The sequence below is a fragment of the Hetaerina americana genome, unplaced genomic scaffold, assembly GCF_022747635.1.
Source record: "Hetaerina americana unplaced genomic scaffold, ioHetAmer1.1.p SCAF_1, whole genome shotgun sequence".
Taxonomy (NCBI): domain Eukaryota; kingdom Metazoa; phylum Arthropoda; class Insecta; order Odonata; family Calopterygidae; genus Hetaerina; species Hetaerina americana.
Window position 1 is genome coordinate 70,585,266 of NW_027286069.1, and position 72,089 is coordinate 70,657,354.

A 72,089-nucleotide genomic window follows, 5' to 3' on the forward strand; every position below is an offset into this window, starting at 1 on the left:
ATTTATTATTTAACTCTTTGTACTTCCTTCTGCATAACAATGTGTTTACATTCTTCCATTTTCTTCTCTAATCTATCTTTCTAATCATCTCATCCGTGATCCATGGTTTCCTTGTCCTTTTCCCATTAACGGTTCCTATAATTTCATTTGCGGCTTTCGATATCCCTTTCTTGATACAATCCCATTTTTCTTCGATAGTACTTAGCTCTTTACCATCCTCCATGATTTCCTCTATCGCCTGTTTGTATTCCTTCCTTTTCAAACCATTTAATGCTTCTACATTCCATTTTCTGACTCGCCGCCCCTGCCTTATCTTTTTGAAACGGACGCTACATTTCATAACCACTAAACTGTGGTCAGAGTGCGCATCCGCTCCCGGGAAGCTGTGCGAATTTATCACACTATTCCTAAACCTGTGTCTAACCAGGATATAATCTAGCTGATACCTTTCTGAGTCACCTGGTATTTTCCATGTATACCTGCGTCTTTTGTGGTGTCTAAGCCAAGTGTTGGTGATGACCAACAATGTCTCCTGCAAAACTCAATGCTTTCTCCCCTTGGTCATTCCTCGTACCTAAACCGTAGTCCCCCACCTCGACACCATCTCTTCCTTCGCCTACCGTCGCATTCCAATCCCCCATCACTATCAAATGTTTCCCTGCAGGAACACACGCGACTATGTCCTCTAACTGATCGTATATCCTGTCGACTTTTTCCTCCATATAATTGATCGGCGGCATGTATACCTGAACAATGACCAAGTTCGTCGGCTCTGCTTTTATCTCTATTAGTGATGTTCTATTTGTTGCTTGTTCTGTTTTCTACGCTTCTTCCTATATCTTTATTCTATATTATGGCAACCCCTCGTTGGCTCTCGTCCCCACTGCTGTATACTATTCTACAACTAGCTTACCTAAATATATAATCAATAACCTTTCTTGGAAATTTAGCACGCATAAAATCTTTTCATCTACTAGACAGTCATTTTACAAAGATCTGAAAAATCTATCTCCCGTTCAATAATATCACCGTTTACATTCATTATAAGTTTGCACTTCCAATTCTCTTTGTGAAACAAAACCTCTACAGGCACATGCAATAACAGACTTCAAATAGATTAAATACTATATGACGACACAAAGAGTTTAGCCGAAAAAAGAATGCAGTAGAGAGCTGGCTTCAATCATTCTTAGGACTGATAGCCTATTACAGTGATTTACTTCACGCCTTATTTCAAACCAGTCACATAATATCACATTCAATTTCAATAAGCTTTATCTTTTCATGCTTAGCTTTCATATATGGGTGAATAAGAATAGTGAGTGCTCATTATTCTGAAAACCTTATATCAATCCCCTTTATGTTTACTCATGTGCATGCCTCCTTATTTTCAAATTGAGAGATTACTCTCTTTCCCAAAAATGTATGAAGTACTGACTAGTGCATCCTGACTGATCTAAATAGACTTTCAAAAATGGAAAACAGATTTTCCCGGTATTTCCATTGTCTCTTTTAATCAACATTTACCTTACTTTCTTTCACAATAAGTTTTTTAATATTTCTTTCTCGCTCTCCACATTTTATATTCTGCCCTTCGCTCTTCCTCAGTTTATGTCGCTGCATTAATTCACTAGTGAGGGAGTGATAGTAATAGAATACTTTTAGAGAAGGATGGTGCAGTAAATATGTGGTTTTAGTATTACGTAAGGAAATCAAATTGAGGAAAAGGGCTCTAAATGCAGAAAAAAGACATTATTTTTTGGGGGGATGAGAATATTGTTTTTTAATGTTACAGAGAATTAAGGTCAATTCGATCTTATGTACAATGTCCCGATAAAGTGTTATTGATTTTACTCTAAAAGGGGGTGTTTATGGCGTCAGCGGTGTAAAAGAGTGCGGGCCCAGTGAGAAAACGATAAAATACAGAAATAATAGGGAATAAATTCCAATGACGTCTACTTCAATCACTAGAACAAGATACGCATGGAAAGATGAATAATTTGGGTGATTTGGAGTGATAATTCATATAAAATTATATGCATATTGATATAAACAGATAAGAGATATTTAACTTCAGTCATTTACAGAGGTCTGGAAGTTATTACTGTAGATGTGATATGCACATATAGATACCATCATCCTAATGCACATAGGCATCATCCTAATGGCCTACGTAGGCACCAATATATTTCTCTTTCCCTGCATAACCTCCTGAAGGAGAAATGGAGAAACTAAAGAATTTATCATAGAAGAATTTTTCATTCGTGGAAGGTAGTGTATTAAGTAAGAACGTATAGAAGCATCTTTTTTAATACTTCAAGGCAAGATTGAGATGTCGGGTACGATTTCCTAGTTAAATAGTTCTATATACGATAACATCTTATATATAATATTTATTTAAAAAAAATAAACTAAATATATTCCCAAATCCGTGTTCAGAAAAATGTCAAATAATTTCTTGTGGTCTATGCTAGTTTAAAATATATCTAAAACAACGTATTCTTAAATCTCAACTATCGAGTCGTTTCTCAACACTACGAGTGAATTTACAAGAGCACTAAACTAGGACTAAATATAATCATTCTGAATCGCGTTTCATGAAGTAAAGACCAAACACTACCGTTTTGACACATTAACTGGGATTAAAACTTACCGGATGAACAAACTGTAAGGACTTGTATTTGATCTTCAACGGTTTTGGGATTCATATGAATATCGTTTGTAGGAGAGATAGTATTCGCGCGGTGATCACAGCGCTCTACTGCGGCCGTAATTTGAGACCAACTTCCCGAAAATTTCTTCAACGCACGGTGGACAGGAACTTTTGCGCATGTTGCGTTGCTTTATAACAGAATATCTCTGTTCACCTGTCTCCCACGTTTACCTTTAGTTTGTATGGTTGTATAGAAATGGCGAATTATCCTCGAATAGATGAATTAGTTCAATCTGTAACTTATCACAATGTCAAACCAGTATTTCTTCGTGGATATATATTGCCATTTTTTTATTTATATGGCTTATGGTTTTATCTGTGGTATTTATATGGAATAAATGGATACTTCGAAGCCGGCCTTATAGGCTTGGCTGCTATAGCTTTGCTTCAAATACTAAGTCTACTATTTTGTCAATGGTCAGTTCATGTCCGTTGCTTTCTCTCCTGCCGGTCGGTAAGTTGAGCAAAATTGTTTGACTAAGTGAGACATCGCGATAGGTCTAATGCATTTTTTTTCGTGACACCTGTCAACCATTTGTAGCATTACACTTCTATATTTTAAGGAAAAGGATGCCTTGAAAGCACAAGTAGCAAAAGTTGTACCGACACCGAATAATGGATCTTCAGAGTTAGTGAAAATTCATCGAGAATGGGTCTGTTTTGATTGTTTACTAATCCCTATATTGTATGAATTACTATGAGTTAAGTGAAAATTACATTGGCATCTTTATTTTTAGGAGGTGGGAAGTGATAAGGTAATTGGAGCGTGGTTTATGTTTCAAAAAACGAAATATGTGTGGGATGAAAACAAAAAATCTTTCAAAGGTTTGGAATTTCCTACAAATCTTACCTTTGGAGAGTATATGGAATGGAAAGGTTTTCAAGACGATACTGATGTTCAGGTTGCTGAGCAGAAGTATGGAAAAAATCAGTAAGTTCATTCCAGTTCATCATATGGTCTTGCCCATTTGCAGTATGGCAATAAAATTTACTTTGAATATTTGGCACTTCAGGTTGGATATGGTTGTTCCCGAGTTTTGGGAATTATTTGTGGAAAGAGCAACCGCGCCATTCTTTGTTTTTCAAGTACTTTGTGTGGCTCTGTGGTGCCTGGACCAGTACTGGCATTATTCTTTGCTCACATTGGGCATGTTAGTCATATTTGAGTGTACCCTAGTATTTCAACAACTTCGAAACATGGCAGACATTCGTAAAATGGGCAATAAACCATATATGATTCAAGTAAGTTCATAACTATATTATCATGACCTTATAAAAATATTCATTGTATAATGTGCTTGTTGTAAATATGCACTTAGAATTTAATAATAATTATCATTTATAGCATTATGTATGTAGCATTGCATTATAATTTTCATATCTTACATTATACACTCCTAGTAGTGACAATTTGTGACTTATCCATCCAGGCTTATTATATTATTTAATTTTTCTGTTTAATTTAATTATATTTAATCGTGTTATGTAATGTGAGAGTGTTAATTGACATACATTTCTAATTTGACCTGTTCGGAATACATTTTAAAGTGAACTTGTGTGGAATCTAAAAAATAAATCTTTTCCCCTAAGGTTATTCATATTTTTTACTGCTCTCTGTCAAAATAGTTTACGGTAATTTTTTTATAAGCTAGAGGAACTTAAATGGTCCATGCCCCCGAGAAAGATTTGAAAGTGCCTCATATTTATTTATAATTAAACTAATTAATTCTTATGTTTAGGTTTACAGAGGTAGGCGATGGCGTCCATTGCCTACGGATCAGCTGGTTGTTGGAGATATTGTATCAGTTGGCAGGTCACAGGGTGGCAATGAAGTTGGTTCTACTGCACACTTAATACCATGTGATCTCCTTCTTCTTAGAGGACCTTGTATTGTAGATGAAAGCATGCTCACAGGTAATTTCGGTCTTTATGTTATCATAAATTTTAGTCTTAATACATTATTCATTGCTATTTGTTTGATGCGTCATTCACCTTGGGTGAATGTGTTCTTGGTAACTACAAAAGGGCTACCCTTTTCGCAAGTATTGAATAATAGTGTATCAATAATACAATCTTTTATGTAACTTTGGCCAAACAATTCAATAAATGAAAGTGAAAACATATTGGTTGCCTGGTCATAACAAATGATAACTGTAAGAGCATGAATTTTCAAATACATTTTAAAATCAATTCAGTACCCACAAAGTGTCATGTCATTTTTATGTGGCAGATTTAATGCATCTTAAAGTTTAATAATAAGCATATAAGGAAGAATTAAATCGTTAAGAAAGGCCACAACATGACTAGAAGACTAATGTAGCATTTAATAATAATCCATTTATGTTAACATATTTATTTTAATGACTGTGTCAGTTTGTGTAATCTTCTCAAGATCTTATTCGTGACATGTTATGATAACTTTTAGTAGATTCTGCCAGAACCTCATCTTATCATACTCTTCATAAAATTCTCATTCCACAGTATAGTGCCCTCTTTTCTATCATCATCCACCAGTATTCTTTTGCTTTTTTCTATTGTAAACTTTCTCTAGACATTCTTCTCTTTTTTTCTTTGGCTTCAATGAGAACTCCCCCCCAACATTATAAATGGCATTAAGGAACATATATGTGCTCATTGAAGTAACTTATATTAGTTCTGAAAGCTGTCTGTCCTGAGTAATCATTTAATCTATTTTGGTAAACTTTCCATCCCTTCTCTACCTTTTTTTAACCAATGGCTAATTATATTTGTTTGCTTCTTTTCATCACTAAGAATATTTTCTTCTTTCATTGGTTACATCCAATAATTTTTTATGTATGGCTTCCCTGTAACTGCTTTCCTCATCCCCACATTCTTTACCGCTATTGTCAGTGTTCCAGTTTTATATAATGCTCTTTATTTAATCTTGCTCTTTATTCAATGTATTCGTTATTATTTTCAAATTCTGCTTCATCTAACATCTTGTAAAGCTGACTTTGGCCCTATACGTGAACTTTCCACATGCCAAACCTTCATTTATGCTTCATGTTTTCAAATTCTAAAACTTCATCACTACTAATTGGTCATTATGGAGACCTGAGTACCGTGCAATGCATAACTGGTTTTGGTATATCTATATGAAAATGTAGTCAACTGGGAATTGTATCGTTCCCCTGACATTTCCATGTTTGCCTTTCATGATGATGGCTTTCAAAAATTGGCTGGCCACTTCAAGTCCATATTGGGCCCAAACTGTAAGCACTCTCTCTCCTCTTTCATTTCACACCAAATATTCCTGATGTCTCTTCCTTTTGACTCTCTGTGACTGCTGATTTCCAGTCTCTCAGAGGAATTACATTTTTTGATACTTTTATTGCCTTTATTGCTTTCTAATTCCTTTGTGTACATTTTCCTCATCTCCTTTATAATGGAATGATCTAAGCATGTATACTTGTTGTTGAAGTCCCTTTTATGATGTACTCTTTCAAATAATCCCTAAACATACTTTTGCATATGTTACTAGTTTACTGCCAGAATACTTATCACATAAGTTTTCAATCATGGCTGTTATTAAACATTATTTCCCCTGAGGAGAGAGATAGTGAGCTAATGTTCCATGGGATGAGAATATTGTTTTGGCTGCCTTCTCTGATATGTTGTTATAGTCATTGAAATAATGTTTACTCTGACTACATGTAAAATTATATGTGTTTCTGTAATAGTCACTGTGGTAATTTCCATTGCGTAGCTTCAGGCGTGATGTGGTGGAAGTCGAACATAATGAATAACTGAATGTAGCACTTTCCACTTGATTGACTTGATATCAAGTGGAAAAGTGCTACGATCAGTTATTCATAATTTCCATTGCGTTCTGGGCTTTTATCACCTTCTTGGTTAATCGCACCTAATCACCAATCCATGTCCCTCCATTAGTGGGTATTTTTACCTATCCAAAGATAGATGTTTACCTGCTTTCAGGTACCACTAGTCACTGCCAAATGTATTTATCAGTTTATTGCACTTACCTAACCGATTTAACATGAAAATCTCCTATAACTCATTGATGGACTGGGAACTGAGATGTGAGCATAACCTTTAGAGTATACCTAACCCATATCCTTAGTATGAGAAGCTAATTTTGTAGGATTTCCTTAAGGTAATGATTTAGTTAGTGGAGTAGCCATAACAATAATAGACACTACAGCCAATTTAATTTCACTAGTATCCAATCTTTTCGAGTGTTATGAAAACAAGTAAATCTTAAAAAAACAAAATTATCGAGACTTTCAGGAAGAAGAAAAGCAAGTTATGTGATGAAATTGCAGGGCATAAATAGAGCTAGATAAAGTGACCGGACTGCTGATTGCTGCTAGTCTTGACAGGGTCATGTTGTGTGGTACAGAAATCTAGTCTTTGAAGGAAAAGTAAGATTTTAGATTTTAAGGATTCTGAGAAATGATTGAAGAAAATAAGTTGGTTTAAGTGGAAGGGAAGCTGAAAAGTAAAATCGTATGGGTGAAGAGACCAACTTGTTAAGAGAATTTTGTAGTAAAATTCAATCAAGAGTATCTCAAAATGGGGAAAGATTTCTCAAAGTTGTTGCTGTAGGGAGAATGGTGGAGAAGAAGGAGATAGAGAACACCCTAATATGGCAAGATATATTGTCTTTGAAATATCAAATATGAAGAGCTAAAGAAATATGCTGGGCAGAAAACTATTGTTGTACCTTTCTTGCAATATTTGTATCAAAAGTTTTTCTGCATTTCTGAAACATTATGATAACATGATCCAATTAAAAGAGGCCAAATACCATTGAAGTAAGTTTTGATGAAGAAATAGTATTTTTTATATTACAAGCACAAGATGATGCATAATCAGTTTGAACCACATCCCAGTTACAATTTGAAAAAACAAATGATTATTAACTGGCCAGGCTTTTTAAACTTCCTTTCCTGTGATTTGATCCACCAAACATCACTCTTTGTTTATTTTTCATTGTCTTTGCATTGCAACAATAAAGTTGTGATAATGGTGCCGAATTATGAAAAATGTTCATGTCTCCAGTTTCCCCACCACTGTATAAAGTTGAAAATGAATATCAAGTTATGTTGCAAATATAATGAAAACATTATGCAAATGGAATTTAAAAATTCCAAACACCATTTTGGCAGCATGATTCCATTCAGAAGGGTTATGTTGCTTTTGTTTGGTTGGCATAAACAGTGAATTTATTTTGTCCAAGGAATTATTTGTACAAATATATGACACGTATATGTATATGGAACATGAATAGCTAAAACAACGTCATGAAACACCTGTAGATTATCGGTGGAAGTATCTTCTCTTTGAGCTGGTCCAAAGCTGTGCTACATATAAAGGATGATGATTTTTATGATTTTATTGGTATTCTACTGGTTAAGGTAGGTTTGGATGGACACAACATAAACAACTATATATTTCCTCACCTCACCCAACTAAACACAACCTTATATCTAACACTACAATCAAACCTTTAATTCTGCATATTTCCTTTCTCTCTCCCTAACATCCAACATCCTGATTCTCGGCTACCCCTTCCTCACGTGCCTAGCATTTTCTCCTCCATCATTCTTCAACATGCCATCACCAACCAAAACACTCTGCATCCATCTTTCCTGCCTCCTCTGTATTACTCCCAACAGTCCCTGATCCTCACCGATCAAGCCTAGCACTTTCTCACTTGTGACTTAATCGAATGATCATGAATTTTCTGCCCAGGTACAATTTCCTGAGGCCAATTCCAGAATCTTGTAGTAATATAGCCCCAGTTACATTTATATGTATGGTCAAATTTGCTCTATTATTTAGATTTTAAGTAAATATTTTCATCGTTGTAAGAGGAAGGTGAATTGAGTAAGACAAATGAATCTCAGTGTTAGAATAGTCTGAAATAAGTATTTATTGTTGTCTATCTACTTCAGGAGAGTCAGTGCCGCAGATGAAAGAACCAATTGAAGTATTAGACCCAAATAGAGAGTTAGACCCTGAAGTAGATGGGAAATTGCATGTACTGTTTGGTGGAACACGTGTTTTGCAGCATACTCCACCTGGAAAAACTTCAGCTGGACTTCGTGGTGAGTCAGCAAATTTTATTAGATAAATTTTATGCATTTTATGATAATACATATGTGCAGTTATTCTTTTGATCATCTTTTGATGCACTGTTATCATGATATATTTATTTAAAACTTGATTATTTATTGGATGTTTTATTAATTTGCTCAATAAGCACTAAGTATCTAAAAAGTTCACCTCCATTTCTAGCATTTTCATTATATTGCTTAATCTGAACAAACACAAGAATCCTAGATTTATTATAGGCAAGGTAAAATCATTATTTTTAAGTCCAGAGTAGTATTGAGTAGATTTTGATATTTTTCAGCTCAGGATAATGGATGTGTGGCATACGTACTTCGAACTGGATTTGATACTTCACAAGGGCGTCTTCTCAGGACAATTCTGTTTGGAGTAAAGCGAGTCACAGCAAACAACTTGGAAACCTTTTGCTTCATCTTGTTTCTACTTGTATTTGCAGTGGCTGCAGCATCCTATGTTTGGATCAAAGGTATGCTGAATTTTAGAGTGGATGATTGAATGACATCCCTCCCTGATCAAGTAGATTTAATTTATCATTTCTTCCAGTTACTTTTAGTAAACTTGGAGCCAAAAAAATTGTAACTTAATCCTTTTTCTACAAAGGTGGTGTGTTCACATCAGAATTTTTTCAACTAACTTTGTATATACTGGGCTGGAATTTCAAACTTACTGTAATCACACTCTGCTCTTTGACATAGAACAAGTCATGTCATACATTATGTACAACACAGAAGGAAATTATCAGGTTACCGATTCAGACATCAGGTTGCAATTCAAATATCCATACTATTAATGCACTGGTTAAACTTGGATGTCCCAGAAGAGTTGGACTGAAAGAATGCCAGGAAAATTAATCATTCTTCCAAGTTTTATTTGAAAAAATTTGGATGCTGATTGGTATCTGAAACTCTGAGGGATGTCATTACATAAAAGATCAGTATGAAATGGTTGTTATCTGTTGGACACTATATTTTGTTGGTAGATATATGTGTTTGTCCAACTTTGTAATGGTATCATTTAATGTGCTAGAATAGAGATGTATTTTCCTAACATGAAATATGAAAGAATATAAGAAAATGGGAGAAATAAGAATTCATGGACTAGAAGAGGATTTCCCAGGAGTGTGATAGAATATGTGGACTATGGCATTTATAGATTCCCTTTTTGGCAATAGTCCTTGCTTGCGTATGAGGAATTTCTCCATTAGATTTACTTTACCGCACATGGGTACAACAGTTAGCATAATGCTTAAAGAATCTTTGTTTGTACTAGCTGACGAGTTTTGACAGTCTGTGTTTCATAAAAATTCATGTAACTTTCAGTATTTCATAATTATTGCAAAAACACTTCCTGTAAAATTTCTTCTTGCCTAAAATTACTTTAAATCTACAGTTCCAAACAAATGGTACCTAATGTAAATGTATAGAACGTTATGTGATGTTTTTTACTACTGCTTGCCAATATTTTCCATGGCTGGTGATGTCCATAATACTTCATTACCAAGACAAAATTTTCGTATAATGGTGCAGTCGATAAAATTACTTAAATGAACTTACAAGAAACAGAATTTTGGTGGTAAATTTATTTGTTCTTGCCATTATACTACTAAATAATTGTTTTAAAATGTTCAATGTTGCTGTTCAATATTCAATGGAACATGAAAATCTCCTTTATTTTAGCTAATGCTACCATAGATTTACCTTTATTTCAATCAAAATGCCCTTCATCACATGAAGGACAATGTCATGATGTAGTAATATTATTGCACTTGTCTTTAATAATGTCATTTTTGTTCTACCCAGGTGATTTTTCTGATAGATAGGTGAGATAATTTTATTTCCCTCACACAGGTTCAGAAGACGAGAAACGCAATAAATATAAGCTCTTTCTAGAGTGCACCCTTATATTGACATCAGTTGTGCCACCAGAACTGCCCATTGAGTTATCCATGGCAGTCAACACTTCACTTCTATCTCTGTCCAAACTTTGTGAGTATTTTTGTACAACGTATAAGTTATTTCTTCAGTAATGAGTATAATAAGGTAAACTTAATGACAAATTTTTATGTGGTATCATACTTGCACATGAGCATATTTTTTATCCTAATTTGTACTTACACAAAAGGTTTTTGGTTGAGGCCAAAAAGTCTTGGACTGGAGTATCTGTTAATTTTTGGAAATTACACCTCTATTTTACACCCATTCCATTTCAAAGTAGCTTCCCTCCTTCCTTCCACTAGAGAGTACTTCTGTCATCTCATACAGCTTTAGGGAATAAGCCTGGATAGAATTTTCTGGAAATTGATGGATTACTATTATTAAACTTGCTGCCAATTTCAACTCTTCTGAAATTTTGACTACAAACTAAATAAATGAGAGAAGAATAAAAAAAAAATTAGCAAAAGGGCAAAGTGCGAGGATGGGTCGCAGATGTGGCAGTCACATTTTTTGTTTTGCTTGGCGCACTCTTGAACAAGTACCGAATGGTGCACTTAACACAGTGGTATTCAATTTTTGCTTCTTCGATTTAACAAATTAAGAGTATACTTTCTTCCATAATTCCCAACATTTCTTGAGTATTTGTTTAAGTGCAGGTGTATGATTTATGCCACCTCTACCAGGCATGAAAGTACATATAGTATGACTCCCCAGATTTTTTCGACTTGACCTTCCATGCTCTTTCAATTAGCCCCTGAGCAAACACTACCCTGATATGCTTTAAAGATCAAATTCTCTTAAAAGTTCTTATTCCATCTTACTAAGATTGCCTTTGTACGAAGATACAATTGTAGCAACTCTTCATTGCACTTTTGGAAGCGACCTTGCACACTGTATATACTAACCAGTAAAACATGCAAATCATGATTGAATTTCTTTGCCACTGATAGTGGGTAGCATAATTTTAGGTTAGGTAATTCATGATATAGTAACTTATTAATGTTTATTCTGTAGTTCATTCGTGATAACATATGGTGAAACCTTCCATTTTGTCGCTATTATAAAATATCGAGTCACATTAAGGTTTAAGTTCAACAGATTCAGGCTTGAGGTCGTGGAAGTTCATCATAATGAAAAAAGGACAATTTGCACTTTCCACAGTTTATTTAACGTACGACGCATTTCAACTCACAGAGTCATCATCAGGTACAAGAGCTTGTACCTGATGATGACTCTGTGAGTTGAAACGCGTCGTACGTTAAATAAACTGTGGAAAAGTGCAAATTGTCCTTATTTCATTTCATTAACATTAAGGTTTAATTTGCACTCATGACGCAAATTATTAATTGGATGTTTTCATTGAGCTTTGATGCCATAGCCTTCAAAATTTCACTGCAAAACAGAAGCCTTTAGAAGGTGGAGAGTGTTCCTATGTGCTAAAAATTGATTTTTATACAAAAAGAGGTATTTACTCTGTACAGAAAATCCAGAGAAATGTTTTTCTTCAGCCAGAAGTTGACTTTCAAGAGCATATTTCTCTCAATCTGAAACTACAGCACTAGTCTTACATATAATAACACAAAATACTTACACTCACACTATTTTGATAACATATCCACAAAAATGTTCAAAACAAGCATCAAAGCATCATGTAAATTCATGTTGAGGTGATAGTACAAGAAGTAAAATAGGGCATTCTTATATTCATGATTTTCCTTTTTAACTATTCTGCATGTATTTTATGAATCTTTACTAAAATGAGATAGCATTTGAAGTAATTTAAACCTCTTTGTAAGAGAAGTATCGTTTTCCATAAGTTTTTCATTGATTTTGCCTTTAGGTTGTCTACTTACATGATAACAAATTGTGATCTTTTTCTTTCATTAAGTATACTAGAGAAATAATGAAAATGTGTTAACCATAATTAAGTATTTGGGTTGAATAATGTATGTGCTAACAAGGCAATTTGATACCAATGATTGCCCTAATGAGATCACTGTGTAGCATCTTCCAATTAGTATATTCTACCTAAGTTTATAAACATACATTCAGTGATTTGCGGTGATAAGTAACTTGCACCCTTACTTAAGCATTTCACTAAATATACCATCTACGTCTGCAAATGTTTCCCTATCTAAAGAACACAGCTGTTGGGACCTGATTATCACTTATAGTAATTTCTCTGTGTTCGTCATCTTTACTCAGTGAATTCGCCTCACATTTTTATTATGCAAATCACGAAAATCTTCTCTTTAACTGTAAATTTCTTTATTTGGGCATTTAGGATAGTATTATGACTCAATATTAATTGCAATTAAACCTTTACCCTCCCCTTGCTTTACCCTTGTTGCACACATTGTCAAAATAACTATTTTACTTCAGAATAATTTTATAATTTTTTCTACTTTGCCATTCATATTCTTTCATTTTTCATTATTGACATTTTTGTGTTCATTTTGTCTCTGTTTACCAACATTTTGCGCTCTTTTCTTAGCTTCCTTACCCCTAGTTTCCATAATCCTTTCACATGCTTCTTTTCTTTGCTCTCACAGAATTTTTCTCATCATCATTTCACCAGGAATCAGCTTTGATTGTCCTGATCATACTTTTTCCTTACACGTGCTTTTAGCACATTTTTTGACTCATTCTTTTCATGCATGGAGACTTACCACAGGAATTCATGATAATATTGTCGAGTTATTGCTCAGTACCATAACTTCGTATGTTAAATGGTAAAATATACCAATTTAATTAAGAATTGATAAGTACTTTTGTCAGTGATGTCTTTTATTAGTATTAATTGATAAGAAGGAATGGCTCAATCATCTAGTGAATGAGGAAAGAGGCGTAAAACCAATTTTGACAGTCTGATAATAACCATAATGCATTGGTAAATTTACAAGCTAGGTACTTGGGTATCCTATAAGTATTAGTTAGTCTTTAACTGTGTAGTTTTTTACAAGTTACCTAGAGTATAATAGCAAGTATGAGCATTTCGGGTGAAGTCATTTGAGTCGTAGGTTAATTGGTAAACATGAGTTAGTTCTTTTGTCAGTAGGAAATGAAATCTCATGGGTAATATTTCATCTGCATTCTGGAAGGATTTTCTTCTCATCACATATCGGAAGTACATTATTTTAATTGCCTCAATTTTTGTCTACATTCTGCTAATGACATGATTTTTTTAAACACAGCTGTCTTCTGCACGGAACCTTTCAGAATCCCATTTGCTGGTAAAGTGGAGATTTGCTGCTTTGATAAAACAGGAACCTTGACCAGTGACCGATTAGTGGTTGAAGGTGTTGCTGGCTTGGGGTAAGAGTGGATTGCATGGGGTAGTATATTAGCATGGTGAATTTTAAATGTAAATAGGCAGGCAACACACTATGTTTGCGTAGAAAAACTTTCAATAAGAATTACCAACTTTGGAAGATCATTGAAATGAATAGCTTGTCACCAATTTGCTAGGTTTAATCATGCACCTTTAAAATGGTAAATCTTGCATAATTCTTACTCAAGTTAGAATTTAGCAATGAAATGGTGGTGAACATTTTTACAAGATTTGGTGGCATTTCTCATTTTTCTGAGAAATAACTTGAAAAGTTGATGTTGTACCAGCAAGACTGTGGCCTGGAACTGTGTCACGTGTACCATATGTTTTCCGCCTCTTTGATTTCCTCACATGGTTTATCTCATTGTAAAGAATATTTTGTAGACCATTATTCTTTGCTCAGTGGGGGTTTTATTAGCATCTCTTTAAAGTGATTATGATATAAGTTACAGAACAATTGCATGGATTGATTTTAATCTAACTTCACTTCTGAAGTGCCTCAAATGTATGCACTAAGTAACATAGACTTGCTATATGTCAGTTCTCTACTTCCAATTTACTACTTCGTTGTCATTAATGTCTCGCATTTTATTAAACCAAGGGCTGAACTATTTATAATTGTGGTTGAATGCATCTTACTCTACTATGATTGTGCTATATGTGAAACTTTATGACTACTACATAATATGGTAAATGTAAATTTTCAAGGTAATTATAACAAGTTTTGTGTTATGGTGAATTTCATTATGCATTTAAGTCTTGCAATATTTTCATTTTCAAGAGTGAATTTTCTTTATGACCCTAGGGTTATCTAACACCGATTTCATCCTTGATGAGAATGTGATATTTAAAATCCTGTTTGGTGAGGCATTCTAGATTTTTGGTCATCATAAATTCAAATTCAAAATTGGTGTTAAACTGTGACAAAAATAAGTTGGATGTGATGGTGTTGATTTGCAAATATGTGGTGTGCAAAATAGAATAGTGAATTTACTGGTAATAAATTCTGAATAACTTATAGAGGCAGTTTGAGCACAGTAACACCGCTGCAAGAGGTTCCTCCAGAAACTGTAAGAGTATTGGCAACATGCCATTCATTGGCTCAGCTGGATGATGGGTTGGTTGGAGACCCTATGGAAAAGGCGACTCTCTCTGCTCTAGACTGGACTCTGACAAAAGGTTTGCTCATGCTAAGATTGCACAGTCTTGAGTTGTGATAAGCAATGATAGAGTGCCTAAAAACCAGGAAAATATAGTAAATTGGCAATATGCCCTGAAATTTTAAAGAAGCTGGGGAAGGCACTTGTTATTTGTCAGTCATTTGCCATCCAACTTTGAGAGATTGGATTGGAAGGAGAAAGTGGGATATGCTTTCAGTAGTAATTTAATGTTTTGGTGCCTTGACAACAGGTTATTTGCAGATTTTCTTCAAGTACACAAAATTATTGTTGATAAATATGAATATGCATCGTGAGAATCAACTAGTTCTAAAATTTTTATTTGGAACTCAATTGAAAATGTTCTTTTTTTTTGCCTCATTCCTGAGTAGTTGAGGGCAATTTAGCACAAGAGAGTCTGAGCTTCATTGCCATTCGACTAGTGCAATCAGTTGTCCAACTTCAATATTTTGTGATGAAAATAAAATAACATTTGATTCGGTGTAGTTTTGATGTGATAAAGCAAGTTTTAATACTTCCTATTATTCTAAAGCCCATCACTGTTATAACTGTTGCTTCGAAGCAGTGCAAATAACCCTAATTATCAGTCACCTGTTCTTTTGTTTTTCACGCTTCAACATACTTGGGTCAGGACTCATTTTCATACCTCATGATTTCAGTTTGTGTGAGAAATAATTGTCTGCTGCAGGTCTTCTTCCAATGTATAAATTACGTAGCCTACTCCTAATTTTGCAGGCTATAATTATGAATTTTAATAGTTTAAATTTCCCTCACTCTAATCCTTGTAAGAGTGTTACCCCACCGTATTTAAATTATTTCCTAAAAATGTTTACATTACTGCCCCCGCTTATCTTTTTTTATTGTATATGTATGAAACAATGTATGTATGTCTGTATTATTACTTCTACATTATGATGTACAGTTTGTTTAGGTACATAGTATTTTCAATTGCTGGATGGTTGCCATTGGTGTCAGCTTAATTTGCTACAGCATTTTTTAACTCTTTTACTGCTAAATTATGCAAAGACTAAATATGCTAATTACTATGGTATGTGTAAAGTCTAGGTGTGTGATCCATTCATTATGTTCTACTTGTTGTCCAGACCATTGAGTTAGACACCTGGTAATTAATGTGTCACTTTTTATATGGGTTAGGAACCATTAGCATTTAGTTTTAATGTGATATTACCCCAAAGAGCCCGAATGAATGTTTTTCTTTGTTACTAGAATTCAATGTCTTTGAATATTTATATCGGAGGGATTAGTATTTATTTTGTTTGTTATAGTTATAAGCAGTGCTTTTTGTTGGGCATGTTGTGAATATTAGAATGCTAATTACTTTTGCATCGTTAATTATTGTACTTTTTGTATCAATGTAATCTGATTTTTATGATAATTTGGAACAAAGTGAGAATTTTTAATAAGGTATTAATTGACTGAAAATATTGTATTGCCTCTCCTTTATTTACTCAAGTCGAGATCTGATTTTTTGTATCATCTCATTTTTGCCTAAATATGAAGTCTTTATGCTGAAATATGTGTGTAATCACTCTCAATACACACTTTGTAAAGTCCAATAAAATCAGAAAATTTGATTAAATCTCCTTGTTGAGTAAATTTAATTGCGGTTGGATTGATCAATTAGGACTTGGGTCATTTGCATTTTATGTGGGCAATCTGCTTTTGTAACATTCTGCCTTACTGCGGAAGGTAACAAATTAATTGTTGTTGAATGTATGCAGGTGATGCAGTGCTTCCTCGCAGAGGGAAAACTCCTGGAATGAAGATATTCCACAGGCATCACTTCTCTTCAGCACTTAAGCGAATGTCTGTTGTGGCTGGATGTACTCTGCCTGGAACTACCGATGCCACTTACTTGGCCACTGTCAAAGGAGCTCCTGAAACACTGGGTCCAATGGTGAAAACACATTTAAATTGATGCCTGTTGCTGTGATTGAAGTGATTTATAATTTAATTGGGGGTCTTTTGTCTATAGTTAGACTAAGTAATTTTGTTTTTTCTTTTCTCTTGTCCTAAGCCTTAAAAATCAAATTTTTGGTTTATTTAATCCATATTAACTGGAATAACCATAATTGTCTTGTCAAATTTTAATAATTCTAATTTCCCTCTAACTATAACCACCCTTCCAGCTTGAAGTCCCAGTTTAAAAATCAATTTCGACTCTTGGCATCACCCTTTCTGTGTACTTATGTCAGAAATAGAATATCTGAATTACAATCTGTTAACCCATATTGCTGGAACAGCTTAACATGTAAAGGAAATATTTAAATAACTTGAATTTTAACTAATTTTCAACGTGAGTGAGTATGAACCTTCACATACTATGTAAAAATGTTGTCTTCTATCCTTTTCTAATGAATCTTCACTTCTGGTCAGATCGCGTGGAATGATAGCTAAATTGTTTCTCTCATTATCACATACAAATCCAATATCATTTAGTGGGGCTGCCAATGGTTAGCCCCCAAATTTTACAATGAGATGGTGAGGCTTTAAGAAACCTAGGAAGCTGTGTTCACCAAACTTTTTGCTGTTTACATATGTAGTATTTTCAGTTGCTAAATGGTTTTCATTGGTGCCAGCTTAATTTGCTACCAAATTTTTAAAATTTGCATCTTAGTTCTTTTACTGCTCGGTCTATAATTGCTGAGAAATAGTCTCTTTTCCTTTAACTGAATTTATATTTATCATTTGTAAAGAATTGAAAATTGTAGGATCTAACTAAGAACTGAAAGGTTATTTCCAATAATGCTGTGAAAACACTATGGTACATTGACTCAACCAAAAGAATTGTTTGTATCCCTACATCTAGGAGGGGGTGAAGGTTGGGGGGGTGGCTAGCGTACTGCCTTCCTACCCAGAGGGACCAGGTCTGACTGCTGGAAATGGCAGATTTTTTCAGTGGTATCCTAATCCCTACTTGAGGTCCTTTGTGGAGAGCACAGGTAGCACACCATCCATCAGATAGGACATCAAACTGCAGACCCCTTGGCACCTTTCATTATGAGTGGGCTAATGCCGATGCCGGGTTTCACTCCACCCTTCCTCCTTCGATCAATTCCCATCGATACCTAATGGCGCAGATGACCTCAGCTATTGGTCGACTTCACTAAAATTATAACTACTCCACCCAAGAAGAATAAAATGTATGAAACATAATATACGTGCCATCCTTTAGCAGACTCTCCCACATGAAATTGTCGTTAACACCTCTGAAATAGGGACACACAAGTACTGCTAAAATATGCATTTTGGTACCCCAGGTAGTCATTTCCTCTGTTTTTATGTTGTGTCTATGATTGCGGTAGCTTTATCATGTAGGCATTCAACTAATGCTTCATTATTGGATGAAATAAGAATCATTGATTCAATAACAGTCTTCACACCAATGTTATTTACATTTTCTGTGTACTTATCTTGACTGTGATTATAAATTTATTTTGATACAACACAATGCCGAGTACAAATGTCTTTTTTGTTAATTTGGAAGTAAAAAGCTTAGCATCTCAACAGCTCCTCAATGGATGAGTGTTCATCTCATATGCCACCTATCTGGTAAATTTTTATTGTAGTTTAGAAGTCAATATTGTTTTGACTGGCCCAAGGGTTTTGATTGGTTTCATACTGTATTTTTCAGACGTAAACAGACTGCAAGTATGGTTTTTCTACGTCAATGTTTTGTGCGACGATATGTATTGATACTTGTATCATTTCCCATTAAATTTTTTTTCTCTAGTTCAGGAAATGGCAAATTGATCTAAGATAAGAATAATAACATAAAAGTAACTTAAATCTGCTGCATGTTAATTAAATTTTGCACATTTTAGAGTCTATGTTAACCAAAATGTTGTTGTTATTTTCAGTTTTCTGACCCTCCTGCCAAGTATAAGGAAACATACCTGGAATTCTCCCGTCGAGGAGCACGAGTCCTTGCTCTAGGCTGGAAAGAATTGGGGCGCCTAGCTAACCCATCTCAGGCCCGAGAGCTTCCGAGGGAATACTTGGAGTCAGGTCTTCATTTTGCTGGCTTTGTGGTTGTTTCATGTCCACTCAAAATTGACTCAAGAGCTGTCATCAAGGAAATAATGGATGCTTCTCACAAGGTGTTGGGTTAATAACTTTCCTGTGATAAGAGCCCCTGTGCACTTACCTAGTATAAGTCATGCTTTGCATTCATCTTGCACTTCTATATAGCAATTTCACTCCCAAGTATCAATTAATTGAGTAATGCACCAATTATTTCTTCTTTGTTTGGTAGTTAATTTGTTTTTCGGTCATTGAATTCTTTCAATTTGTAATAATATATAGCAGTTGGATGATATTTTTATTTTATAATTTCAGTTATTTCATCCTAGATTGGTGTCTCATAATCATTATTAGCATTGTAACAGCATGCTGTGTTTAAACTTTTTCTAGGCTTCTGTTAGAGTTCAAAAATATATTGAATATAAATTTTTGTTTTGAGTGATCTTTTGGTCAAAACCTTTTTATTTTTATGTAGGTAATCTCATTCATGAAATTCTCTTGGTATTGCCATCCTTTTATTTGCCTAGCATTATAATTGGCTTGATGTTCTTCTTCTTTTTTTGTTGTTGCCTGGAATCAAGTTTAATAATTAACTCTTCTGCCATTTATTTATAGGAATAGTAGCTTTAGAAGTATAAGTAATTTGGCTGTAGTTAAAGAAATCCATACTCCAAGGTAGATAGTAGTTCCTTTCCTTAGCCACCTGGTCCTCTCCCAGAAAGATCTGGTGCTCAAAAATCATACTGCTTGGGTTTTAGTGAGGTGTGTCCAGAAGCATCATTTGAACCCTGTCCAGCTGATTAGTAGTTGAACATTGTACCCACTAGACTACCATGTCACCTTTGTGGGTTCATAGTTATCCTTACATTATGCAAAAGAAAGTTTCAATTCACCTAACATGTGTTACATAGTTGAATAAACTTCACCTTTAACTTTAGTGGTATGTGTGTTCTTCAGTTTTCATGGTGAATGTTGTGTACTGACTGGAGTAGTAATACAAGAAATGTAAAAAGCAATGGAAATAATTTTTTGAAAAGTATTTTCATTTGTTGCCATTCTCATTCTTGCTCACATTTTCAGGTGACTATGATCACTGGAGACAACCCTTTGACTGCCTGCCACGTGGCCGGTGAGCTTCGATTTGTTAGGCACACTGTAATGCTCATCTTGACTCCACCAACATCCCCCACACGCTCAAAAGAAGAGAATGGAGATTTAAATGGATGGGTTTGGGAGAGTGTTCATGGAGTACTTAGCATCCCTTTGGAACTTGATGCATGCATACCCGATCTCATTGCTGAGCACGATCTCTGTGTCACTGGGGAGGTGAGTATTATTTCCTTCTCTTTGCCTGACACTGGTAACAAAATCTAAAAATGGCATGGTGAATTGCATACAGAGCATACCCAATACATAAAGCCATATTATTTTAATCTCTTTGTTTGATCTGAGTAAGATTAACTTCAAACTTCATGCTTATAACAACCCTGTAAATGACATAGCTGGAAATGCAAGTAAGTAATAGATCTGAAATGTTAACTAATTTATGCATGCATTGACCTTAGCCTCAGTGCCAAATGCTAATTAATTTCTCAGGCATTAACCAAAGTATTTGTGGCTGTGAAGTAATGGACTATAGAAAGTCCCTAATTTATATGTCAGTTCAGTATGCCAAAAAAATCTGGCATTTGTCCGAAAATGATTGACCATAACAAGATTTTAATGGCCACTATTATTTAAAATTATTGAAAAGCACATAAAAGGATAGTTATCATGAGATTTATAGGAGTTGAATATCAATTAGCATGAAATAATGAACTTTCATTTTCTTGTAATGTAATGCATACACATTAGTTTGCCTTGAACCTGGGTGCAGTGTGGCAGTAATTGAAATAACCTAAATTTAATTGTTTTAAAAATTCCTTTATTTATTTCCCTTAGTTTATACAGACCTTAATTCTGGGACATATGATGTCTTATGCACTTCAGTGTCAACCATCATTGCTTAACTTTCCTTCCTCCTCGCTTGGATGTAAATGGTGGTAATATTTCAACTATAGACTTATAGTACAACATATGACATGGGAAGTAGGACCTGCAAATGGAACTAGATGGTCCTCGAAGCAGAGCCTCAAGGGGAAATCATGTAGGTTAAATAAACCATAAACACAGTAATCAACCCAAAGGTCGGTTTAGTAGGTGATGGTAGAGTTCACCCAGTACTAAGCCCTATGCGGCGTGTGAAAATTCACACATCAGGGTAGGGGGGCCAGTTCCTTTCCCTGTACTGGTTATCGCTTCCCAGGAAGACCTGGCACCCGAAAAATCACTTTAGCTTGGGTGGAGCTGTAGGTGCCCAGAGTGCCTTGCCTGGGAATCGAACCCGGGACCCTCCGGTCAGCAGTCCAACGCTCTACCCACTGGACTACTGCGACCCACGTAGGTTAAATAGTAATAGTCAAATAGGCTTAAGGTTTCTTGACATACCATGTTATTAGGCATACATTTTCCGTTCATATCTTCAATCCATTATTTAAATGCATTTTCCATCCTCTTAATGTCCCTTACACTGTATGAGGCTTTTCAGAAAAACTCAGAAAAATTTTTTTCATTCTGTGCCACCTCGCAGATGAAAAATTCTTCCTGTTGTACTTAATAGTGACTCGAGTGTGCATATAATTTTCATGTTGAATCAAATCAAGAATGTGCACTTTTTCATTTATTTCGAGCACTTCTTATTTGAGCACTAAAACATTTGCTTTGGAGGACTACCATCACTACTTTTGCATTTAAGCCCATTGTAAAAAAAGTTAAACTTATTTAATTGTTGAATCAAAACTTAAATAACTCTACGGCAAATGTGAGGAGAGAGATTGCTGTTAGCCTACTGAACACATTTTGTGAGGTTTGAGGTGGCTGCTGAATACAGAGTTAGACCTGTCATGTTACTGCTTGAGTTTTGTACAAGCATATTTGAGGCTTAGGGATTGCTTAAGGATAAAGTTTTTCATTTAATAAGCCCAAGCTGTATTAACTGTGGTAAATAAACTCTACTGCCACTCCTGTATTTATATTTCTAAAAGAATGTAAATGTTTGCTAACAGGGATAAACTGTATTTTGCTAGAGGACAAAGATATATTATTATGTTGATGCAATTGAGGAAGATAACTAAAAACCAAACCTAACTAAGAATGAATGGAGGCAGAAATTATATGGTGAAGTAAAGCTTAGATGTTCTTTCACAATGGTGGCCCCCATCCAAAAACTTGCAATGAATTCTCTCTGGCATTTGTTATAAAGAATAGAATTATGATGCAATAATTCCAAAACCTTTACAGGAAGGGTAATTCCTTATTTCTTTGTTTACTGTGAAGTACAACTTTCAAGATCTGTAGAATTTGTGTGGTGCTGATATGTGAAGTGATATCATTAACAGTAGTTCATCACTAATGAAAAGAGTTACAGAATAAAACTCAAAGGATTTTGATACTTCTGGTTTGCATCAATACAATGCTTTAGTTATTATTGTGATAGGATTAAATTTGAATGCATTTTCACATGTATAGTTTCACATCACAGTAATAATTTTTAAATTGCATTCTGAAGTTGGTCTTCTTAGAACTAATAAATAAGATGTCATGCAGTTTTCAATACCTCTCAAGAGGAAGAGAAATCAATTTAACAGTTCGTCAAAATTCCAGACCATCTGATGAAATGCTTCCTTCTAAATAAATCCTTAAGAAGGAATTGGATAATTAGCTTCAACTCATTGATCTTAGAAACCTCACTATTAAACGTTAGTTGTCAGTGAACTTTAGATTTGTGTTATAAATATAGCTTTAATTAATAGTTTATGGTTAATAGAATCCATATCGCCACAGTAGCCAATGAATGAATTTGGCATTTGTATGCAATCAAACATGGCTTCTTAAATCATGGTTGCATTGAATAAAATATTCATGTTGTAAATATGAAGTCATTGTAAAATTTAGTGTTTGTCATCTAATCATCACAGATTCTTAAAGAAAACCGTACATTTCTCCAAATGTAGTCTGGTTTTTTTAGGTTCTAAGGTATATGACAACTCAGTTCCTCTGAAAGTGTTTAATTATGAAGAAGTTCTTTATAGTGCAGGCCTTATTCTGGGACTAGAGGTAATTAATTCCTATATAGCAGCCATTGATGATATCCATCGTGTAGAACCATTGTAAATAATATTTACACAGGTATTCCCCAAGTAGCAAACAATTCATTTTAATCAGGGAATAACTGATATGAGCTAGAAAACCCAAGCCTCAAGTGAAGAAAAATTTACCAAATGCAGATTGGACCTTTAACCTTTGGGTTAATTAACAGAAAAAAGATCTTGATACCGCTAAGGCTAAAAATGAATGATATGGTTCTTCATTTATGTGCATAAACCATGAACACAGTAATCAACCTGAAGATAAGTTTGGTAGGTGATGGTAGAGTTCACCCAGTACGACGCCCGATGGCAAGTGAAATTCACAGATCAGGGTGGGGAGCCAGTTCCTTTCCCTGTACTGATTGTGGTTTCCCAGGAAGACATGGTACCTGAAAAATCACATCACTTAGGTGGAGCTGCAGGTGCCCAGAGACTTGCCAGGGAATCAAACTCAGGACCCTCCAGTCAGTAGTCCAATTGTCTATCCCGGGACTACCATGTAATTCATTTATGTACAGCATAGTATATTACATTTGGTTTCCCATTGCTTAAGCTTGCAGGGAATCAATATTTTAATTAGGTTATAATATTGATGCCATGCATCATGGGCCAATTCCTCGTTCTCAACTATTAATAACCACCCTATTTCGCTGCATCTTCAGACATGGATATGCATACCGCGTACCTGCTTGATATATTTTGACATAGTAGTTCCCTTATCAGTTGAGTTTCTGGGAATGTTTCATCTTTTGGTATCAGCTTTTATAGTTTAATTAAACAATTATTTTTCCTTTGCCAGAACTCTTGGAGAAATATTCAACTTTTCATGACAGACACTGGAGTTCTTCCCTTGAATTAAATTGTGTGCTTCTCACCAGAAATTAATAATTCAGGTAGTACCATGGGTTCAGAGTATGTTTATAAATTCATCCTCTAATAGATGTCTTTAATTGCTAGATAGATCCCAGAACAACCATTTATTTTTATTAAGATAGTTGACCTTTTAGTGGCATAACATACAGCAGTTCCAATATGTGACTGTGTGTATTTTTCCCCATTGTCCTTTTTCAAGGTGATCCTTAGTCTTGTTTTTGTTAGGTCATCTAATCATAAGGGTCAGTTTATGAGTCAGAGAACATTAAATGTTAAAAGCCATTTTTTTGCTTCATGATAGAAGTACTAATTGTTTTAAGAAATATTTTACCTAAGTTTCCCAAACTGCTTCATTATATGGTACAGATGCTCTTGTGAATATATCAATTCATTAAAGCATCATTATACTTTTATATGGATTTAGACTTTGTCATGCACAACTCCAGCCAGCAGAATGCTACATGTAATATTAAGAAAAAACCATCAGCCATTCTGAAGTGGTCACTTCCTCTAAGTCATCTTAAATATATGCACAATATTGGAATTCTCTATATAGCATGGACTTGGAAGTAAATTATGGGCTTTTAATGTTTGTAAATCTGTAATACTAAATCAAGGCCCTGTACAAAATACTGTCAAACACTCCTATTATGCAATGTTACTTGCAGTCAAATAGTTTGGAGCTTAATGACTATCATAAAAATTCAGTTATCCTACGAGGTGTGGCATATTTTGCTTTTTTCATACTTACCAATGTCATTCTGAGAGCAGCTAATACTCCTAATAAATTGAGACTTTTTGAAGTAATTTTCTCATTGGAAAATTTATCTATCTCAAATCATATCTCATCAAAAACTTAAGAGTGTTATTGTATTATGAGAGATAGCTGTATGGATGATCTGTTTGGAAGATTTAGAAATTTTGGGGAATCATTCCAATGCTCTCTTAAAAATCCTAAAACTAATATATTGTTTGGGAATCTGATGAAAAAGTTGTTGAAAATTCATGTATATTTCAGTGACTAGTCATGAACTACCACTTTGCTTGAAAATAGATTGCTGGAGAAAATTGTTTCTAATGACCAGGAATGTAGCCAATTCAGATTAATTATTTATGTAGATACTGAAGATCTTCTTTGATTGACGACTCGACCCCTACAATTAATTTTTTTCAGCAATGAATAAATGATTTCTAACGTCAAAGCAATTTTACAATATTTAATGGCTATAGCATTTTGTAAAATCTAAAGGAAGCATCAGTTAAACATATTGCCACATTTAATTCCTTTATTAAATGCCATGAAAAAAGCGGATGATATTATGAATTACATGTGCTGTATTATCTTGCAAAGGTAAAGATCACGTTGCTTTAATGAAAATCCTCCCAAGGGTTGAATGAACCTCAATACTTTGCTAGAGTAGCAAGTAATGATAAATAAGTTTCATAATGCACGTATACAATATTCCACAAAATATTTGAATCCTTTCATTGCTCTCATCTTTTTCCAACTTCCCTCATCAATTCCATGTATCATTTTCTGTACTGATGTTTGGATGTTTCTTCATAAAATTGATCTTTTGTTTATATCAAAATAGCTTCTGCCAAATTATTTGTTATATTTTCTCTGTGACAAATCACCCTAATCTCCCTTCTTTGGTATTTTCCAGTCTTAAAACATTCTTTCTTAGCTAATATAGGAGTCCCAATATTTTTGTAAAATCAAGCGTTTGTATCTCGTAGTTATCCCAGCTCCTTCAACTACTCTCTGATTTTGAGAAAAGTTTAATATCAAACTGACACCAGATACCCAGTTAAGGCTGCTTATACATTCTCATTTTGTGGCTAAATTAAAAATAACTTAAAAATCAAGGCATTTTTCTCTTTTACAAGTAACTAGGTCATATAGGTCAACATCGTTCACTCGTGTTATAATCATGGCGAAAGAGATTGATAGTAGTAGGCTTTTGATATCACTGGAAATGCAAAGCCAATTCATGATGAGAGGGCTACTGCCATAATTTAGATGTTCATAGCTACATATAAGAGTTATTTTGGTTGAAGATTTATTTGAATGAATATTATTGCTCAAATATGCAAAAAGGAAATGTTTTTTAACAAATGCAAAGCTCTGCATGAAGCATAAGAAGAGCAAAGTAGAAATTTCCCCAGTTTCCCCTTTTGTTGATATCATAAGTGGCAATAATTTTTTATTTCCTAAAGTTAGAAATTGGAAAGCATAAGATAAAGAAGTAAGAATGCAACTGTTGTGATGCAGAAATGCTTAAGGCTTGAAGAATATTGTGTAAATCCTGAGAAAAGGAGACATTCCTACGGCATAAAGAGAATGTATGTGTATTTGACAAATATATGTACTTAAGCTCTTTAGCTAACAGGTAACCAATTTTGTCCTGAATTTTCACTGAGCATATAAACATGAAAAGATGTTACCTAAATTGTTTTACTTAAAATGTTCTTATAGGTTCCATTCTCTTGCAAAAAAATTTAAAGTGTTTTTGCCTTTCCTTAATAGTTAAAGAGTATTAATATTAGATAATGGTAATGTTAGGAATGCCTAATAAGTTGTCCTATAATCTCTGTATATAATGTAACTATCGACACAATAATGCACTTGCTTTTTGTTGTGCATTGGTCTTCTTCCCCTCTAAATATACCTTTTCCATAGGCTTTTAGCTTCATTCAAAATGTCATGTTTTGAACCGAGACTATGTATTGCTTAATGTGTGTTATGATCATGCTTCAGTAACAACTTAATTAGCCAAAGGCTGGCTCAGCTGTGTGCAAGGTTTTAAGTAGCCTAAATAAAACAATATACATGTAACAGTTTGGATCAATGTGTATTTATTGCAGTGGATTTTTATCCTAAAGTATTTAAGTTTACTAGGATAACTAATTCAGACAAAGCTTGATATTGTCTCAATATTTTTAATAGTTGACATGAAGGTTGCACAGTTTGACCAATTCATTTCAAGACCTCTTCGAAAGTCTGTGGTAATGCTTTATCCACTTATCCATTTAAAATTTCAATCATCTGCTTCCCTGATTCAGGGTCTTGCATTCCTGCATGGAGGCACCCCTAAGCAACGAGAGTTCCTGCTTAAGTTGCTGCCTCATGTGCGGGTATTTGCTCGTGTTGCCCCAAAGCAGAAGGAGCTGGTAATCACCATGCTTGAAGAGCTTGGCTATGTGACATTAATGTGTGGCGATGGCACTAATGATGTGGGTGCCCTGAAGCATGCTCATGTTGGTATGTAATATTTTTTTCAAATACTGCATGTATTTTTTAATTGATAATTTTTTCTGGGATTTCCTTCTTATGCTGATTCTTGGTGTAGTTATCCTTGTTTGTGGCTAGTCATTTTATGCTTGAATGCATTTTTGTTAATCAGGCAAAGCATGAGCTCTTTAAAATATGTTCTTTGCCTCCAATTCATGTTGCTTTGTATGTGCACCAAAGTGCTGCGAAATGCAGTTGATTACTCAATTCAACATGCTTTGTGAATTCTGCCTCCCAAGTTCCAATGGATGTCATTAATGACTTTTACTCGTGATTTTTTCCACAAAATTAACTGAGTCTAGGTATGTTTTTATGAAAGTCTTAATAGGCATAATGAAGAAGAGCTTAGTAGTTCCAGTGATTTACTTGGAGTTGGCATGCTGTATTTAGCAATGGTGTAGTATTCTCAAGAAATGTGCCATGCTGAATCTAAATGAATTTCTGGGAAAGAACTTCTTCACTATGGATATCCTGATGTTCTTATAAAACCTTCAAAAATTGCATTATTCTGATTCATATTGGTTACATTTGCCCTGACCCTCTTAGTGCCACCAAAGATGTTGTATCAGATTTAGCTCCTATAACTAAATGTGCCAATGCAGGGTGCAGTGCTTAAATCTGCTCAAGAATGTGTTTCCTCGAATGAGATTTCCTCGCTGGGTTAGTGAAACCTTTCCTAGACTTCTCCGAAGCATTATACTTAGCCACAATATCATAAACAGTTGATCTGGGGTACCAGAAGAATCAAACTATTTTGAAATGTAATGCCCAGCTCAAACACTTGTGATAATTGCGGCTCTTGAATTGTACTCCGCACTTGTACATAACATCTCGGCCATTTTGAGGTTATCACTGTTTATTAGATGCCTGTAGCTTTAAAGGACGCCAATCGCAACCTCCAGTGGAACTACAATATGGTGGGAAAGTCAAATTGAAAAATGTCCAGATTTAAGCGTCGCACCCTGTATATCAGCTCTTTTACAATCAGAAATCAAAGTCTTCATAAGTGATTATAAATTTAGTGTTTTGTATATGACTTCAGTACCACTCAAAAGAGGATTTTTTGTGCTTGCATAATTTAATATTTGGATTTTTAATTATTATAATCTTATCTAATTCAAATCTTTAATCTAATGTTGATATGATACTTGTGTTTTCCATTCAGTCCTGTATTGTCTATAAACTATGTACCCTGCTCTATTTTTGTCATTGCTTTACATCACCAGGCCTAATCCCAAGAGATGGCAAAAAAATATGTTGTATGCTCAGAATCCTTTGCCTCAATGAAAATCTGCAGTTTTGATTAATAATTGTGGCTGATTGAAATCTACATTAATGCTACTATTTGTTGTAAGTGAGAATTTTTGTTGCAACTTGAAGTTGTGGCAATGCAAAATAAATACCACTCTGTGAGCACTTTGTCCCCTGCTGCAGTACTTCTGATAAGGCTCAAGGTCACAAGTGGGCTTAAGGAGTGGAAAAAAATCTGGAAAACTTTATTAGCAGTTTTTCCTGTGTTAGGGGATTATTGCTTCTGTGTTGAGGTTATGATTTTTCTTTTAGAAATGATAACTAAGGCAACATCTTCTGTTTTGGTGGGGGATCTCATATCTTCTCTCATCTGTTCTCTTCTGCTTCTGTGACTGTTGTTTGTGATTAGCTCCATTTGAATCTACTTGAGTTTCTATTCCTGGGAACTAGTCACCTGAATGGCTTTTTAAAAAGTTGCAGGAGGAAAACCTAGATGAAGCATTGGTGACATACTTTCACTAAGTGATGATTAAGATAATTTGGAGGAAGATGACAGGAAGAGTGGATGTGTGAGTGATACATCCTTGAGTAAGATTAGGCATATTAAAATGAAGGAAATAGTATACCAAAAATAATAGATTATTCATGGTTAACATCAACACATCAGATATTATAATGTACTCTTACTTAGGCAAATACTGTATGCTGTAAAATTGAAGAAAATTTTTCCTGCAATCGCTTTCTGTATTGGGTAAATTCTTGCATCATATATTAGGAAAATGATCCAATTCCAGCCTTCACTACAAATAGCATTTTGGAGTGAGTAGTAATAATTTTTAATAGTAAGAATGGTTTGAGGGGATTAAGGGAATGAGTTTTTTGCAGGAATAGTAAACAAAAATGACAGGATAAGCTTATATATGATAAGACAAGCCTTGCCATATTTGTCTCCATGCTCCCTTTGAAAAACGACATTACTTCTCTTGCACTTTACTGAGACATTACAGTGCATGAGAAGAATAGAATGAAAAGTTGGATTCACTAGGTGTTGTGTTGTAAATAGAACAATATAATAAAGCCAGTAATTTTAACTGACTCCCAAACAGCATCCCTTATCATGACTGGATAATGTTTGTGTATAAATCCCTTCCTTGCCCACCTATGAAATTAAATAGATAATTCACTTTCCATAGAAAATTTCAGTTTCCACATCCTAAACAATCTTTCACAATCATTGTTATTTCATTGTTGGCTACCATTAATGATAATTCTTGTTACATTTCTAAGCCTTTCTTTGCAATACAATTGGACACTGTGAACTACGATAAACCCTTCTACAACTCCATATACTTTCTGCCTCCTTTCATTCTATTCAATATAATATAATATATTTTCCCCTCCCTACCTCGCTTCTGTAACATCCTTCCTAGGACCCTACAAAGCTTTGAGATTCATTTTACAAATTTGTTGTATGATTCCATTTGTTCGAAGATTAAAAATTCAATGCTTTGAGCTCTATATCTATACGTAGCTGCTGCTACGTAACGACTCGACGTAAACAAATGCAACACCTCTTGTTTTAGTCATCAGATGTCGCTAGATGGTGCACTGTGTCTCTTTTCGATCCATTGAATGGTTTGCGCAGAATAAAATCAGTCCGGTCTTTTTTTGATCACACCTTGTATGGTATATTTTTAATTCTACTAGCATTTACCTGTGAATATTTAAATGTAAATTGTGTTCACATTTTTGAATTAGAAAGGTCTTTAAAAATGCAATTTTACTATGCTACCTTCTTTATTATCACTGTAACTTCATACCTTGACTTTGCTGCCGTACATCACTTTCTTCCATGTCTGCCTTCCCTATTTCTTCATGCATTTCATTGCCCTAAGCTTTGAACACACAAGGTCATGGCTACATTACCTCCAATTTACGTGTTCGATAATAGTGATAATGGAGAACTCTTCTCTCAAACAGGAGTGGCCATCCTTTCTGATGCACCAGAGCGCCCCATTGAGCGCATACCCCTGCAGCCTCCAAGCAGTTCCAGTGGCAGCCAGCATCGTTGGCCCCCTGGCAGTGGTGGGCGTGGTGGTCGGTCAATGGGTGGTTCCCCTCCTGTGATGAACCTTGGTCCCCTGCCCTCAGACAACATGCCAATTTCCCCATCCCGGGGGGGAGGGCACCGCGGTGGTGGAGGTAGTAATGCCACACTTCGGCAGCGAGTTATGCGTGGGCTGGAGGAAGGGGAGAGGGATTTGGTGGTCCGGCTGGGGGATGCAAGCATAGCTGCACCTTTCACGTCCAAGTTGAGCTCCACTCAGTGCAGTGAGTACTTTCTGAATTCAATTATTTTATACTTCAAACTGTCTCAATAGCCTTCTTCCAAATGTTTTTGTGCCTTTGCATTTGGGAGGCGAATGAATAAAATGCCCCATTTGAAAGGATCCATCTGTTTGCTGAATGTTCATATGGCATAATGTCAGTGGTTTTGTATATTTTGGCATTCTCATTCAAAACTGTCTGTATGGTTCATATTTTCATGGAATCATTGTGAATCCTTTTTTTAATCTAACCTCTTAGTATATTTACTGCCTAATGATAACTATACTTTATTCAAATTTTCCCTTTTGAAAATTCACAAATGAATACATTTAATGCATTATTTTTTACTCTCTTTTCAGTTTGCCATGTAGTTAAACAAGGCCGATGTACTTTAGTGACAACATTGCAGATGTTCAAGATATTGGCATTGAATGCGCTCATTTTGGCATATTCTCAGTCTGTGTTATACCTTGATGGTGTTAAGTTTAGTGATGCTCAAGCCACCCTTCAAGGACTTCTTCTGGCAGCATGCTTTTTCTTCATCTCGAGGTCCAAGGTGTGTATACATATTTCCTTTGACTAAATATCCTATGAATTTTCTGTTTAGATAAAAGGTACAAAGAAAGGGGAACTAGGTAATGGCAACTTCCTTGAATTAATTTTCAGTTTGGTCATTCCATAGTTCTATGTCAGTGTGAGTAACAGGAAGTGAATAACTGTCATCCACTTTATTCATTCTCATTTTTAAGTGGCCATTATTTCATAGCATTTGTGCATTATTATTTGTTATGTTATTTGATTATTCCAATTTGTCTGCCAATATTCATGGACAAGGCTATTCTTCAAGGTGTGTTGAAATGAATTGTGCTTTCATTATGGAATTTCATTTATTGTGCATAATTCCTAGTTAATTAAATTGTATTATAATGTTATTTTAGAAATCCAGTAGTCTATAGTGAAATATTATTTGTAACCAGAACATATTATAAAATATCCATTTTAACAAATGATTTTCAGGCATTTTTAGTTCATTATTTGACATTTTACCCTTAAATTGCCTCCCTCAAAATTCTCGTCTCTTCTCTTTCAGCCCCTGAAAGTTCTATCACGGCAAAGGCCTCTCCCTAATATTTTTAACTTGTACACAATACTCACAGTGCTACTCCAATTCGCAGTACATTTTGCTTGCCTTGTTATTTTGGTACGGCAAGCAAAGCAACATTCTCAACTTGATGAAGAAACACTTGAACCTCCAGTTTTCAATAGGTAAGTTAATGTCTTCTTTAATGAGAATATAAGTTGTGATGGTGTAAATAAAAAGTGAAACATGGGTGATGAGATTCTAATTTTGATTTTATTTTGGATCGGAGTGTTTTATCGCTAATTGTTAATGTTCATAATAAATAAGTCTGCCCTTTAACCATTATTTTAAGACATCTACGAGGGCTGTCAAAAAAGTAACTTAGGTTTCGGCCTGGTGTGGCAGCAGGTAGGGCTAGAGCCACCACCTTGGTGTCTAAACGTCCCTACACTCAGTATGCATCTTGCTGTAGTAGTGCACAGATTGTGATTCTACTAAAACACCACTGACTCACAACACTGTCACTTATCACTTACCCGATGCACAGCACAGATTTCCTGATAAATGTCAGCAGCTTTGAAGTTTATAGCCAGTGAAAACCATATCACTAAACTGATTTTACATTTGGCAGGATTATCAATTGTATTGTTCATTTTGACTTGCTTCCAAATTCTGCAGCTCAAGGTATACTGCCCTCTTGTGTGAATCAATACAGCAAACATTTGGCTCCTCCCACTACTTCACCCACTACATGCGAACGTAAGCTACTTTTTGGACAGCCCTTGTACTTCTGCAGTCCTTTTTTTATGTTTACACAATTACTATTTCCTGAAAACAGTGCCATTGACTTGGAATATAATGCTTGAGTTGAGGAAAGAGGTATGAAAAAGTCAAGTATTGTGAATGTTTCAAAGATTAAATTTTGGGTTGCTGTTATGTTGCCTAGATAAAGTATGGCTAAATATGGAGAGTATTGTGGCTACATGTGTCTTATGGTTAAAGATTAGAAATAATTTTTCCCTAGTGTTTCAGTAAATGTCTTCTTAATAAAATACTTGATGAAAGTCTATTCACAATATGGTTTTGGCACTAATTAAGTCATTCAATAATTCCTTAGAAATTATAGAAAATATATCATAGGAAATGATTCTTAGGAAAATATAGAAAAACAATTATTTTGAGTAGATTTTTTTATTTTTCAACATAATCTTCTTTTAGCCGAGTACACTTTTCCCAGTATTTCTCCAACTTTTTCTAGTCATCCTTAAAGTAGAATTTATGAAGGTCCTCAAATAGGCATCTTGTGTTGGCGATGACCTCATTGAATCAGTTTTGGATTTTCCCTGGTTTATTTGATCAGGTAGTGCAATAATAATCTATAATAATCTACAGTTATCATTTATCCTTTTTGCTAGTAGTCAACATTAAACTTCAGACCCATTGGCACCTTTCATTAAGAGTAGGCTAATGCTGATGCCAAATTTCTCTACTCCCTTCCTCATTTCCCATCCATCCCTAATGGTGGAAATGAATTCAGCTGTCAGTCACCTCCCCTAAATCTGCTACTACTACCTGATGGTTCTTCTCAAAGTAGTCTCCATACCCACCATACAGAAACAAAAGTACTAATTTCCTTTTGCCAGCAGGTGGGTGGCACTAATAAATTTTCAATATCTCTCTTAGTGCTCTTAAGTGAACTTCTCTGACAATGACAGAATCGGTATTAATGTTTACTTCTATTAGAGTAGTGACTGGAGCTGGTTCACCTTTCTTTGAGGTTGATTGTCTTGCCTCTTGAAACGCTTGAAGCCAACTTCTAGCTGTTCTATAAGGAGGAACCATGTAGCCTTTTGCAGCATTAAATAGGTATTGACTGGCAATATGTTCAGGGAAATTTAAATTTCAATACATTGTATTCCCCCTCGAGTGTTATCTATACTGTTGCTATAGGCAAACTGATCATGTTTCAACTTGCAATTGCTACCACTGATGCAATACTAGAGTCAAATCAATTAAATCTGTGCATATAAATTGCACATTAAGTTACATTACAATGTAAAACTCAATCCTTTGTTTCAAATAGCGGAACAATATGCAGGAGTTTCAAATTTGTAAAGTATTTAAGATATAAAATGCACGTATCATAAAAGGAGTCTTTAACATATACTGGGGATGGAATAAACTGGAAGTGATTTTCTGGAAAGGTAATTTTTTTAAGCTTGTTTCATTTTGGAAACATTGTGCACCTTTGCTATCATTTCAGAAGTCCAACAGTTTCCCAGTGTTCACTTATTAGCTTCAAGATCCTTTCTATTTTAATCTTGCAAATAAGGATATGCCTCTTGTACTTTGCTTATAGCTCCATCTCATTACAATGAAATTTTGAATTTCCATAGCCCAGATTCTTATCGTGTTTATTCATAGTTACATGTTTTTAATGATTACAATTGGTTTTCATAGAAATCATTGGAGTAAATACCTCAAGCTTAAATATTTTAACTAAAAGTAACACCTTGGCCAGTACGGCAAAAAGGGCTTCAGAAATAGGAGGGAAAGAGGAAGGACAAGTTATTCACAGTACAGCAAGCCGCCAGGGTAAAGCAGCAGTATTGGTTAGGTTGGGTGGTCTTCAGAAAAGAAAGGCTCTGGGATTGATTTCACATTGAAAGGCCGTCATAATAAGAACTGTGGCCAGTCTACCATCCTAGTCTCTTGTAAACAATAACCACCATTTTGGTTGTTTCATGGGCCTTCTATGAATCCTTTGCCAACTTAGTCAACAGTGTACCAACCTCTTTCTTCACTTTCTCTAGTCCTTTCTCTGGGCATCTGATATCATGGGTAGTTCAAATTCACTCCATCCCATTACCCTCCTGAGATTATGCCCTGTTTTTATCATTTTTTCATTGTTTTGTTTTTTCATCTCCTAAGTTTCTTTTTATATCCCTACCAAGTCGTGTCAAATTATTGTGTCATTTATGTCTTGTGTGTTCTGCATTTTAATCTTGAAATTCATCACAAAATATATTTGAGTTAACAATTACCAGTCTCATCCTCATACTGATCTGTTTTTTCTGATTATTCCATCATTAGTACTAAGGAGGAGACTGGGGAAAAAAGCTTCCAAGATGATGAATTCCAGCCCAACATTATCAACAGTGGTGTGTACATCATATCCATGGCTTTGCAAGTTGCTAATTTCACAATAAATTATCGGGTATGTAAAATAGAGAAATAAATATATACTTGCATATATGCGTAGTAGGTTTTTTATGCTAATAACTAGTCGCATTAAATTCCACATTTTTCATACAGGGCCATCCTTTTATGCAGAACCTAGCTGAAAACAGGGGCATGCTCTTAAGTATCTTGGGGTCTTCAGGTGTTATTGTAGCCCTTGCAACTGGTTTTCTTCCCGGACTTTCAAACCAGTTGGAAATTGTTGAGTTCCCCTCACAGGTAAATTCATTCCATTAATTATGCTTTGTTAATATTAATTGCACTATCTATTCACATTTTGAAAAATATCATTAACCAACCCTTTTATAAAGTTATTTTCCATGTTGTCTGTGAAACTAATGAGTTCACAAGATAAAGATTAGAAATACATAGGCATAAAAAAACATATTGAGAATGCTTTTTAGTAAAGATGCATCAAAAATGATGGCACTAATTTTTCTTTAGTTGCCAAAATTCACTCTGGAAAATATTGAAATTTATAAATTATAACTTCCTAATACAATGGCACTACATATTTGTATGTCTAGCTATATAAAGAGTAGTAGCACATATGCACTCAATGAGAGGAATTTGTGAGTGTGAAGAAGCGAAAGAATGAAATCTCAGAAGCAATTTTTCTAATTGAATTAATAGTGAATTGTATTTTATGCCATAATAAGCATACTTTGCTTTGACTTTGAACAGACTATTTCAAGCCCTGTAGCCTGAAGAAATGAAATTTTGTATACATTGGCTCTTTCATGGTTTGTTTAATCAAGCAAAAATGTTTAATTTTTGGCTAATAATTTTTCTCATTCAATTCTTGAAGACAAGTATATGTATGAAACTAATTGCTATTATCTTTCCTTCCTTCTACAGTTTCAGCTGGAGGTCGTGGAGCTCATGATGGCTGACTTAGCCCTTGCTTATCTCGCTGATCGAACATGTCTTTATTTATTTGGAGACGGAAAATCAAGATTTGACTGATACTTCCTTCTTTTTCTTCCCATTGTGAAGTTGGATCCTCATTCTGCATAATTGTTCAAATATTTGCAAGGACTTTGTTTGCTGCAGTGAAATATTCTGTTGATAATCAACATCTTTTAGTTAACACAAGTCCCTTGCTAATATCTCTAGAAATGAACAATTATTTTGAGTCGCTCAAGTAGCTCAGCTTAAGAAACAAACTTGAATGAAGTGAAAATCAATTCTTGGCCACATTTTGGTTAAAAAATTACGTGAGTGCCAGAGACAAATGGTAATGTAATGTGTGAGTGGTTAGGAATTTCGGCATGCCCATAAAAATTGGCATTGTTTTCCTATCTCAAGGCTCGTCTTTCATAACCAAAGGATGCTAAAGGATTTTAGCATGAGACCGCTGATGTGCTGCTACAATTCACAGTGTGGCCCTTGCAAGCTTGGTTGAACCCTTTCAGCCTCCGAGCCCTTTGTGTAAAGACTTGTACCCCATCCTCCACCAGCATGCATGTGCAAGTCAAGAAAATGTGCATTACTATGCATATGAGGCTTGCAAATGTGAAGTGTGTACTGTTGGACCAAGGCCTTTGCGAATTGCATTTTTTAATTTTCTGGACCGAAGTGATGCCAGCTCACCCTCATAGATGTTTCTACATATCTCTTGTGGGTGCTGTGTGGACATTAATGGCTACAACAGTACATTTTGAACGTATGCAAAGGGGATGAGTGTTGTTATGTGCAATGAGACGATGGAAGAGATTAGGTTTAGTATGTTATTAAGGAAATAAATGTTAAGGAATGTGTTTTTTAAGTAAAGACTTTTTCTTTTACTCATGTTGTTTTTTTTTAACTTCCCTGTATCATATTTTTTGAGAGAATGATTTTTAGCAGTTAATAAAATAGTGTGCTAATGAAGGGTTAGGTTCATGATACATATTTATTGAGCCTTCATTGTCATTGGAAAGAGTAGTTTGGGCTTTTTACACTGTTCTTCCTAGTTAATATCGTCAATTGGTCGAATTTCCTTTTCTTTCCTTAATTTGTTTCGGGTTCAAACCAATGAATTAAGTTGAAAATGTATGTATGTTTCAAAATTTATAATGTATGAATTCATGGAAAAGTCTCAAGTATAGAAACTATTAATGGAAATCAGAGGCAAATGGGCACTAAATACTAGGTTGTCCCTATATGGGGCCCAAAATAAGAAGCCCAAGAGAAAAATTTACTCGTTTAAAAAGTGGGACTATAATTGTTTAAGGTGCATGTTACAGAGTTGATTTGCAAATTTTAAGAAAGATGGTACGTTAAATGTTAGAATTGAAAAGAAAAATATTAGCTGAAAATTTAAGCGAGAATCCAAAAGCACGTTGGTCCTACGTCAGAAAGACTCGGGGAAGTAAGGTGACAGTTAATTCAGTCAAAAATTATGGTAACCAGCAGTTATGATACAATGTGATCATGAGTTTGAAAGTTAGAAACCTTAAATGTCAAGAGTTGATGAAAAACCAGCATGGTTTATGAAAGGGTAAATCCTGTGAGACATGACTAGCGTGTTTAGTTCATGATATCCTTGGTTTGGGAGATAGCAATGTTCCAGTGTAGGCAATTGGTCTGGATTATAAAAAAGCTTTTGACAAAGTATCTTAAAGTAAAATGCTTGCAAAGCCTGTGGCATAGATAAAAATATCCTGGACTGCATGAAAGACTTTGTATGGTCGCATTAATAGTGCAGTCATAGATGGTGTTAGCCCTAGTGCACAAGAGATCACTTCATGTGTTCCCTAGGGAAGTGTTATCGGACCATGTACATCAAAATTATAAGAAGAGGTAGGCTAGGAATCACTCGTGGAGCAATGGTTTAATTTCAGATGAAACACCTCTTGCATAACTTGGACGGAGGATCCATAGTAAAAATGTTGAAAATGGATTATTAGCCCATCACACTGAAGTAGGAGATATCTTGTAAGTAAAATTATAAATATTAAGTGTGGAACAGATAGATTTAAGATGACATTTTTCCTACGAACAGTAGATCAGAATAACATCCAACCGCGCTAGGAGGGAGAAGTCTTTGGGGTCAATATAGTCTGGCGTGTAATCACCCTCTGCTATACACCCTAGCATTGGCTTGCAGTTCACTATGTAAAGAAATTTATAAATTCCCTGCCTGTGTATAAAATCTCTTTGGGCCCATGGAGTAGGAAGTATCCTTTTGGTGACTATGCATTGGTCAATCTTTGGAGAGTAGCTCATGGAAGTAATCATGGTATACGTACTCTGGTCCTGGGAGTCTGTGAGATATGCCTAGTTGTCTTCAGGGAGAATCGTCTTGCTATAGAACAGATAAGCCAAATGCATGGGTAGAGCATATCCTTTTCAAGTGTGCTACTGGGTTTTGGATTTGTGCACATGTATGTTTGCCTGTGATATCACCAGTTCACAGGAGTTATGCAGAAACAGTGTAAAATGAATGTGATAAGGGACATGGAATTATGGAACATTTAGAGTTCACAGAGAAATTACTCGGTGAATCAGTGATGTTACTGTTAATTTGGAGATCCCTTCTGTCGAATACATTGTGGAAGCAGCAAGAACCATGAAATATTAAATATGGTTTCTGTAAAAATAGATTCCCAAAATGTATATTTTGAAATTCATACTTGGGGATGAAACATTTTTACCTTCTTGAAGTGCACCTGCTTTGTTTTCAGCAGATAAAAAAGGAATCTATTATATGTCTGAGAGTGGTATACTTGTATATGCCAATTGTCCTTTTCAATTTCATTCAAGATGTCATGAATCCCATAACAATAATCAACAACAACTTGATTCTGGATCAATTTTAAGGTCTAAATTCACAGTGTGATTGAAAATTTTAATGACCCTCAAGTAACTCTGGTACATCACAGCTCAATGAGGAAGAGAAAAAAGTTTATCACTGCTAATTAAAAAAAATTGTGGGCGTGAAGAGTGGTTATTGGTGATGCAACACTAATGAGTTGTGTTTAATAAGCAAGAAGATGATCTAAATCTCTGTTTAGTTATGATGACATGATTTTACAAGTCTTGTACTAACATCAGCTTTCTTTGATTTGAGCATCAACTTAAATCAGGAAAAATTTGACGATTATTCAAAGTTGATACATTTTTATTATTTATTTAAGAATTTATCACTGCAATTAGGTAATTGTCCAGGTAGCAACGGTCAAGTCTGATCAATGATCACTCTTACAATGAACATCCATATATACTCGCACAAGAAAAACAGATAGGAGACAAAATATTCTTACATACAATGACACTTCCACATCACATACAAAATTCCATCCACATCACATACTAAAAATATTTTAATAAGTTCAACAGTATCAATGAAGTTTATCACCCAGTGGCTGCTTCACACTTATTCTTAATACTCCTAAAATTGAATGGAAAGGGCTCAAACAAAACCTCCAGGCAGCTGGTTCCAATCAACAATAACTCTGTTTAAAAAAGTGTATTTTTTCTTATTTGTTTTTTGGATCATAGGAAACTGTTAAAGTTAATTATACCAAAGAAAAATTAACCAGTTCATTATTTTTTCAATCTTAATACTTATTAATTCCATATAGCGCACTGCATCCCTGTGTAATTCATCGCAATTTCTTATTTCTACTATTTATTTACCCCTTCCTGTGCTTGCTCGGGGCCTGCTTCAGTATACCCACACCTGACTCAGAATGGTGACCTCGGTTGCTGGCGTGGATCTACTTGAATTTTCAAAAGCTGTGTAGTCGTGATCCCTTGAAACACAAGGATGGTCGAATCCAACCAGTCTCTTGAGAGTAAATACTCCTACCGCATTGTACCCCCTCCCGAGAGAATTGTGGAGGGGTGGTGACGTAGACCCGCAACGCTACCTCTCGTCGGGCGAGTGAAACATTCACTCAATCTGGTGAGACGGTGAGAGCAAGAGGGGCCGGTTTCACTTCGCGAAGCAATGGAAAGGTAGGTGCATATCACGTGTCTTCAAAAGTACGAGAACCGGATATTGTAATTCTGAACGTCTGGGTAAAACATTCTAGCAATGTGTAGAAGAGCTCAATTCTTAATAGATCTAATTTTTGTTCCTCCTTTTTGCAGATTTTACTCGAAAGAGCCGAACTTCGCAAGTTATTTGAATGATAAGTTCGGAGGAATGGATTCGGAAATTACTACGCGGGACATCGGTGAGTGAATCGTACTCTCTACTAATGTTAGTACTTAATCCAAAATTTTTCCCGTGAATCCGATCCTGTTATCTTTTCCAACTACTCAACCAAACATTGTCACCTCATCCATTCTTCTTCCCCCTCCCCCCTCTCGTCAAGTGAAGTGTGGGTCCTTTGTTACCAGGTAGATCTTATCATGGAGACTGTAGTAGTAGTCTTATCCCTATAGAGACGTGAGTTTTATTCCACGATCCCAGAATACTTTGAAGCTGATTTATCAATCAGTGAGACGGTTGATAAAAATCAGTATGCGTATTTTCAAATTCTAATTACTCTGTGTGTGGCAGTGGTAAAACTTAATGTTAATATGGTCCAATTAGATTTGAAGAACGCAGAAAGAATGATCCGGATTAACACGTGCAAGGCTCATCGTGACAATTTGAATTGGAATTTCACAATTATCTTTCGAATTATATAAGTGGATTTTTTTAGATAAGTAAAAAAAAGTATTATACTATATTTCGAAGATACCTACCTTGAGTCACCGGACACCTAGCCCTAATTCCGGAACCAATTTCACCCCATGCTTCGAATGTGCTTAATACCCTCGCTGTTGAAGTAGTTTTGAGTGGGATTTTATCTTCGAGCAGTTTTCCCTGAAATGTTCGCTTTCTCTTTTCCGGATCTTCTTTCCGTAATCGAAGGTTTTTTGCCATTGAGAGTGCGATCGCGAATTATCTCTCTGCTATCGCGTTCGGCTCGGCGTACATTCTTTTGTCTTTCCAACGGCATAAATGAGTATACATGTATGTTTAGTGACCAAGATGAAAGTAATGTGCTGTACGAAGATAGTTTCGGTGGTGCGGATATTGGGATGTCAGATCACTGCTTTAAAAGGGGTGAAAGGCTGGAAGTAGTTTCGCTTGCAATGCTCTCCTCTTCCCCTTCACCGTTCAGTAAGCGCGTTGCGAAAGAAAGACCAAACGGCGAGGGCCGCATGCGTTATCTCGCCACTCGTCTTCTTACAACAAGCGATAGGACCTGATTTTCGGTTTACTTTCGTCCCCTAATTGCTCGTCTTAATCCTCTTTGTAATAACTGTTCACACTATGATTTTTCCAAGAGGTGCAACTGAGGCCCAAGCACGGCTTAACAGAGGTTAAATTGGCCTTCAACCAGAGTTAACCTAATTCCACGTGAAGCCCACCACAGTCTGGAATGGCAAACCCCATTTAGACGGCTGTTGTGCGAAATCCAAATGTTGTGTTTAAAGTCCTGCAAATCGTTCGGCAGGCTTGATCGAGGCCCAGCCGTTTGGTCAAAGTACGCCACCGACCCGTCCCTTAAGTGCCAAGGGGAGGGGATGGCAACCGCCGCCCCCGGCAAGGAATTCGAATCCTGGTCCAACGGGTCCGACTACAAACTCGATAATACCCAATTGGGACTCGACCGTGGCGTATCAGACTGGCGCATGTACAGACGAAAGCCATCGGAATTGATGAATCGCAGCGCATGCGATGTGGGTACGAGATGGGAACGGGGGATAGCGCTTTGTTACTTGATAGACAGTATCAGCTGTGTCAGGGGAAAATATTCTTTTGTGTGTTTATCGAAATTGATTATCTAAATAAATTGGCCGTGGTACGATATATTTACTCTCGAGGATAAGGAAGGAGAAAGTTCATCTAGTGATGCCTTATTAAAGCCGACTGTACCTATACATCGTTGCTCCGAACGTGAACTCTTCTTATAACATCTTTTAGTGTCCTATTTTATTTCTAGAACATAAATCCGCACATTTCCAATATTGTCGAACACTTACAGATCTTTTATACGGGGAACGCTGAAGAGCTATTAAATGAATTCAAATAAACGTTATTTTCTTCGCGTTTCCATATTACTAAGTCCAGTGAATACTAAGCAAAATCTCGCTACGCAACATTTCTGGCCGGTATCCCGTTGCACGTTTTTCATGCCCTTAGTTCGAGTCTATGATGTTTACATGGAACTCCTAGAGACGCAGCTGGAGTTGGGCCAGCTGCTACGTCAACGAGATAGCTCAGATTAGCGAGATCCAGTAGCCTGAATGCTGACGCACTTGAATCTGAAGGCGAGCCTAGCTGTTCGAGACGCAAGGAACACTGGCCCCGTGCTACTTGGTTTTCGATCGATATTCGATCCTTACTAAGCCTCTACTGGCGTTAGCTAATAATAAAAATGCAATATTCGCTCTTGGGAATCTTCCCTCAGCTTTGGATTAATTAAGTTTTACCATCACCCTCAGAAATTGATGTGGAATAACACAATCGGAAACATTTGTCATTTTGCATACAGTATTAGTAGTAGTGCACCACCTATTACGTGTTCCCCAAAGTTTGTCGGCACGAATTTCTCTTGTTTCATAATTAATCGAGGTGCCAGAAGTTTACGGTGCGTCTATATATTTGATAACATTTCGTTAACCTGAATTATACTTTTATGCACATTTTTGATGTTTGGTGCTTAAGAAAAAATAGAAGCGAATAATTTTGAGGGCCATGATCTTAATTGATGAATTACGTCCTTCGGAACGCTGTTGAACACGGCCACGAGAAATATTTATTTAGAAATATTCTCGTTTCACTGACACATCGACTTGCGTGGTATATTTTGGAAAAACGATAACTACTACTGGACTTAAAACTATTATAATTCATTTCTGATTATCTTTTTATAGAGGATGCCTCGGTACCTTAATACCAGCCTTCGAGCCTTATAGTACTTTCGACTGTGGTAATTCGTAGGAGACAGGATCAGTGGGTGTCTTCAAATCCTTGGATCCGTAGGTAACATCATCTTAATACTGCGGAATGTCTTTTAGGTATGTCTGTTCTTTTGAAATTATTATGCAGTCGATTCAGTGGAATGGTCGGATGAAGTGTTTTGCTGCGTTATTACGTCCAACAAACATCGATTAATACATTTCCCCTATTCTTCGTTCTCGTCAATTAGCGGTTAACTTTTCAAAATAGAATTTCAAGCCCACACAAGTGACGTACTCGAGCATTTTTCTTGCAAAACATTGGGTAATACTACTTTATGATGATCCAATACAAATAATGTGGAAGATTTAGACTTTCTACAGAGAGGATCCTGAATTTGTCTCACTTTTGAACAAAGACGGGTCTTTCTGGATGAACTGTCTAAAGCTTGTTGCTTCTAATTCCTCCAATGACTTTGGTAATATGTCATCTTACTTGTTTAATGAAGTTAATGTTAAAAATATGTATGAACTCAAATGTCGGAGCACTTATGATCAGCTACTACTATGAATCAGTGTTTGTGAAGTTACAACATTGGATCAGCTGTTTTTCTGCATCCAATGCCTCTTTCCAGGTTCATCCAGTGATGAATCCATCCATAACCCTATGCCCTCTTTAGCAATGCAATTTTGGGAATTCTGGCTTCTTCCTTGAGGGACCATATACACTACTTGTCCGTGATACTTTCACATAATGTTCATGTAAAAATTAAGTGCAATTCAGTTTATTGATTTGTGCCTATTCAAATTTGCTCTTGCTTCTTGTTAAAAGGAAGATTGAATAATGTTTTGCAACTCTAATCCATTTCAAAGTGTGAATTGTAAATAATAGGGGACTGAATGACTTACAGATATGAAACAATTGCTCTTCCGTAAGTAAAAACTCAATTATTAAACGAAGTCATTCCTATAGATTTTTGTTCCTTATAAAAAAAGAAGGGAAAGGTTAATTAATGTAGTGTGTATTTTTTAATGTATTTCATATTTAAAACATTCCTTGCATATTTAGGTTGAAAAACTAATTTTTTAAATTATTTTTTTGATCATTTTCATAGCTACAAATTAAAATATTTCATTCTTCAATTAGAAATTTTAATAAAAATTTTGAAAGATGCAAGTTTTCTATGGTAGATATCAGTACAAATATATTGCAGCTGAGAAAGCTTCTGCCGTTTCTGTGAACGCACTATATTCTTAAAAAAGTTTGTATTTTGCTTCATTTATTCTATTTTATTCACACTATGATGACATGGCGTGTGTTGTGTGCACCTGTGCTAGATTATGGATAATATCATACTACATCCTTTTGGCTGGGTGATGTTTCTCTTCCTTGACGCAAGTTGATAGTCTCTGAAAATAATTATATTTTTGGTGCTTTAAGTGAAAACTGAAGTTATACGTAAGTTACTTGGCTCCTCCACACACAGCGTAAGATTCTGTATTCTTATTGACACAAGTTCGAGGAAGGAAGGCAAAACAGGCCATTGTGAGCTATAAGAGTTTATCACCACCAGTAAAAATATAGTTGCAAATGATTCATTCTGTAGGGAAAAGTTCCTTAATTGTCATATTCTAAATGCACCGATAGGTTTTATCATGCTTGTCATTGTTCTATCATGTGGAGGGAAAAACCATTATTAGCACACTGACCTTTTTTCCTAAGCTGTTTTATATTAACTTTGCTCCATTGAGTAGCTTTGTCTTGTATAGAGATTTTTCTCTGTGTCAAATGTAATTTTTTAGAGCTGAAATTTCACCAATGTATGCCTTGAAATATTCCTGATAATTTTCACTGCACAATTTGCATCAGCAGTGTTAATATTTGGTAGTGATCCGTTGTGGAGTTCGTGTAACCTTTGCTGTTTGGGTCACCTTAGTTAACGTAATGTGAAGGATGCATAATATTTTTAAATCTTATAAAATTTGTTTGTATTTTGCTTCATTTATTCTATTTTATTCACACTATGATGACATGGCGTGTGTTGTGTGCACCTGTGCTAGATTATGGATAATATCATACTACATCCTTTTGGCTGGGTGATGTTTCTCTTCCTTGACGCAAGTTGATAGTCTCTGAAAATAATTATATTTTTGGTGCTTTAAGTGAAAACTGAAGTTATACGTAAGTTACTTGGCTCCTCCACACACAGCGTAAGATTCTGTATTCTTATTGACACAAGTTCGAGGAAGGAAGGCAAAACAGGCCATTGTGAGCTATAAGAGTTTATCACCACCAGTAAAAATATAGTTGCAAATGATTCATTCTGTAGGGAAAAGTTCCTTAATTGTCATATTCTAAATGCACCGATAGGTTTTATCATGCTTGTCATTGTTCTATCATGTGGAGGGAAAAACCATTATTAGCACACTGACCTTTTTTCCTAAGCTGTTTTATATTAACTTTGCTCCATTGAGTAGCTTTGTCTTGTATAGAGATTTTTCTCTGTGTCAAATGTAATTTTTTAGAGCTGAAATTTCACCAATGTATGCCTTGAAATATTCCTGATAATTTTCACTGCACAATTTGCATCAGCAGTGTTAATATTTGGTAGTGATCCGTTGTGGAGTTCGTGTAACCTTTGCTGTTTGGGTCACCTTAGTTAACGTAATGTGAAGGATGCATAATATTTTTAAATCTTATAAAATATTTGTACAGCTCATTAATGCATTCATTAATTGATAATAATGCTTGAAAATTGATTCCAATGGTAACCTTATATTTTAAAAGTTTAAATTTTGTTTTAAGCGACACACAAGCCATATAAAACTCATGCACGCTTGTGATAGTGTACACTAGACTAGGCTTATTGTAGTTATAAGTAATTGAGGTTGCTCTTGTAATTTTCATTGTAAAATGACAAAATTGACCATTACCACCACAGTTTTCTTGTGACTAAAACACTCAATGCACCTTGTTATTTGTGTAGAATAACTAAGCAGATGTGGGATATTTATGAAATTTTCGCCCATAATTTATTAATCAAACAGTGCCCACATTTCTCTGAAGGCCATGATACCTCCATTAGCTAAGAGAAGTAAAGTTGTTCCTTATCATTTGAGAGGGCATTGTATCTGTTTTAAACTTGAAGTTATATCCTTTGGATAAATTATTTAACACCTAATAATTACTTCCCAGACTCAATATGCACAGTAGTATAAATCTTAAATCTGATTTCAATTGATATTGGCTATTGAAATAATTATTACTAATGTTATAAGAAATATCAATTGTCAGAATACACAATATTGGTACCATTAATGGCAGTATTTTAAACAAATGCTTATTGAATTGTAAATTAAGGCACCCATTCATCATTACTATTTAATTACCCAATTGTCCTCTTTAAATAATGCCCTTCTTGTATTCTAAATCCATATGGATTAATTCATTGACCCACACAAAAGATCCATCATTAATCCAGTCATGATGATTCATCAGTTTTATCAGTTACCAAATAGGTGGTAAATATGAAAAATGACTTATGCCTCGCCTTTTGGCAACTCTCCAACATTTCTGGGTTCCACTTGATGTGATTACCTTAATGTATCAGATTTTTATATTATGAAGCAGCTAATTCAAAGATGCTTTTCATAGATTATTGTAAAAGATAAGATTGAATTTGCTGAAATATCATAAGGTTTAGGGCTGTCTATAAATCTATTAAGTAACCATGTATATTTCCATAATATGAATGGACCTTTGTGGGCACCATGCAATGAATGTTCTATATTGCATCCTGCTCTGCATTTCCTGTTCAATGTTGACCAGGATTATTAATTCTTTTTTTATTACCCTTCCCTATTTCTTGACATACTTCCTTATATTATTTGTCAACTTGGCACTATCACTCCCTCTTCTCTTAGTATTTCTGCCACCAATTTTCATTGCTCCCATCCCATTTTGTGATCTGTAGGTCTTTCTACCCATCTCAAAGTATTTTCACCAGTATTTTTATGCTGTCTTGATGCCTGTCCCCTTGTGATCAAGGAAAAATCAGGGGTATGCAAATGGTTTGGGGCACTAGACTTCATATCAATATGTTTATAATTTATATCCATATTTCTCAGAGCATGATTTCCTCTCAATTTTCATCTAATATCCATGTCTTTCTTACAATTTCTTGGCATTTTTCAGCTGATTCCTGCCATTACCCTCCAATATGTAAGACCACAAAGTTCCTTTTACTCTTCATCCTGCTTGTTATCTCCATTTTAAAAAATATACTCTAAATCAATATTTTCACCAATATTTTGTCTACGTCTTAATTTAAAATGCTAGTTATCCCCTCACTCCTCTTTGCAAAATAGTCTCTGTTTGGTGTTATTTTCGTTTCATAACTTCAATCCTCTATGTCCAAAAAACTTTCAAGATAGGTGGTCTTTTTCACCTTCAGTTGTCCAAGTTGTACAATTTTAGTATTTCACTTTGCCTTCCAATTTTTCAAGAACCTCATTTGTTTCTTTTAATTTACCCTGATTCTCATCCTATGCCAATCAATTTGTTTTGTAATGTGATCAGCATTGATTATAAATCCTCAAGATGACAATCTATAAAGCTTGATCATCTGAAAATCTGATTTTATGAATTTGGCATATATAGTCACTCATACCTCGTCTAGCTCTTACCAAACCTCTTTCACCATTTCCTCCATGTAAATGTAGATGGATACCCACTTTCATGGGTGATAGTGGACATCTATCTTATCCCCATGCCCATCCCCATTCTCCTGCCACTATCCATACCTGTGCAGTCTACAACAGGCTTTGGATTTGTTACCTAACCACATGGCCTACCCCTTTCTTTTGCCATACATTAATTTTGTCCAATTTACTCTACAAAATACCTTTTAGAATTCCACAAATCTCAATTCCACAAATTGTCTCAATCAATTTTCTGCCTTTTTTTGTTGCTAACTTTAATCATATTAAATATTTTTCTGTATTCAAAATCTAACTTATTGTATCTTAGTTCTCGCAAATGAAATATTATTACTTTTTATTTGCCCAGAGATCAGAGTACAAAAATACCAGGTGGGTGGTGTATGCACATGATATAAGGCATGTCAAAAAGTAGCAAAGACACAGGCTCAATTAAGATACATAAAAGAAATGATGCTCATAGTTACATAATGTTTCCACAATCCCATGAACATTGGCTGTAACATGCACATGAAATATCAAATTCAGAAAAATCATTGATCACCAACATGAATCGGACCATGACCATTGCTAGAAACCAAAATAATGAACTTACTGGTTGGGAATATTGTTGAGATATTAGTCAACCAAGTAGAACATATTACGCTGTAGATATCTTTTTAATTTATGCCTAAATGCAGTAGTTCCCTTTTTATGCTTGATACTTTTGGGTAGTTTGTTATATAATCTGATGCCCATTTCATTGGGTCCTAATTTCAATGCTTTAGTTCTTATATTCCCTTAATGGATATCATTCCTTCCTCTGTAGTAATGATGATGATAGGCAGAGTTAAGAGAATAGTTGCCAATGTTATTTTTTATATATAGAATTAAAAACATAATGTAGGTACACGGGAGTGGTAGCAAATTTAATTCATGGATAATAGGCGTTGATGGAGCATTGTGAGCTTTCCTGGTGAATAGACCTATGAAGGAGTTGACTGCTCCCAATTCTTCCTGAGTCCCACTCAGTGTTTGCTAGCCTCTCTGTTTAAGGATACGATTTATAAGTCATCATGTTTTCTACAATTCTTTCCTTAATTCTATTATTTCTCCCTTCGAACTCCACCTCACCTTCTGACTTTCAGGGTTGTTCATATTTCCTTGCCACCTCTTCCTCTGCCTGCACATGGGATTTTCCTTTTTGGGATTAGAATTAATGTTGATCATAGTAATTATGGGCCAAATTATGCCCTCGTGAATGTGCAAATGAGCCCATAAAAACTTTCTTTGAAGGTTTCTCAAACCCTTAACTGGATGCTTATTTTTTAAATATCCCATGTCCTTATTCTCTTTCAAAACATTTTCTTTAATAATGTAGAGATCCAAGTAAGTGGAACCTATTCTTCTCGTGTATTATCTATTTTTAAGTAAGCTCAATTGCCAGTTTTAGCTTCATCAATTTATAACAGGAATGATTTTTTTATTAACACAGAATGGACTTTCTAATGGTGAAATGATGAGTCAGTGCTATTCACATGTTGAAGAAAAAAATTGGGTTATTGCAAATTAAATAAAGAGAAAGAGCCCTCAGCCAATGTAGGTTTGTAATGGATTGGTGTGTCTTGATTCAATGTGTGATAGGTAATTGTTAAAAGTTTGATTTTGACACACAATGATTTTTATTTCATATTTCTTAAATTTATTCCAGTTTAAACTTTTATTTTTCCTGGATTTTGTCTTTCTTAAGCTCTTAATAATTTATTCCAGCCCTTGAACTGCCCTAGAGGCCTAATATGTTCCCTCCTCTCCTTTGTTCCCTCAACAATCTTACTGTGCTGTCCTTGGCACTTTTTTTTGCCTTCTTCAGATTGAACCCATTAGCTCCTTCTCTTTTTCTGCCATTTGTGAAGATTTTTCTTGGATCTTCTCCATTAAATTGTCAACACTCGCTTTATGTAGATGATCTTCAAATGTGCTGTCGTTGCTAGCTCCACAAGCTAGGTAATTAGATATTTAAGGATAATACTATATAGAGGTCTCCTTTATTGTGGATTGTTGGTTCTTCTGAACAGTGGCAAAACTCAAGCTATCCCTCTCAAGAACCACTTTCTTGATTAATTTTGATCTGTTAACTTCATCCCAAATTCAAAGTTGGACATTCTGAGTTACTGTACTCCAAAACCATACACAACCTAGGTATAATCCTTAATGATAACTTGTCATAGAAAAAACAAATGTCATATTTCAAATCAAATCAATGTCATTATACCAACTTAAGGTGAGCAAAAAGAGCTTAACCTTAAGCTGCAGTGCCTGCTAAATGTTTGATACATTTATAATCTAAGCAAAGAAAAGATCTAAGTCATTATTCTGAAAGATTAGATTGGTAATGTACTGTACCCATTTGAACTATGCTGTCAGAACATTTCTTTTTTTGCCAAAAATGAACCTTCCTACTTAATTGAATCATTTTCGGAAACAATTACTAATATTTCTATGATAACTAGAAGAGAACAAAACAATCTTCAATGAATTATTGGATAAATGAATTAATTGTGAGAGCTTTGCAACTGATTTCAACCTGTCTTAGGAAATATTGTTCAGAAGAAATTTAAAAATAAAAATAGTATTATATGTAATTGGAGAATTTTTTCCTTAATATTGAAGCATGCATCAATATCACTTATTTTCCAAATTACATTTGTAATATCATGATTTATTCATGTTCTTTGTTTGCTCTATGGGCCTTGTCCCAGAGTATAATAAACATTTATTGCATTCTAAGTTATTTTATCCATTCCATGTCATTTCCGCATCTTTAAGTTCACTGATCAATGCTCATAGACCTTACCTCAAAGGCCATTTAAATAGAAGAGCCTTATAGAGTGAAAAAATTAACTCTTCTCTTTTAACTCTTTATGTTGCATAAATTTGAAGTTACGGAGGATTGGAAATCATGGAGTGAAGAGAACAACACCTAAAATTATGCTGTCTCTGCACCTTCCCTCCTTCATCCAAGGTATAGCCTTCATCAAGGTGGCAGTATGAATTTCCTTTTCCATATGGTGAGCCCTATTTTTGGTAATAGATTGCCTCTGCAGTTTTAATTTAATGATTTATGGTACTGGTTGAAATAGTAGTTGGCTGAGGTCATTTTGAACTTTCATTAGCAATTCACCTTGGCTATGATAACTTCTTGACAACAATTCCTTCCTGTGTGATTAGTTCCAATGAAAGAAAACTCATTACCCAATACACCAAGGTAACCTTTAATGTTGAGTTTTTTCAATCAATATATTGAACAAATAGTCTTTTGAAAAGCACAGATTGCACTAGATAAAGAGAAACAGTAAATGCATTTCCTCAAAATATTAATCAAAATTGTTTAAAATTAGGATTGAGACAAGTTGAAAAACCAAGTATTTCATGAAAATTTTCCAGAAATAGGGTTTTTTTGCACCAAGGTCTTAAGGGTGGATGTTGTAGTATTTTACAAAATGCAAATTCATGTTAGTCTCTGTCCATTCATTATGTGACTAAAGACAAATTTCACTTTTTGAAAATTTTTAAATGCGATAATTATTTAAACAAATAAAAGAATCCTTGGTCAACATCCCAATTTTTTAAAATTGTATCCCATTGGTCTTTATCTTTAATCTGTCTTAATGACCAGTATTTCTAGAAAGTTCAACTAATAATATTTTAAGTACATTATGAATTCTACTTGAGTATATTGGAGTTGGTATTTTTGAGCGAGGGATAAAAATTTTTACAAATTTTTTGGGATAAGTTAATTGTCATGGAAAATATCTTTATTTTATTTTCTTTGCATTGCAATGAAATAACTTAAGCATCCACAGTTAAAGTCATGTTATTCAAATAATGCAATTAAAATGAGTTGTGTAAAATATAGGATGAACTATTGATAAACTGTGTTTAACATCCCTTTATGCCTTCGTATGGCATTTTGTATCAGATTGTGTGAGCACATTTGCAATTGCTCACTAATGTAAAATGGCTAGTTTTTTAATAGTTATAAAGAATCTTCAGCATATATAATTTAGCTGCAAAAATATAAAGCAGTGGACAAGGTTAAAAATTCAAACTTCTTAGGTACAAGACAAAATATTTATTGGCAGATTGAAAACGCAAATTAATTTATTTTATATTAATATCAAGTTAACACAACCATAGTTATAAATAAACAACATGCTTCAATTGAAGTCCATTTTGACGAGAATTCAGCATAATCTCATAACAGTTCACTGATGCTAGCATTGTACAGTGAGCAAGATGAAACATACCTGCAATTAGGAAAATATTAACTAATTAAATCATTTTCTCCTTATGTTTAAAAAAGACTTCATTTGAATATATTATAAAATTTATTTGCCCGAGCTAGTGCCAATCATATTAAAACATAGTACTGGTGTCATTAACTATTTCATCTAGCTTTGAACAAGTAAGGGACATATCATAACAATTTGAAAGGGAAGAGGTTTTTTAACTTAATTTTAAGGCTTTTTTAACATTTTTGCCAAAAGTTAAATTTTTCTTGTTTCCGTATTGTTGGATGCAATCAAATGCAAAATATTTTTTTGCCTTGCTAAAATCAACTGCTTTCATGACTAAAGTATTATAAAATATTTCAAATCCAAACCCTCCCCGGACTACAACCTTGACGTGGTGGAAGAGCTTGTGCGTTCCGATGACCCCTAGAGCTGTGCTGGCGGGAGTAATAATAATTACTCCTGGTAGGGTCACCCATGCCAGATAGGTCGAAGGTTAGGAGCCAGATGAAAGGTTGTCTGCACAGCATCTATTCCTCAGTGAGGCGGCTGCAATGGCTTCTGACCCCAGTGGGGCGACCAGTAAGTGATGGTGTCACGTTAAAAACACTATTGAGGAAGGCAACGGGAAACCACCTCCATTATCATTCCCAAGATTAACATGATGGACTATACAGAGATTGAGTCCTGGCAACTACAGGAGCTCGGCCCAATCGGCCCAACCCTTGCAAGGGAAAACTGACAGCAGCAGGACAGAAGATGCAGGAGAAAAAAACCAAATTATTTAGAATAGGAACCTGGAATGTTAGGACAGTGTCAAGGACAGGAAAATTAGAGAATATTAAGCGAGAGATGGAAATTGGAATAATAGATATTTTGGGTCTATGCCAGGTGAGATGGAAGGATAGCGGGAATTACTGGGGTGATAATTATGGAATAATATACAGTGGAGGGGACGAGAGCCAAGGAGGGGTTGCCATAATATCAAATAAAGAGATAGGAAGAACCGTAGTCAACATAGAACAGGTAACGGATAGACTATTACTAGTAGTCATAATAACAGAACCAACGAACTTGGTCATTGTTCAGATATATTTGACAGGTTTAGGAATAGTGTGAAAAATTCGCACTGTTTCACGGGAGCAGATGCAGACTCAGACCTCAATTTAGTGGTTATGAAATGTAGCGTCCGTTTCAAAAAGATATGGCAGGGGCAGCGAGTCAGAAAATGGAATGTAGAAGCATTAAATGGTTTGAAAAGGAAGGAATACAAACAGGTGGTAGAGGAAATCATGAAGGATGGCAAAGAGCTAAGTACTATCGAAGAAAAAGGGTAAGTATCAAGAGGGGGTTGTCTAAAGCCACAAAAGACACTATTGGAACCGTTAATGCTAAAATGACTAGGAAACCATGGATCATAGATGAATTAATTACAAAGATGGATGAGCGGAGAAAATGGAAAAATGTAAATACAGAATAAGGAAAAATGAAGTACAAAGAATTAATAAATTTAGGCGGGAAACAAATAAAGCAAAAAAAGCATGGTGGAAGACGCAGTGCGAGGATATGGAAAGTCTGCAGAGGAAGGGGGAAATCGGTGCGTTGTACAGGAAAGTTGAATCGTTATCGGGAAGTAAGAAAGGGAGATCAACGCTAGCAGTTAGAGATAAGGCGGGTAAGGTAATAGTTGACACAGGAAAGATCCAAGAGAGATGGAAGGAATATATAGAAGAACTGTATAGTAAAGAACTCAGACCAACAAAGTTAGACATTGAAAAAGAAAATGACGTAGAGGAAGACAGCTTAGGATAGACTACTAGCCAATGAGATTGAAAGGGCATTAAGGGAGATGAAACTAAAAAGGCCGTGGGGGTGGATAACATTCCCGCTGAACTTTTAAAATGCTTAGGAAAATGTGGGAGGAAGAGGCTATATGGGTCGATCGGTGGTGTATTTATGAGGAAGGAATCTGGCCGGAAGACTTTGTGAGATGAGTGTTGGTTCCTATTCCCAAAAAGAAAAGGGCTGCATCATCATGTGAGTAATACAGAGCAATCAGTTTGATTTCCCATAAACCTAAAGTTGTCCTCAAGGTCATAAACAAAAGGATAGAGAGTAGGGCAAATGATTACTTAGGGGATGATCAGTTTGGGTTTAGGAAGGGGAGGGGTACGCGTGATGCCATTGCAGTAATGAGATTATTAATCGACAGGAATATAGAACACAACCAGGAGGTATTTGCCTGTTTCGTAGATTTCGAAAAAGCATTTGATAGAGTGTATTGGGAAAAACTAATGAGTATATTGCAGAAAATAGGAATAGATTGGAGGGAAAGAAGGCTAATCCGCAACCTGTACATGTCTCAGACTGCTCAGGTGCGAGTGGGGAACGGGGAGCCTGGATGGGCAGTGTTAGGAAGGGGTGTAAGACAGGGTTGCCCATTATCACAGTTGCTGTTCAACTTGTATGCAGAGGAAATGATCAAAGAGGCATGGGAGGAACTGAAGGTAGGAATGAAAGTGGGCGGAAAATTCGTAAAATCAGTTAGGTTTGCTGATGACCAAGCTTTAGTTTGTCTGTCAGCCAAGGGGCTGCAAGCATTGCTGAGTGAATTGGAAATTCAGTGCGGTAGGTATGGGATGAGAATCAATATTAATAAAACAAAGGTTATGCGATTTTCCATAAAGAAAAAGGCTAAGCTAAACATTAAAATAGGGGGGCAAAAACTAGAGCTGGTAGAGCAGTTTACGTATCTCGGTAGTGTTTTGGACCAACACGGTCAAAGTAGTAGGGACATAAGGAGAAGAATTGCGATAGGAAAAGAGACTTTCACAAGGAGGAGGGAGTTGATGACAGGGACTTTGAGTAAGGATGATAAGAAAAGACTCATAAAAACTTTGATATGGAGCGTAGCTATGTACGGCGTGGAAACGTGGTCATTGAAGCAGGAGGATAGACGTAGACTGGAGACTTTTGAAATGTGGGTGTGGAGAAGAATGGAGAAGGTCAAATGGACAGAGAAGAAAACAAATGAGGAAGTACTTGGTAAGGTGGGCGAAGAGAGGGGTTTGTTGGGAGAAATCCTATGGAGGCAGGAAAAGTGGATGAAGGGGGTATTGATCGGCAGCGGGATGTTGAAGACTGTAATTGAGGGGAGAATGTCAGGCAAACGAGGAAAGGGAAGGAACAGGATAGGGATGTTGGACGGGATGAAGAAAGTACTCAGAGCTGAAGAGGGACTTGATGTAGAGTAAGATGTAGCATTACGCTAGAGGTTGCAAATTATTTAATTAGTAATTTTGTCCATCCAAACACCACGGTTACTGGTAGATTACCTAATAATCCTAAATCAAATCCAAAGGGCATATAATTAAATTACTTTTGATTTTTCCCTGTCAGCTTGTTCAACACTTATGATGAGAAAGCTTTTGTATAAATTGAACAAATGACTAAATTGGTGAATAAAAAAATTAATATATAATTTCCATTTTTTTTTCAACCAGGTCCAGTTCCAGTGATGCCGAACCCATCCAACTTAGATGTTAAGTATTTCAAGTTTGTTTCCTGGGGAAAATTTATTAATATAAAAGACTATAATTTAAATTTACTGGTCCCTACAAGTTTGATTTTCATATTATCAATTTCAATGCTGATACATGCAAATTAATGAGTACAGGGGATATTATATGTTAATTATAAAAAGATATATATAATTATCTTTTATAATGAAACCATCTTTTTCTAATAATTGCATAATAATAAATGATAGACATGTGCTAATTATTGAATTTAACAAAATAAAAAAAAAACTCATTGGGAGGAAGGATGGATAAAAGGAAAGAGTTGTACATCAGAAACAATTTGGAAAATGGTCATTTATGTCAATGATTAATGTAAGACCTAACTAATCCATTTCTTTTTAACCCCATGAATCCTTTCCCTCCTTCCCTTCAAGGCCAATCAAACTTATCTTTCCCCTCCCTCTCTCACCCATCCTTTCCCCCCACATGTTTTTTATCTAAATGGACTATATAATTTAACTGATACCAAAATAAAAAAAGTGAAAAATACATTGTGTTCTTCTTTTACTGATGGTTAGAATTGCTCGAGTTTACCCAATACTTAAAAACATATGTATGTAAAATCATATGATGGCAGTAAGGGGGGGGGACTTCCTTTGCCTGTGTTGCCTATTCCAAAACTATTCCTTGGTATTCCAAAAATCACAGCTCAGGTGAAGCTGAGGGTAACTTGAGGCAGTTGAGATTTCGTGGCCATGCCCCTCTGTTCACTAGCCTAATGGACTTTCCATCAACTGTCCCTAACTTTAAAAGATGATCAATGATGGGGAGATTGCTGAAATCAAGCCCTAAACAAAGAAATTGAAATAGTTTGTAACAGCCTAAATTTTCAATGACTATTTGTTGGGTGATTAAATTCAGTAAAAATTTCTGAATGGGATGATTTAATGTTTTAAGACTTAAGTAAGACTAAATATTTTATCGAACCCTACTGATAGTAAATAGAGCTCTCCTAAAAGATTTTCATGAATTACTTTCCAGGGAACTATTTATTGCAGAAAAGCTAAAATGAGCATTTTTAAGTTAATCAAAGTAATGTATAGGCTGATATGAAATCTCTAATGATTTTGTTGAAAGTAAAATGATTGGTAAAAAAAAGTAGAAATCAAAAGGCACCGAGTTCGACATGTGGTCTAGAATATCATTATCCTTAGTTATTATCGTTAAGACTTCATTATGCCGTCGTGGATACATTCATGCAACTATGCTGAAGGCTAACTATTCTCGATTTAGAGAAAACTATTTCCATAGTTTGATTAACATCCCCAGCTGAAAATGCTCGCGGACCATTTTGAGAGTTCGGAATGAGTTGACTGATTAAGTAAAAGGGAGTTCACTAAACATGCAAATACTGGAGGGAATTTATAGATAAGATGGCAACAGGAAATTTAAGAAATTGATTAATTTATCTCCAATGCCGAAATTAATACAAAATGCATACAGAAAAAATACATGCATACATAATGTTCAATAGAAACAGCAATAAAACATTTGGAAGAATGTGATCACATCATATAATCAAAATTCACAGAAATATAATTTAGATGAGTCACATTGAGTGACTATTAATGCTTGAACATATTATTACCTTGAATGCAAAAAACTCAGTCAAATATTGAATAATTTAGTATTATTTTTTAAAAGCATGACAACAGTTTAAATGATAAGAGTTAGAACAACGGGGATTGCCCATTACATTTATTCTTTGATAGACGAAAGGGAAAACAAATGAATTTGGTCTCTGCAGATAATTATTAGCTGTCAATTTGCTTTCAAATATTTTTCACGCATACGAATTGAATTTAAAGCTATATGACAACGCCCAAAGGTTCCAAGGTTTTGAAATATTTAAGTTTCATTTAAAATTCTTTAAAACTCAAAAAAAAAACTAAGCGCAGTCGCTCAAGTAGGTACCGCGTTTTCCCATCTGCAATTACCCTAAAGTCGAAAGCTAATACCCTCACGAAAATTTTTCTCAAAAAGTCCACCAACCATTGAAAAGTGAACACCTACCTACGATTTATTTTAACTGAAAGTTACAATTCAAAACACACGACATGAACACTTGAACAAGTGATAGTCTCAATATAATATGCATTCCATTGTATGATAATTGGCCCGACTGTTTACATGCATACGCTGGAAGTAACTTAACATTTCATTTCTAACTCCATGTGACGGGAGATATGGTACAGGTATGTTTCACGGTACAGGTGCGTTTCACTTTTTCTTCTGCATTTTAGGTAGTACTCTGAAAGCAAGGGTCGGCGGCAGGGGGTTATTCAATCCATTCATGCAACAGCAAAATCGAGTATTTCTGAATTTTTAGTCCTATGTTTGTTTGTAAAGTAATTCAATTAATTTAAAACATGATAAGGTAAATTAATATTCCAATTTATGAGAATTTGAATACACATGTATGCTATATTTCTCTAAGCATACGAGAGGAGCTGCGGTTATTTATCATTAACATCATCGACAGTTTCCTGTTACCGAAGGCGAATAAGAAAAAAAATTGGTGGGAAATGCGATTAGCGACAGAAGAGTTAACAAGGTTAACAACGCTATCTCTCAGTTAAATTGAAAAAAGCAGCAAAAATCATGATAGTGTTTAAGAAGCAATAAACTAAGACATACATGAAGGTTCATTATTTAATTTCATTAACAATTGCTTAAAGATGGGCATAGTTTTTCTGTAATTAAGGAACCTACAGTTTCCGCTTTTCAATGATACGTACATGCATAATCTTTGCGTGTAATACAGAAATTAACCTTAAGGGTAAATCAACGCTCAATATAAGTAATGCGTTAAAACCAATGCATTAAATGGGGATTCAGTCTACTGATATTACTATATGGACGGGAGAAAGAGGAGGTGAAAAGAGTTTCAGATAGTTAGGATTCTACATCCATGCGAGACACTAATTTTTTTCATCAAAGTTCGATCCGAGAAAAGGTAATTTCATTTCAGAAATTTCATTTCCAACAACTTATTCACATTTCTTTCCAATTCTTCTTTGATGCAGGGCACTCAGAAATATACCTACATTAGATGAGACAGTCTCTCAAGTGCAGCGATTGTTTAAATAGTTCTTTGGAAACTTTATCGGTTTAGTTGCATGAAATCGGTTTAAAAACAATGGATAACATTATTTATAGAAGAGGAAACCAAGGCGATTTCAGAGGCAAAGGCATCTAATAAAAAGGATACATAAATAGTATAAAAGCCCCATCGTTAAAAAGATTCAGAAAAAGGTGCCGAGTACACTAAATTTAAGTGGTAAAACAGGCGTCAAATTTGATAAAAAATGATTGCTTCAAAATTTACTCTGGTCGACGAGTTTATTAGTTCCCCTGATTTTCTCGAATGCTCTTTTTCCAGTTTTTGTTATGTGCTTCCCTTCACATATGCTTACCTTCGAACTATGTATTTTTAACGCAAAACATGAGTTAAATATATTTTTTAGGCCTTTAGGCATCGACTGTGATACGCTGTGACTACCTATTATTTAGAGAAAGCAGATAAAATTTACATTCTGCTAATTATGAGTGGTTAATCTCAGGTTAAGTTACAAAAAATATGAATGTTACTCGACATCATTTGTTCAAGAGATATTTCTATTCAAACATAGCGAGACTCAAAAAGGCGGGTTCTCACATCCATTATAGCCGGAATTAATCAACGCCATTCATTCCCTGCTACTTTTTGCCAAAAAGGTCGCCTTCAATGGTTCTACTCAAACGTCGGTTGTTAACGTCTCATCAAAGCGTTTAACGAGTAGCAAAGGTCAGTCGCGTTTTCCAAAATCGACGGCAGGAATTTGTTCAATCTGGAGGAGAAAGCGAAAATTCACAATACCATTTCACTCCCTTGGCACCGCGATGATGCTTGCAAACTCAAGTGTATCGCCTTGCTGGGGAGCACACTTGTTATTTATTAGTCCACGCTAGTTTAAGTCTAAGAGAAAAACAAATTTGCTCCTAGTTTAAATTTTTAAGATTTTCACGTTACTAAAATGCGGGCGAATCTACGCCAAACCGATGAACTGATGACACTCTTAGTTTCTGATAAATTGCCTAGACAATTACAGACTTAGGAAATTAAAATAATAGCTTGATATCCGAAGTATTTGGAGCTGTTTGATCCTATACTTTCCAAAAACCTTCAGTCCAAACGCCTACTAAAACAAGTCCCCAAAAAGTAAAATCTCTCCTAAGTATCGACGGAAATGAAAGTTTCTATTCGATTATGAAGTTAACGAAACTGCGCATTAAGCATTAGTGGGATGAATCACACTTACGTATGGTACAAAAACTGTATATTTCAATTTCACTTGTCACCCCTTTCGAAAAATTGCTACTTCGGTTTTGCACGAATTTGAAACAAATTTGCCATCCACAAAACATCAAACAGGTAGACTTCTGGCCAGGAAACAAACAAGTAATAATGTAAAAATTAAATAATGAATTTAAAATGTTTAATAAAAATTAAAATAAAACAAATAAAAATCAAAAGAAACATACAATCAATAAAACAAAAAAATTAAGTATTTAAGTAGGTAAAATGAAATAATAAAGTTAAAAAAATTATGGAAAAAGCGGAAAATAAATTCAAAGTGTATGCTGCTGTATGAAAATGGCTTAGTAGAAATGTGATATTGCAGCTACCTTTCGAAGAGCCAAGGACCTGGACTAACAACTGTACGCTTAATACTCAGCCAGAGAAGCATTAATGCTCTTGAGCAGTGGAAATCGTACTAGACGGGAATTGTCTACGATGTAACTACTTTTATTTACTTCCTCTCTAATTGCGTAATCGCACACCTTCGGGTGAACTGTAAAAAGCAAGCCACACCGAAAATAAATTAAATCACGTATCCTTATGTATGAGATTCAACTCCTATTTAGCACGTTTTCGTTTAGAACATTCATGTTAGGAACGAAATTCGACAACAAAAATAATTCCAGAATGCAGAGTTACTAGATTCGCTTCCTCCAACGCATTTCCTCGAATCTCGAACATACCATCAATGAAAACACAGGGAACCTAGTTTTCCCATGTAAAATGTAAGGTCAGAACAGTTCAGTCTCTCAAAAAGTAAGCGTATAAAAGTACAGATTAGTCGCTCATGTGCCTTCAGTAACCTCGAATCAAATTTCACCTTTCCCAAATTCCGAGTGTTATGTGATGGCTTAATTCGGCTACGGCAGTTTGCATTGACAATTTCATTCTTTCAATCGTGGAACAGAATTATTAGGACATATGGTTTTGAAGAAAGGATAAGAAAACGAGAGAAGCGAAATTCATGGTAGAATTTGACGATCGCAGGATATGCAATTTAACTATATAATTTGGGTATTAAAGTTTCTCAGGAAAATGACCGATAATTCAGAATACATTTCCACTTACCCGATTTATTCGAGACAGTTTTCTTCCGTTTCTCACTCCACGTCGTTCTAGCCGTTTCAGGCGTGGCCCCATATCTGAAGCACACCTGCAACAAACAGAGCTGCAAGATTGTGCAAGTTCTAGGCCAGTCCATGAAGAGGGAAGGGGGGGGAGAGAATGGTTTGTCGGGCGCATGGGATTGGTGGGCACAGATGAGAGAAGGGGGAGGCTTGAGCCGCCCAGGGGGTGGGAGGTCATGAGTAAGGGTTGATGTCTGTATGGGGGAGGGGAAGGAGATGGGTGAGGGGTTAATGGAATATCCATAACACGGTAGAAAGATGGAGAGGGGAGTTGACGAAAGAATGTCGTAGACAGCTAAACACGAAATGGCATGGACATAACATGAGACAAGCATTTGCTCATGGAACTACATATGAAAAACAAATATTTGGAAAAATAAAGTATCTTAAGATATTGATTGGAGCACAATGGTCTTTTTTGAGGTGTGCTCACTCATTGGTACGCTAGGTATGTCTTAGGTGCAAATTAAAAAATCATTTGATTTTCCATTTTTTCTATGAAAAATACAGAGCGCGCGAGAGGAGCAACGTATAGATATAGGTATTGTTAGCGATAAAAGCTAAACGGTCATGAGATGCTGAAAGACTTAAAACCAATAGCTGCTAAAGAGCATCATCAAGAAGACCGATAACAATATATTGAGCAATGAGCATGATCTAGGCGATCAAAAGTAATACAAATGTTCTGCGAGTACTGTTAAGAGCACAAACATATTGCAAGACATTAACACGATAGAGTGAACGTATCCTTGGGTAATTTTCCATTCCTTAAATTCTAACGCCCGCGCTCATTTAGACAGCGGTATGATTTTCACCACTTCGCCTGAATAACTACCCCAGGGTAGATGAAGTGTGGTTCAACTGCGGCGTCGGCGATTCGACTGGCTTGCCCTAGGATGGGTTAGATTTCTATTCGCGCCAGCTGGAGAGTCGTTCAAAACGATGATCACGTCACCAACTAGAAGGTCACTCGTCAAAAATTTGAATGGAAATCAAAGCAATCAAATCAATGGGGCAGCTACGATTTAGCTATGCTTCGAACTCCCATCCCACCGTCGCCTTGCAGCCAGGAAATACAGGAATGCCGAGTCGGCTTCCTCGCCGTCTCGCCTGCAATCCCTCGCTCATATCTGATCCCAAGAAGCCCGCCCACCCTCGAGAGGCACGTATGGGTCTGATCACCTCCTCAATGCCATGATTGATTACGCTCTCATGAATGAATTAATTTCCCAGCGTAAATTATTTCTTTTCCAACAAATTAAATTCACTAAAATCTGTGTCTATCACGAGTTACGAACCAGGAAGTTTCGAAATCAACAAGTTCCCATCAATTAGCGAAAGAGTAGAGCAGGAAAATGTCATAATGAGTGTAAAACCACATTGGTATGAGCCTACAGATTAGCGAAAAACTACTATTGACCGTATTATTTTTAAGTACAGTGAAAACATTCGATATATAGTGCTACTTAGTTTGATACCACCCGTGGAGCTAACTTAAAGTTAATGAAATACTTAAAGCCTCTCGTCTGTTTATGCTTATACATAAACATTCGCAACAATTGTGTACGATACCTCAGAGATTGTGAGCGAGTAAGCAGATTTGTATAGAATATTAATATGAGCCTATAGAAGAGCGAAACACTAATATGAAGCGCATTATTTTTAAATATTGTGGAAACGTTTGGTACGTATTTAGTGTTACTTAGGTCGACACTCCACATAGATAACCGAAAGTTAATGAAATACTTAATAGCCTCTCGGCTGCTGGCACTTGTTATCATTCGCAACCATTGTGTGCGAATATCTATGAGGTTGTAAGGGAGTCAGTAGATATGTATAAAACACTTATTTTTTAGCCTGCACATGAAGGATGAAGAAACAGACACTGCGTGGACTACCATTCGTCTGGCTCCTATTCTTCGACCTTCCTGGCATATGTGACTCTTCCAATAATTAATTCCATCATTGCTAATAAAGGTTCAGCCTAGCTCTTCCACAAAGGTTAAATTATAGATTAAATTTCTTGCATGAATTGGAAGGCTGTCTCTGTAGCAATGATGTTGAAAATATATTATTACCTCCATCATACTATGCACGGTAGGCGAGATCATGTCAGTAAAATTAGAGAGATTAAGTGTAGAACAGACAAATTTAAGATGTCATTTTTTCCACGAACATCAATAGATCAGAATAGCATTGCTCAACCACGGTACGGATAAAAATATTCAGGTCAAAATTAGTTTGGTGTGCTTTCACCCTCTGCCAAACACCCTAGTGGTGAAGTGGTGGGTAAAGTTGACTGAAAGGAAAAGAAACAAGGACATGCTAGGCTGCATGAGGATCTGAGTAGTTTTTTGGGAGAAATTTGTACAGAGCAGATAGGGAAAGTGGATGCAAAGTATTTCGATTGAGAATGAGATATTGAAGACCGTGATAGGATGTGGAACTCCATCCCTTCTTTTTCCAGAGGTAGGTGGTTTGGCCACCAAAACTTGGAAATATGCATGAGTGTCCTTTTGTATGTATTTCTCTGTGTTTTGGTTGGTCTGCACCATCCTGCTGCTTCTTTTTAATTGTTATTCACATCTGTGAGAGTTTCCTACTAGATACATACATACATATAGTAATGAACCCTAAGTTTGGTTTGGTAGGTAACAGTTGAGTTAACCCAGAACTAATCCGGACGGTGTATGAAATTCACACGTCAGGGAAGGTGAGGGGGGGGGGGGCAGCAGTTCCTATCCCTGTTCCAGTTATGGTTTCCCAGGTAGATCTGGTACCCAAAAAATCACACAGCTTGGGTGGAGCTGAGGGGTCCCCGAGAGGACCCGGGAGTCAAACCCAGGCCCTCTAGTCAGAACTTCAACACTCTACCCCTGGACCATCACGACCCATGATAAAATTATATTGTGTGGTATATTACAGGATTGATCATTAAATATTACAAACATATGAAGAAACAGTGAAGGGATGTCCACTATAGATGCTTAACTTCTGCAATACATATAAAATAATAGCTATAATTCAACACAAAAAAATCAGAAGATAGGTAGGTATACCTGAGAGAGTCATGAGACCATCATCTTTTTTCAAACCAAAATAATATAGGTAATGGTCATGCTGTAATACTGTTCATGTTAAGCGGAACTTTGAAAGAAGCCCCAGGCACTATTCACAGTGCTGACCCACAAATATCTTGACCATCATACATTAACAGGGGACAAGAGCACCATGAGATTGAGGTCACTCATCAGGGCCCTTCACTGCTTAACTTCAGTGCTTTAACAAGAGCCAGCTCAGACCCAGAGACCTCAGACCAAGTCTAAATTACCTTTGGCCTGTACTGTCTTTCCTGCTTTTTTGAGAAAGACAGGCTGAAAGAAATATAGAATAATGCTTCTCTGAAGTCTTGATATACACACTATTTGAAGGATGGAAGTCGGTTGGTAGAGCGATGGGATGAAATATGTATGAAAAACTATACATTAATATCATACCTATGTACTGTGCCACATATTAGAAAATATTCTCTGCCATTATTTTAGCCTAAATAATTTACCACTATATGGTGGTTGTTCTCTTGTTCTCTAAAGGAAGACATGACATTGTTCTGTTGAGAATTGTACTTTTACTTTGGATGCAATTTCAATGTAAGATTCATCACTTCCTTGGTGTGAGGCATTTTTTTCTAAATATAAAGGGAAAGTCTTAATCTGTCCTTATATGAAAAAATTAAGTAATCTCTATGATCAAATTTACTTATTAGAGTCAAAATTGAGTAAAAACAAGTTTAGAGCATTTTAGTACCCTGGTTCTAAAAATAACTCTTCTTGTTTAAAAAATAATTTCCATGGAAAGCCTATATTTGTCACTATTAAAAGTTATTTTTCCATTTTTTTGTAAGTTCAGACTTTTTTACAGCATGCATTGCAAAACGTGCAAATAAAATTCAGTATAGTTTCAAAGTGGCTTGATTTGCATTAAGACCTGACAAACAGTGAACCATCCACCAGAATTTCAAAGGTCAGAGGACTTACTAAAAGTTTAAATGTGTTTTTCTTATGGGTTTGTCACATATGTTCTTGCATTCCAAATAATATTACCAATATTATTCCTTGTAACCCTTTCTCAGTTCCCTTAAAATTAGAGCATATCCATGATACCAGAATGTTTAGGTTCATTAATCATGGTAGCAGTCAAGTCATTTGTCACTCTTTCATTTTGAGTTTTCATATTTTTAAATACAATTCGTCCCAGAATTCGGACCCTTTGTCTTCCAGTATGGAGTTAGGCCTATCTGGTATCCTACTTAGTGTTCCAATTTAATTACTGCTGGTCGAACATTGTTTCAGACTGATTTGATCATGATTGTTCCTAATTTTTATAATATAGTCATTACTCTCATTTCTGCAAGTCTTTATGGCCCAGAATTGAGGAAGTTTTCTTCATTAATCTTTGCTGTTTTTAACTGGTAACGCTCCTTGAGTAGACATATATGAGGAATATGTGCAGTTTCAGGACTAGCCATGGTTATGCAAACTGGCTTACTAATGTGGTCTGTATGATAATTTCAGGGTAGGTTTAATACTGAGTATTTAAACCTGGAATGCTGCAGGATATTTCCATATTGAGGGATGCTGTGAAAGATGTTGATATTCCAGTGCGTCTGTTTTGCAAAAATTGTTGATTCTGATGATTAGAAAAATTATCAAAGAAAAGTGGCTTGATCCATCTCTATCCAAAGGTATCTCTTTTTCATAGTAAATGATTAAAGGTGAGTTAGTCTGGTATAAATGGAATACGCCTTATTGTGAACCGAAAGATTGCAAGTTCTTTTCTTACTCCAGAAATGGGTGATATGCTATGAAAGGTGAGGCCAACCAACCAAAAATTCTGAGAAACCATAGGGGAGTCCTACCTAAAAGCAAATTATGTTGAAAAGGAACAGTGATATTTGCCAATAAAACTATATAACATTGAGGGCTTCATTACAAAAATGAGTGTGCAATCATTTCAAAAAATCCACACCAACACTCAATTCCATAGTCGGGGTCAATTCAACTTTTATCTCCAGTACACTGTCTTTCAAAAATAGTAGCAATTATCCTTGATCATTGAACTTATCCAGGATAATTGATACTGATGAACTTGAAAATCAAGATTTTATAAACTGTCCAAGTTACACAAAAAAGATGTTGGTACTATCAGATCTGTAATACCAAACATCAATTCCTCAACACACACATTTTCCATTATGTTCAATCATATTTTTTCAAATCTAATTCAATCCCCTTACAGAAAAACTAAAACCTCACCATGCATGCCAAATATAAAAATGTATAATCCATTATTTTACAAGTAGTCACTTTCATCCTAATTCTTGCAACCATATAATCAGAATTATATATTTCAATAAACACATAAACATACCAATCAACAATAAATAATTTAGCTACTTTACTGAACCTGTTAAATTTCCTGGAGAACCTGGAAAATCAAAAGTTAAACTCACAATGATAAGCTGGTTCTGTTATGTAAATGGCATTCTCTGTGCAAGCGAGGAACAAACAGACACTAGACATATAGTATTCATGTCTGTTGGTGAATTCCATGACTACAAACATTGATTTTACAGTGGATTTAGAGCAAAACTACTCAATTAGTTTCAACTTATCCATCAGAAGAACAAGGAAAAGTAATGTATTTCCATTTATGAGGTTTTCAAAAACCCGCTTGAACATATCAGTTAATATCCAATGATTAATTGACCCATCCACACAAACTCACCAGCTTCTAGCAATGATCAATGGACTTTTCATTGTCTCACTGAAATAATCTAACTTTGAAAAGAATACTGAGTCATTGAAATCATTGCCGTCAACCATGTGTACAACGGAAGGATAACAGGTGATCCTCTAAGGTAAAGGAAGAAACTGAAAGTTATACAGGCAATAACTTCACTAACTCTTGGAACAACTCCCTCTAACCAACCCAGACAACAGTAGCATAAATTCCATTTCCTGAGTCACCGATAGTATAGCCAACTGACTTCAAAAAGGAAACTAGAAGGCATAGAATGCTTTTAAACCAGTGTGTTAGTAATGAAATTGTAATACAAAAAAATAATACATTAAAAGCATTAACTAGTTCAGTTTAAATTGCAACATCATGAATCACCCATGAAAAACAGTAAAACCAATCTTTTTAAAGCCTATATATGTATGTATATATATATACATACATACGAGGGTCATCCGGAAAGTAGTACCCGTTCGTGAAATAAAGACACAAAAGTAAATATTAACAAACATAAAAAATTTTATTTGAAAGAGGATACTTTAAACTACTTCTCAACATAATCTCCAAGCAAATTAAGGCATTTGTCATAACGTGTGACAAGTTTCTGTATTCCTGCTGCATAGTCCTTCGCCGCCAGCTCATTGAGATACGCGAGGGACCCATCTTGCACAAATTTTTGCATAATGCAGATGGTGTTTAACAATTTCATGAACAATTGTTCGAGAAACATTGGGAAAATGCTCACAGATGTCATCAATTGTGACGCGCCGATCGTTCCTCACGAATTCGTCAACTGAGCTCACCAGTTGGTCTGTAATGACAGACGGTCTCTCCGAACGCTCATCGTCGTGTGTGTTCCCCCTCCCCATGTTGAAGTTGCGACACCACCGCCGAACAGACGACTCGTCCATTACATTGTCTCCATACACCTCCTTTAATTGGCGATGAATATCACATGGGCGAACGTTTCTTGCATTGAGGAATTTAATCACTGCCCTCACTTCACAACTGGCGGCGTTCTCAATTTTTTTAAACATTGTAAACAATCACAGAAACAACACAGGCAATGCTAGCGTCACGCAACTTGGCTCAGAGAAGGCAGACAAGCCACTGAAGCTATCTGACCTCGTCCAGCGGCTACTCGCGTCGTCAGCACTTCATGCGGCACGAACGGGTACTACTTTCCGGATGACCCTCGTAATACTTCTTCTTTCTGTTTTGCTTCCTAAGTAATTGGTTTAGTACTGTTTTTGGACCAAAGGAACAGATAGTCATCTGACATTTTATAATAGGTGATTGTAGAAATTGGCCTATTCCTCAAGAGGCATTCAGTAAAAAAAATAATGTCAACAAAACATGTAAAATTTTCATTAAGATTGTACTTACCTCTGTTGAAGGGAGAAAACATGATAGCCAAAGATCACTGAAGTCTTCATAAATCAAGGTCTGCCTTTTCTCTTGTCGCTGTCTTATGAATTAACTTTGATATGTAAAGGAAATGAAAGAAGAGCATAGGCAGTGAGAGGGAGTGAGAATGTCAATCCTGGAAAATAAATTAAGGGAGATATTTCTTCTTTAGTACTTTTTTCTTTGAAAGAATATTAATAGCACATAGAAATCATGATTCCCCCTTCAAAGGGATAGGAAGAAAATACATTTTTTCCTACTTTCTATTGGGGAATGGAAATCTAAGAACACCATCAGACTATGCTAAATTAAGATTAGTGCTTGAAAGTGTTTTTTTTACAATTGTGGACTACATATAATATGAATTATACTAGTTATAAGGATAATCAGTGTTCACTGAAATAATTATAGCAAAATAAGATATAATTTCTCTTTCTCTTCATTTCTTTCAAACCTTTATTTGTTGTAGGGCTTTAAGGACTTTATTTCAATTTGACATATCATGCAGTATTTCCACCATTTTTTAAAGTGCCAGCACATGATTTATAATGACTCTAATTCATGACCAAATTAATAGGTACCCTCAATAATTCTTCATGCAGGTTCTGCTTGAAGGAAATTAACCTACTAAAATTCAATATGCCACATAAAAATTTTTCTATCGGAAATAATTTTAAAGGAGTGAACATCAAAAAAGAATTACTTCATACAAGCAATAATCATCCACCTTCCATCCACCTTCCCTGACCAAGCTTTAAACGTCAGTCCACGAAAGATCAAACTCACAGAAAAATGGTAGCTTTGAATCACATGATTTATCATTTAAAAGACCATTACTCCCCACACTGCCACAGTTTTCTACTTTTCCACCATTTGGCTCATGAGCACTGAACCACTTGTTAAATCCAGTTGAAGCAATTGGTTGACCTGGAAATAAAATGGCAAAAATGAAGCCTTCCATTTGCTGACAAAGAGAAAGCAAACAAATTTAAGCCAAATTGATCCCCTTGATCATAACTAGTATTCAGTAGTAGTAGTAGTTTTGAGGGGAGGCGACCGACAGCTAAGGTCATTTGCGCCATAGGGGAAGGACAGGAAAGGATGAAGGGTGGAGAGAAACCCGGCGTCGGCATTAGCCTACTCTTTACGAAAGGCGCCAAGGGGTCCGCGGCTTAACGTCCCATCCGACGGACGGCGTACTCACTCAAAGTGCCCTCCACAAAGCACCGCAAGTAGGGATCGAGATACCTCTGAAAAATATTCAACACCGCCGGGATTTGAACCCGCGCCCTCAGGGTGGGAAGCCAGTACGTTAGCCCCCGCACCATCTCGATCCCCACTAGTATTCAGAAATACCACTATTTACAGTAATTAAAGTTAAAACAGACATATGAAAATGCAATAAAGTTTAAAATTTGCACATTAAGCTTTACCATGTATAATTAAGCTTTCCTCCACTCATAGAATAATTTCTAAGGTTTGTCGTTTAAGACAAATAGTAAACAATATTAAAATTCATCATAAATGATTTCCATGGAAATTTTTAATGTAAACTTCTTGGACTGCGCAGAGATTCCATGGGTCTGATTTAAATGATCCTACTCTCTAGTATGCCAACAAAGGTGGGAGATTACCACAAAGAAAATATATTTTAATAGCATTATTTTTCACTGAGTCAACTAAATATCTGGCCAATTGGAATGCTGGCCTGTAGTTGCGTATGCATGTATGAATGAGAGTAAACAGCATGATTATCCTTCCATCTGAAAATGAAAAGTAAGAATATTCCGCATTCAACATCAATCAAGTAAAGTAATAGAGAATCATTGATGAGGGTGGAGGAGAAGAGAAGTTTGATTAACCCAATGACCCCATGTACTCATGCCCAATCAAATATTTTTTATTCATAAGTCTCCACGCTAATTGAATTTAAACAAAAGTAAGTTGTCATAAGTACAGAGATTGATCCTATTAGACAAAACGAGAAAGGTACATTATTTCAATTTTTGGGTAAGAATGGTGGTCAAAGAGGAAATTCTTCGTCAATGAACGTGTTTTGATTAAATACGAGTTTTAATTTCTGCCCTAGAAACAACAAAGTCCAATTGTACCTGTTGACTTATAAATAATTGAAAGTAAGTGCAATATCCTAGCCATATAGGAAAGTAATCAATTATTCTGTTGATTAATGCATTCACACCACATTATGTAGACCCTTTCGAGTACTAGTGAATTTTCATATCCCGCGGAAACAATGTAGAATATGAGTTTAGGACAGGTTGCATTGTAGAAAAACAGAAGAAAACATGAAACAAACTTAATGGAAATGGTAGGGAATATAACAAACACTATTTCAAGACGATTGAGTAGCACCTGTCACACCTCAATTGTGTTAAAACACGGTTAAAAGCCAGAAAATTTACATCTATTCATGTTTCGTCTTTTTCCCGAGTGTTTCTCCTAAATGTCCTATCCATACACATTCAAATCATAAGGGGACTCTCTAGGCGATTCAAAAACATGTTGGGTGTATGATAAAGGAAACTGGTTGGGAAGCATATATGAACGTACAAGATGCAGAAGTAAATTTCCACAGAAAAAATATGCCACATCCGGGATCCGACAGAAAGCAAATAGGAATATGGCCATAGGTGTGATGTTGGATCAAAATATAAAACCAAAAAATATGGACACCGTTAATTAAAGTGTTTGTATATTTCGTTGACACATCCGCCTATTTCAACGGCAGAAGGCTAAAGGCACGCCTGACGGCGATAAGGGAGGGCAGGTGTAAGTGGAGGGGAAGCGATAAAGAGAGGAGGGGTTCCGAGGGGTGGACTCTTAGGAGGGGAATCGAAAGGACAGGTAAGATGTAAGGTCTGTCCCAAATGTTGTAGGACTGAGTCGATTAAAAAAATATATTGCCAGAATTAATACATTCACTCAATAGTCTTCGAAGTAACACCTTTGTGCCTCCACACACCACTGCTAACGGGTTTTCCACACTTCGTACGCCTTCTAGATGGCGGCGCCCGGAATGCTGCTAAGGTCCCTCATCACGGTCTGTTGTAACGCTTCCACTGAGCCGCGGTGACGTTCTTTCAGCACGGATTTGAAGCAGGGGAAGAGGAAGAAGTCTAGTGGGGCAGCGTCTGGGCTGTAGGGTGGCTGACGCAGGGTCGAGAAGCTCTTGGCAGATCCGCGTGAGGGATTCCTTTTGTTCGTCCGAGAGTATTCGCGGCTCCAATTTCGCAACCACCTTTCTCATGCCCATTTTCTCGCTCACAAGTCGATGCTGATCACTTTTAGGTGAGTCAAGTTCATCAGAAACCATGCGAACACTCAATCTACAATCCCTGTCCAACAAAGCCTGATGTGCCAGAA

The 72,089-nt window shown here is 35.7% G+C and overlaps 2 protein-coding genes and 1 long non-coding RNA gene across 3 annotated transcripts in view; 2 read left to right on the top strand and 1 right to left on the bottom strand.

The window, feature by feature from the left end:
* Positions 1 to 2,903: 2,903 nt before the first annotated feature.
* On the top strand, positions 2,904 to 37,326 carry LOC139692917 (endoplasmic reticulum transmembrane helix translocase). The gene is made up of 20 exons (XM_071591238.1): positions 2,904 to 3,167; positions 3,277 to 3,366; positions 3,451 to 3,644; positions 3,727 to 3,955; positions 4,453 to 4,627; positions 8,653 to 8,805; positions 9,114 to 9,296; positions 10,678 to 10,815; positions 13,959 to 14,079; positions 15,117 to 15,274; positions 17,016 to 17,191; positions 19,155 to 19,394; positions 20,398 to 20,643; positions 27,444 to 27,642; positions 30,904 to 31,254; positions 31,611 to 31,807; positions 32,342 to 32,517; positions 35,426 to 35,549; positions 35,648 to 35,791; positions 36,431 to 37,326. The coding sequence occupies exons 1-20, from the start codon at positions 2,910 to 2,912 to the stop codon at positions 36,536 to 36,538; spliced, it is 3,660 nt and encodes a 1,219-aa protein (XP_071447339.1). The 5' UTR covers positions 2,904 to 2,909; the 3' UTR covers positions 36,539 to 37,326.
* Positions 37,327 to 40,312: 2,986 nt separating this feature from the next.
* On the top strand, positions 40,313 to 56,504 carry LOC139685998 (uncharacterized). Its single transcript, XR_011700275.1, has 4 exons — positions 40,313 to 40,516; positions 40,652 to 40,737; positions 51,098 to 51,225; positions 55,953 to 56,504. It is a non-coding gene; the product is annotated as an uncharacterized lncRNA (long non-coding RNA).
* A 12,648-nt stretch (positions 56,505 to 69,152) lies between these two features.
* LOC139686000 (hemolymph lipopolysaccharide-binding protein-like) overlaps positions 69,153 to 72,089 on the bottom strand; it is a 4,519-nt gene continuing 1,582 nt past the window's right edge. Inside the window, exon 3 of the mRNA XM_071583107.1 lies at positions 69,153 to 69,632. Within this exon, the coding sequence (XP_071439208.1) occupies positions 69,460 to 69,632 (173 nt within the window). The 3' untranslated portion in view covers positions 69,153 to 69,459. The remainder of the gene's footprint in view (positions 69,633 to 72,089) is intronic.

Bases quoted from the DNA above. Each gene is read 5' to 3' on its own strand.
- LOC139692917 (XM_071591238.1), top strand. From the start codon at position 2,910: ATGGCGAATTATCCTCGAATAGATGAATTAGTTCAATCTGTAACTTAT. The intron at 19,395-20,397 runs GTGTTGGGTTAA...TCACATTTTCAG, and splicing joins TAATGGATGCTTCTCACAAG to GTGACTATGATCACTGGAGA. The intron at 27,643-30,903 runs GTATGTAATATT...TCTCTCAAACAG, and splicing joins CCTGAAGCATGCTCATGTTG to GAGTGGCCATCCTTTCTGAT.